This window comes from Adiantum capillus-veneris, chromosome 23 (genome assembly GCF_014529385.1).
Source record: "Adiantum capillus-veneris isolate H3 chromosome 23, ASM1452938v2, whole genome shotgun sequence".
NCBI classification, from domain to species: Eukaryota; Viridiplantae; Streptophyta; class Polypodiopsida; order Polypodiales; family Pteridaceae; genus Adiantum; species Adiantum capillus-veneris.
Genome location: NC_140953.1, coordinates 136,463,747 through 136,535,835, shown reverse-complemented (window position 1 = coordinate 136,535,835; position 72,089 = coordinate 136,463,747). Strand labels below are relative to the sequence as shown.

The 72,089-nt window shown below is 40.1% G+C and overlaps 1 protein-coding gene across 1 annotated transcript; it reads left to right on the top strand.

Moving 5' to 3' along the window:
• Positions 1-43,063: 43,063 nt before the first annotated feature.
• LOC147428660 (importin subunit alpha-1-like) lies at positions 43,064-48,479 on the top strand. Its single transcript, XM_086497703.1, has 11 exons — positions 43,064-43,223; positions 44,117-44,338; positions 44,491-44,587; positions 44,893-44,984; positions 45,119-45,250; positions 45,336-45,521; positions 45,613-45,776; positions 45,861-45,939; positions 46,700-46,828; positions 46,912-47,039; positions 47,136-48,479. The coding sequence occupies exons 2-11, from the start codon at positions 44,126-44,128 to the stop codon at positions 47,497-47,499; spliced, it is 1,584 nt and encodes a 527-aa protein (XP_086353829.1). The 5' UTR covers positions 43,064-43,223; positions 44,117-44,125; the 3' UTR covers positions 47,500-48,479.
• Positions 48,480-72,089: the final 23,610 nt, after the last annotated feature.

The window sequence follows — 72,089 nt, the reverse complement described above, 5'->3', positions numbered from 1 at the left end:
TAAGCACATCTCTATATTCTAACCCTTGTTCGCGTCTATTCTCCCACATTAAATGATCAGTTTAATATGAGAAAATCATTTGGGTTGGTTAGATATTATGAGAAAATCATTTGAGTTGGTTAGATATTATAAGAAAATCATTTGGGTTGGTTAGATATTTAGATATTAGATTTTATGACATTACCTCTCTCTTGAAATCATAGTCATCCTCGACTATGAGGTAGAAGGATAAAGTCTTAGTCATTAGTCAATGTTTCTTAGCAGGTAGAGGATCTCTTTTTACCCTACGACATCATTCCAAATGGATGAATAATTTATTTGGTGCTTGGGAGACGTAGCTGCCGCAAGCATTGAGAGACTTCGTCATCACAAACATGATTCTAAGCATGCATACTACTTAAATTTGTGCACAATAAAAAGAAAACTACTCTTATAAGACAAAAATGTTGGTCATTCAAAATAAATATGTACATTCTCTTACTCTAAAGTAGCATTGTAAGCATTGACAAGGATCATACTATCCTTAAGCTGTGTTCCTTCTTGCATCCATCTAGCATCTTCAAAAGGATAATTTTTGAACTAAATAAGATACCATCGAATAATCTTACCATGTAGTACCTTGTCTCATGCCGAAGGATAGCTTTGGGTTGTAGCACCTCTTCTTGGTCTTCGATTTCGAGAGGGTCTTCAATAATTGGTTCACTTGGTGGCTCTCCTTTGTAGGGCTTAAGTAGGCTCACAAGAAAAGCATTGTGTATGAGCCAATGGTTGGGCAGCCTGAGTTGATAAGCCATCTCATTGATTCGCTTCAAGATTTGAAAAGGACCATAGTATCTTTTTGCTAGTTTAGCATAATACTTTTGATGGCCCGTGCCTGTCGTTTGCCTCAATCAAGACTTGGGAAACTTAAGTAAGACCCAATCATTTTCTTTAAACGTTAAGGCCTTCTATGCTTTTAAATAGCAGCTTTTTGCCTTTGTTGAGAGATGGATATAGCCTCCTTAATCTTTTGGAAAGATTCTTGTACTATAGTCACGGCCATACTCATTGGTAGCGAAGATCCTCCCATGTACTTTAAGTAGCAAGAGACTTTTAGGTCTTCCCTCAATGATTTCAAAAGGTGCTTTTCTCGTAAAAGTATGGACAGTATTATTGTATGCATACTCTACAAGGGGCAATACTTTTCCCATTGTGAGCGTTGATCTATTTCTGTAACATAAGTCTTTAGTAGATCGAGTATGGCTATCTCAGTTTGGCCATTCATTTGTGGCATTCACTCTTGTACCTAGATTTTCAAAGATACCTTTCCAAAAATTACTGGTCATTCTAGGATCTCTATCTGACACAATGGATGTTGGTAACTCATGGTGTTTGAAAAACTAAGATATGAAGAGAGTTGCCATTTGGTGAGAATAGTCAAGTTGACAAGAATAAAGTGTGCTTGTTTGCTAAACTTGTCGACTACTGTCTATATTCCCGTACTCCCATGGATAGACTTGGGTAATCCAAAGATTAAATCCATGGATATACTCTCCCATGGTGAATTAGGGATTGGCAATGGCTAGAGTAATCTAGGTTGTTTCCCTCTATTATACTTAGTCTTTTGGCATACCACACATTTTGAAATATACTCTTCTATGTCCACTTTCATGGTAGGCCAATAGAAGTATGTCTCTACTCCTTGAAAAGTAGACTAAATGCCTCTATGCCCCACATAGGAAGGAGCATGGGCTTCATACATGACTTTCTCACGAAGGGAGTGGGTAACACATAGCCTATTACCGTGGAGAAGATAACCATCCTGCAAGGTGAATGGTTATTCTTTCTTCCCCAATGCAAGGGCTGGCATTAAGTCTTCAAAGTTAGGGTCAGTAGCATACTCATCTATCATAGAAGATAGATCATTATGAGTTGCTATAGACACTACATTAACTTTTGCTCGTCGTGAAAGTGCATCGGCCTCTTGATTGTGCTTACCGGCAATGTGAGCAATATGAAAATAAGACTGCAAAAGAAAATTTTCCACCACATCATTTGTTTGTCAGAAAGCTTGGTTTGCGTCATGAAGTACTTGAGACTTTGGTGGTCTATTCATGAAATAAATACAGCCCCCAATAGATAGTGCTTCCATGTGTCTAGGGCATGTAGAACAACTAAATGCTCTTTCTCATAAATGCCCAAGAGCCGTTCATCTGTATTGAGCCTTCGACTCTCATATGCTATAGCATGCCCTTCTTGAAGCAAGACTGCTCCAAGGCAATCACCACAAGCATCACATTGGACCTCAAGAGATCCGAAAGCGTAAGGACTAGGTAAGCTTCCATTCAGTCCATGAGTACTGAATGTTCTATTTTGTTAAGTCATGTAACGGTCGTGCTATTTGGGAGAATTTTGCTATGAAGCGTCTATAGTATGCACACATACCAATAAAGCTTATTAGCTCATGTAGATTCCTTGGTAACGTTAGGTCATTCTTTTATTACCTCCAATTTTGATGGATCCATACGGATACCATCTTGAGAGATAATATGACCTAAGTATTCAATCTCTTGAAGCACAAATTCGGTTTTTTTTTTAATTGATAAAAAGCTTGTTCTCCCTCAATGCTTGAAAAATCACCTAGAGATGCTGCTTGTGTTTCTCCAAGGACTTGGAGTAGATGGTGATATCATCAAAGAACACTCCAATGAATTTGCGGTAGGGTCTACAAATTTTCTCAATTAAATGATTGAACATGGCTGGTGCATTAGTCAAGCCAAAAGGCATGACTAGATATTCATAAAGACCAAACATTGTACGAAACGCGGTCTTTAGGATATCTTCATTCACTATCCTTATTTGATTATGTCCACTCTTAAGGTCGATCCTACTGAAGTAGGTAAAGCCTTGTATCTTATCAAACAGACCTTCTACCTTAGTTACTGGAAACTTGTTTTAGATAGTGATATGGTTTAGTTCTTGATAGTCCACACACATGCGGTATGTACCATCTTTCTTTTGCAGTAAAAGCACTGGAGAACAAAAGGGAGAGGAGCTAGGCCTCACCATCCCTTTGTCTACCAATTCTTGTACTTGCCTCATGATCTCCTCTTGTTGAGCTTGGGAAACTCAATAAGTAGGCTTGTTAGGCGATGAGCTTCTTGGTAGAAGCTCAATTCAATGGTCATCATCCCCTCATTTTGGAGGTAAGTCCATAGGGATATCATCAATGAACACATCTTGGAATCCTTTTAGAAAATTAGACAAGTCTAACTCTTCTTGATTCGCCACTTAAATTTGATGAAACATGAGGACCTTTTAGAGACTCTTTGACAAAAATCATGTATGCAAAAAATTTAGTTGTTCATTGATTTATCAAAAGCAAGAGGATTTACAAGTGGTATAGTACGACCAAAATCACTAGCATATATATACATGCTCTTTTTCCTGTAGGTGAAATAGATTCTCCTTTTAAGGAACTTCATGTTGGCAGCCATGCAGTTTTATTCATGATGCCCCTAGGATAACATCCTCATGTTGGAGAGGAGAGATGAAAAAGTCTTCTTTGTTGACGTAGCTTTGCACATGAAGCCTCAACTTCTCAATCAAGGGAGTAACGGAGGCTTGCTATCCCTTGAAAGCTGTATCGGCAGTTACAGTATCACCCATCTCGAAAGCTTGAACGCCCAACTTGGTGGCCAACTCCATTGATGTGAAGTTGTGAGTAGAGCCAGGGTCAAACAAGATGAAGGCATCATGCTCCCTTACCTTTCCCCAAGCATAGGAGAGAGGTGATCCTTTGCAATGAGCATCCTCTTTTGGAGGTTCAATAGTGAAGGCTCTAGGAGTCTCATTGCGGGCATTTCTCTGGGGGCAAGAACGATAGCCATGTTCTCGCTCCCCACAATTAAAACATTTTTGGTCCTTGTGAAAAGCTTCAAGCTCTTCAAGAGAGAGTTTATTTTTACCTTTGTAAACTCCCTTCTCCTTGGACCGATTGTTGTTGTTGTTGTTGGAATTGCCTTGGGAAAAATTTGGGCATTGGTTTTCCCCTTTGCATCATTTTTTCTTTGCTTTCCATGGTCTTGACATTCCTTCTAGCCCCTTCTTGGAAATTGATGCGCAAAGAAACCATAGTGTGGTGGATTACTTCGATGATAGACCAGGCTGTTGAGAGTTGGCTTATTCGATCATCTCTTCAGGTAATCCCATAGAGAATTGTCACTTTTGCTCGAGAAGTCTATCTTTTGAAAGACAATAGCTTTGAGATGTAAATTCCAAAACTTGTCAACATATTTGTGGATAGACTCATGGGAGAGAAGCTTCAAACTTTGCCATTTGGTAAGCACTTTGTCCTTTGCATTGATTGCAAGGAATTGCTTCATGATGGAAACTTGTAGAGTTTTCCATGTCTTTGGGGCTTCATTGTTGCCACGAAGGCTAGCCCACCATTGACGAGCAGACTTCTGGAAGTGCATAGCTACATGGTGTAGCTTGGAGGACTCCATGAAGCCCTCGTCTCCAAAGGCCGCATCAAACTGCTAGATGAAGGCCAATAATTTGTCGGTGGCACCAAAGGTGCCATCATAGGTGAGAAAAGAGATACTCTTTTCCTCCCTCTTTGAACTTCTTGAGCTTTTGGGACCTTCTTCATGTAGGGTAAGATTGCGATGTCCTCCCCTCTTGTATTCTCTAGGAGAATAGTTGTAGCTTTGTCGAAAGAGGAGGAACGTGAAGAAGAAGGAGAAGAGGGTGACCTCTTTCTTACCCTTTTCTTCCTTTTTGTTTCCTCTCTTCCCTTTCAAAGTGATGAGGAGAAGAACTGTGGGTTGACCGTTTCCTCTTGGGAGGAGTTGGTAATCATCTAGACCGCCGTCTTCGTGGAGCCACATCTTTGGAGGAACTTAGGGATTCGCTTCTTTCTCGTTCTTTGGATTCCTCCTCTCTTATGGGAGAGAGTCTTCTTTTGGGGCTCTCATCAAGAGGCCTTCTAAGCTCTCTCTCCTCTTGGAGAGAAAGGGAAATCCCATAAGCACGAAGTTGTTGAGTAACTTTGGCTTGCAAAGCACGGTTGCCCATAGCTTTCTGCAACCTAGTCACAAGGTAATTAACAAACATGGGGGCATCATCATTAGCACCTTCATGTGCAAAATCAAAGTTATCAATGTTCATTCTAGTCTCTTGGTTATTGTAACTCATGCTAATTATACTTGTGTATAGAATTACTTTGTGCTTTGTACCCTCAAAAACTTTAGTCGCTACTCTTCTTTACCTTTGAAAATTAGTTTTCAAGGAGCCACACCCGTGGTTTAGACACTGTTGATTGCAAAGACTAGTGCAGAGGGTCTAACATTTCTCGGTTGATTATGGTTCCTGTTGAGCTTGCTCGTAGCTCAATAATGGTTAAGCCAAAGGCAAGCCCCGAGAGGCTCCGTTATTAAGACTATAGTTCTCAACGGTGTACCTCGAACTAAGTCCTTCTCAACCAAGATAATAGATCCATGTCCCACTTACCCTATTGTAATAAGAAATCCCAACCTTTCATGGAAAACTTAAGGACCTCTCTTCTTAAAAAAGAAAAGAGAAACAAATAGCTCTGATACCAATGTAATGGAAATGGCCTATGAACTTTGAGAACAACAAAATTAAGAGAATTAGAGTGAGCATTTTTGTGAGATTACTTTGAGAACATAGAGGGTGAACTTAACCAGCGGTAGCAACATAACTATAGTACTTAATTAACTTGGCATGAGCAATAGTTTTGCAAGAGAGAGAGTTTAGAGAACTTGACAACAGTTGAGGACCAAATTTATGTGGAGCCAGTTCCCCCTCCAATAGGCTTTTGTATTATAGATTCTCCCATCAAGAGACTTGGTACAATACAATATTTGTGTTCCTTATGACCTAGGTGATGCAATGAAGATGGAAAGCTTCATGCATCACAAGCATAACATAGACTTTGTAGAAAGCATTAGCCATCCCCGGCTTCAGTCCCAAGGCCTCAAACACCTTCAAAGGTGGAGAGAGCTAGCAGGGCATGAGGATAGGGAAGAGAAAGAAGAAACACTCATAGGAGAAAGAAATAGTTCCTCACTTATCATCAATCTTCTTGCTTAGCATACGTAATAGCATAGTAATGAAGATGGAGAAGATGGCAAGCTTAAGCATTGGAGCATGGCTCTTGGTTGGATTTTCATTCCATAGCCAAGAGTGTTAGTGTAGGCTCTCAAGTTCTCTACAAGCTTGGAGAAGGAGATGGGGCTCTTGCACTTTGCAACTCACAGAATGAGTGTGTGTGTGTGTGTGTGTGTGTGTGTGTGTGTGTGTGTGTGTGTGTGTGTGTGTGTGTGTGTGTGTGTGTGTGTGGTTGTTTAATCTTAGATAATAAGACATAATTGAAGTTTTACATTCAAAAGACAGTTGGCAATGGAACAAAGAATAGATAAGTACATAAACAACTCAGTATTAGAATTATTTAAGTACAATGTTTGTAAGGAAGAGGTCCACTTCTAGTATACAGATAGTAAAAGAACTTCCCAAATCATAAGTGAGTATTCCATCCAGTGTAAGTGAGCTTTGCCAAAGTCAAAAAAACCTTCCAAGATAAGATAGAGTCCTCACCTGCATCCATCCAAACAAGACAACAGATATGTTAGCCTTGGATGTGTTTTACAGGTATCAATGGAATATACCAATTGTTAATTATGTCCATCTTACAAACTTTTTTTTACTTAACAAGCTTAGTCCAAAGTAATTTATGTGTAAAACATGTTCTTCTTTTCTCTTTTTTATATACCCAAATTTCTGGCAAAAAATATTATTCTGATTAGAAGGCCACCACCCCTTCTAATCCAAGTGTCTTAATCCCCCATCAAAATATCCTTCAAGATTAATGAAACTCCACCATATCAATTAATAAAAGAAGCTATAGAAATTTCCATTTATAGTTCAAAATAGTATCGAGCTTGTTTATGTTGTTTAGGTCAAATAAATTTTATGCTCATCATGGTACATGGAATCCAAAACTTCCCTTAGTTTGTATATCATATACCTTATATATCTCTCAGCATACCAAGTGGCAAGGAGCTCTTGCCGTATTAGGCCAGTCCTCATTTCAAACCATGAAGTTTAGAGAATTAAGTGCCATTATGGTTTTTGTTTCCAACTTTACATGTCTTTGTTATAAAAAGTATTGTAATACCTTAACAAGACAACCAGTAACAAAATAGGCCCAGTATGCGTAAGCATTCGGGCAAAAATCCAAAAAACCAAATAGCTAAAAAACAGTCCAATACCCATATGCAACCGGCGGGCCAAGCCTCGCAAATTTTACCATAGGCGAAAACAGAGCGTTCATTGTAACCAGTACCGATTCTGAAACAAGAATATAACCAGCACCATATTATTCCTATGCCAAGCCAAGGGGCACATACCATATACCCACATATTATGGTGTAGAAAATAATGCAGTCAAAAAATGGTCCCCCAGTGTATACTTACCTCAATTGGTAGAGGTTCCTTAGTATGAAAAAGGTGGTATTAAGCAGCAAGTGCAATGAAACTTGATTATTGTTTAAGAATTTACACCCACCAAGCGAATGCAACAGCAGTACTGCTCTATCTCATCAAAACTACCTAGTTAGTGAGTTGGTACAGTATTCATATGCAGCCGGGCCAACCATCCCCACAAACCATAATAAATAGTGTGCAATAAGTCGGAACCGTACTCCTCATATTCACATAGCCCACCCGATGGGTCTTACCAGGTTTTTAAATTGACAGTGATCCATTAAGCCATGTTTATGCACAATATCAAGCAAATCCCAAACTACACCTGCTCATGCAATTATTGTATTACCTCATTTAAGCTAGTCAAGTAATGAACCAGTACAACATTGGTTAGAACCCGAGGAAAACACCCTTTTAATCCTATTTGAGAAAGTTGTTAATATTTGTGCATAGTAACTTAAAGCAAGTGTATCCTAGGCTAAGGCAACCAAGCGATAACAACCCCAATTTTCATTTTCCACTACCAGTGGATGTAAAGTGACAATATTTATCGACCATCCTTAATAACATTTACCATGCTGAGTGAAACACAACACACAGTGAGCATTCGTATGCAGCCGGGCCGACCATCCCCACAGTAGGTTAAAGAAAGTGTAACCTAGGCCAAAACCACCCAAGCGGCAACAACCCCAAGTTTCATTTTCCACTATCAGCGGATGTAAAGTGACAATATTTATCGACCATCCAATTTCTAGCAACATTTACCATGCTGAGTAAATAACAACACACAGTGAGCCAATGCATAAGGCAGATGATGCCATACTATTCTTACAGTAAAACAATCAGTTTGCAACGAAAAAGTTATGATAGTCAAGCAGAGTAACCAACCACCCCCTTTTTTTTATAAACCTGCAATGAAAAATAAAAGAGGCCAAGAGAGCAGACATGTGTATTAGAAGCGGTGAGTTCCATGCTTCAATGTCAAGACACAACAGAGTTTACACTAGGCACAGTAACAACCAAGCAAAGCTAAGTGAGGGCCTGAGAAGTGCCCTCACCTCTTTATATAGAGGAAGGATGGAGTCGGCCCGCCAGATCCTGGTTTTCTGAGAACAATTGCCATGACTGAACAGACAGCATTACACGATGGTGAGGCCGCCTACGATTTGCAGAGAGAGCCACTGTGCCATCACGGTACGTAGATGGTAATAGGGTAGTAAAAACCCTATGTGTAGATAATAGATACGGGCTTAGTCCCATGGTGAGGCGGTGAAAAAAACCCAAAAAACCTATAACTTAAGTCCCACTGTGTGTGTGTGTGTGTGTGTGTGTGTACCCGCCCTTACCCAGGCGCCATACACAATGGGTTGGTAGTAGGCCCATTGTGTATGGGCCTACTACCTTATAAGAGAAATGAGTTTATCATGGTTAAAGTGTAACCCAGGCCAACTATGATGGGTGAGAGATTTACCATGCTGAGTAAAAAACAACACACAGTGAGCATTCATATGCAACCGGGCCAACCATCCCCACAGTAGGTTAAAGCAAGTGTAACCTAAGCCAAGCCAGCCAAGCGGCAACAACCCCAAGTTTCATTTTCCACTACGAGTGGATGTAAAGTGACAATATTTATCGACCTTCTTATTTCTAGCAACATTTACCATGCTGAGTAAAAAACAACACACAGTGAGCCAATGCATAAGGAAGATGATGCCATACTATTCTTACAGTAAAACAATCAGTTTGCAACGAAAAAGTTATGATAGTCAAGCAGAGTAACCAACCCACCCCCTTTTTTTTATAAACCTGCAATGAAAAATAAAAGAGGCCAAGAGAGCAGACCTATGTATTAGAAGCGGTGAGTTCCATGCTTCAATGTCAAGACACAACAGAGTTTACACTAGGCACAGTAACAACCAAGCAAAGCTAAGTGAGGGCCTGAGAAGTGTCCTTACCTCTTTATATAGAGGAAGGATAGAGTCGGACCCCCAGATCCTGGTTTTATGAGTACAATCGCCATGAGTGAATAGACAACATTACACGATGGTGAGGCCGCCTACGATTTGCAGAGAGAGACACTGCACCATCACGGCAAGTAGATGGTATTAGGGCAGTAAAAACCCTTTAGGTAAAAACCCTATGTGTAGATAATAGATACGGGCTTAGTCCCATGGTGAGGCGGTGAAAAAAACGCAGAAAACCTATAACTTAAGCCCCACAATGTGTGTGTGTGTGTGTGTGTGTGTGTGTGTGTGTGTGTGTGTGTGTGTGTGTGTGTGTGTGTGTGTGTGTGTGTGTGTGTGTGTGTGTGTGTGTGTGTGTGTGTGTGTGTGGCAAAGTATACCCACCAAGCTAGCCCCCTCCTTGCTTTGGTTGACCCCCTCTTCTAGCATTAGCTTGCACTTGATTGGACCTCCTCAAGCTTAGTGCATATCAAGCAGCACGGGTAGCCTTGGGGCAAGTTCCCCATTTCCCCTTTGAGAGAGAGGACTTGATAAATGCATAAACAATTAATTAAACTTATTAAATTATCATCGGACCCCTTGGGAGGCCAACCAATAGGCTTTAGGCACACTATGAAGGCAACATGAAGAGGATCTTGACAAGTGTCCTATTTGCTTTGTCTGTACCAAGTTTGCCTTGTGTGAGGGTTTGTGTATTCTCTCTCTAGCTCCTACAAAGAGGGCTCGCCCACTCATGAGTCGGGATGTACTTTGACTTTTGAACACCTTAACCCCTCAAGCACCTCAATCATGGAGCACCTTAGCACCTTAGTCAGCAAGCACGACAAGCACCTCAAGCACCTTAGTCAACAAGCACAACAAGCACCTCAAGCTTGGACCGGATGCCCACCTCAAGAACATCCCTAGCTTGCCTAAGGTCAAAGTACTTTTGAATTTACCATTGGAGTTCTTTAATGAAGCTAACCCTAAGGTCTTTAAGCTCCATTAGCTAGCCTTTCTCTTTGACATATCATCTCTCATTTGGACCCCTTTAACATTGGCCCCGTGTTGAGATAGATCCATATGCACATGTCTATATTCTAACCCTTGTTCCCGTCTATTCTCCCACATTAAACGATCAGTTTAATATGAGAAAATCATTTGGGTTGGTTAGATATTAGATTTTATGACAGATTGTGTGATTTGCACTAAGTTTTTTTGTACGCTTCTAATTTAGTTGCTTCCATATCAAGTGTTGGATAGTTTTTCCATTTGGTTTCCAATATTTGACCGGATTTCAATCTAGCTTGGAAATCTTCCAAGGCTATGTTGATCGGTTCGTAAATTTTTTTGACTAATACCGATCCTGTCGATTTTGGTTTCGTTTCTTTAAAGTCTAAAGACAGTGTTTGCATCTTTTCCTCTACCTCCTTTTGTATCCTTTCTTGGACCTCCTTCTGTAGTTTATATCTCTTGAGTTCATATCATTTGCATCATTCTTTCTTGGAGTCTTTAGATGAATTGATGGGCATGTCCAATCCACTTGTATTTTTATGTTTATTCCCCTTGGTTTGTGCCCTTGTCACTACTCAAACTGAAATTGTGGGTTCCCCTTCTAACGAATTGTTTGGCTATGTTTATGGTGGTTTTCCATTTGTTTCCTCAATTCCTAGGGTAGTCTTCAGGAAAGTGTCCACCCTTGCGACCACATGCTCCACAATATACCTCTAAAGGTCTTGCATTCTTAACTGGCTTAGGACAGTCATTTTTAAATGGTCATCCTCTCTGCAGTAATGGCAGTTTCTTATTTTTGGTTTAGGCATTGGTTTGATCATAGGCAGTCTAGTTCCTTGATTTGCAATGAAGTAAATAGGTGTTGTATCCAAAAGTGCTTGATACAGTAGCTCTATCGGGGCTCTACCGAGACCGGAGTCAATTGATTATTCCATTCATCCTCTACCCCCATTGCTACCGAACTCATTTTAGGGTATGGTGTAACGGGTAGTAGAGCTTGTTCATCTACTTGTCCCTCATGCAATATGCACTTGATTGGTATAGCAGTATTCCCTAGGAGTGGTGGTTGTTGGCCCAATACTGGTTGCGATCTCTCCATATTCATGGGTGATCTTTGCATTGGTGCCACATTTGGTGGGTATCTATACATGGGTTGTCCTTGTGGTCTCATTGGAACATACTGGACGTTTCCATCTTTGGGCTCATAATTGCACTCATTCGTCTCATGGTTTGTCCATTTTCCTTCAATGGCACACCATTTCAACGGTCTGTTCTATCCCATAGGTTTTCCCTGAGTTGGTCCCTATTTTGGCCCTCCCATAGGCATACTTTGCATGTTGGTCATCATGTCGTCCATGCGTTTAAGCATGTCTTCTATAGTGTTGGCAGGAGCTGCTACAATTGGTCCTACCTGTGGTGGCACAGTGGATGTAGTTTGCTCACTCCATGAGTCTTAGGGGTGCTCTTCTCATTTTCAATCTAGCAATTATAACTCAACTCAATTGCGTCAAGGCTGCATGTTTCCCAAGTCGTGTGTTTTTTGCTATACATTATAGCATACAAGTCTTTATTTAGTAGTCCCTCTAAAAACAGTGAGACAAGACTCTCTTGGTTGGGATTTACAACTCCGGATATCTGTCTATATATTGCCTCATCCAACTCACGCTATCTCTGACAATTTCTCCTTGTTTTTGTTTGAAACTGTAGATTTATGCCACCGTACTATGCTTGACTCCCATTTTCAAGCAGGCAGCAACTAATCTCATTGCCAAAGTTGGTAGATCAATTATTGATCTAGGAGGTATGGTCTAGAACCAGGTCAAAGCTTTGCCTTCTAAAGTCATTCCAAACCCCTCAAACTGTGTATGGAAGTTGTTTATGGGTTCAGCTCTCAAAACCTATTTGAAGCTTGTTAAATGGTCATACAGATCCCCTGACCTGCTGTATTTTTTGACCCATTTTTGGAAATATGTTGGTATGACTCTACAATTGTGTTCTGCACCCGCTCTCTCTCTTCTAAACATCATTTCTCCCATTAAGCGTTCAAACCAATTTTTTGGTAGATATGACTCATGTGGACCTCTCCTTGTCTTAGTGTCACTCATTCTTTCCCTATTAAAGGTGGTTTTTGTATTTCTTTCCCTGTTTCCATCATGGTGGTGACTACCTTTGGTTGTACTTCCTCTTTAATTGACCATGCTATCATAGGCTCTATCATTTGGCCCTACGTTCTGTTTGATTTTAGGTAATGTTCACGTAATCACTTCTCGGATCAAATGTCTCTGGTATTTGGTATGTCCAATCTCCTTTAGAGTCATCATAACAAAAATTTCTGTTATAACAATCCCTAAAGAGGTGGACCGGAAGTTCTGCTAAACCCTTCTCCTTGATCTTGAAAATATACATGATTTTCAAGCGTGTCAATTCCCCTGGTTTGGCATGGGTAGTCCAAATTAAGTCTGTGACATTGTTGGCTTCCCAACAATAGACTCCAAGCCTAGGGTTGTCATGGGTATGCACTTCAAAGGTTTGGTATCTATCAAATCATATCCTTCTAATTCTAGCACAGGAGGTCCTTCCTTCACCACCTTATAATTGGAATTAGAGTGGCAACTTTCAATCCCCATATATAGAATCAGGAACTTGTATCTTGAGGTATTGCACCCCATTGCGGTCCATATAGAAGTTGTCTTGTTTGTTCATCCTAACCTCCTCTTCAAACTCGATGGTATGGTCATCTACCCTTATGACAAATTCCTCGTTAGGATCCAAGTAAATCTGGGCTTCGTACTTGTTGGTTTTAAAGAACGTCAAAATATGCTTGAACTTGAGTGAGGTCCCAATTCCTGATTGAGTCGAAAAAGAAGACATCTCGGAGCTTGAGTCGGAGTAAGTGTCTGGCACTTCTTCTGCAATAGTTTATAAAGGTCTCCCTTGGTTTGTAATCTCTTTTGTGGATGCTCTACTCTTTGTCTCTCCTAAGGTACCCAAGTTTCCCAAAATTCTACCAGATCTTCAGCTCATATTAAGCAACTTTATTGAATAGATACTTCAAACTTGCAAAGTTGCCTTTGGCTTCAGACACAATGCTTTCGCTCCTTGTCTAGCCCTTTTTTGCAAAGTTGTGATTCCCTACACACCAGCACTTCAAACCGTATGTGATTCCACAATTGTCAATTTGAAGTTATAAAATATCTAGCAATTCCTTACATTAATCACTGGACACAATCAATGTGCCCTGAACTCTGAAATTTTGCATAGCCTATCTTTAGCACGCCTAAGTTGGTTGCACTTCATTGTGGTTGTAAATTTAACTTTGATCACTTGGATGGGGTCCTCACGGCCTGACAAAGATAACCTTGGTGTCAAACTCACAAAATTCCTCCTCTAGTGAAAAATTTATCTTCGGCGCGCCTAAGATAATTCTTTTTTGCCAGTGTGACTTGTTTGGGTTTCTACATGTGATTTCAAGCTTGTTCAATGAATTTCACAAAGTTTGGACTGTTTGCTAGTGTTTCCTCACCCTTTTTGGTCCCGTTGTAAAGGTTTCTCGTTTTCTTGGTGTTTTTTGCCCTTGCACAACTCCAAACTTGTTCAAAATTGCTAAGAATCTGTATAATGTTCCAGTGAAACCCTTTGAGTTGAAAATTTTGCAAAATTGATTCTCTCGTTAGAACTTTATCTTCGACACGCCTAAGATAAAACTCTACCAAAATGTCACCTTTTGCTATTTTTGCTTCACATATTGATTTTCCCACAAGTTTTAAGATTTATCCATACCTTGGTTTCAAGATTTAGCCAAAATTGACTTTACTTTTGTCAATTTTGTCAAAAGTTGACATTTTTTTCTAGATTTGGGCTTGACAAGGCCTTTCGGTGATCCAAATGATACCAAAATCAAGGGGAATAGTCTAATCAAGTTGGTCTTCCACCTTGCAATTTCAATTCTACAGTTTCAATCCCAAAAACCCCATGTCTATCTTATGCGCGCCTAAGATATATTTGTCAAAAAAATGATTTTTTGTTTTTCTTTTCAAGGAACCACAGATCAGGTGCAATCCTGATGGTTTTCTACTTACCCTACTCCTACTGAACTTGGAAAAGAGTGTAGAATGTGAAAATTTCAACTTTCAGTCTCAAATCTCTAATTTCTACTTAGATGATACCCTTCCTGGTCACTAGCTAGTCTCAAGGACCCTTCACCTAATCCGTCCTACTAAACTAATACTATGGAGGTCCTTACCGAGTATCCCTTCTCTCAAGCACCTCTCAGTAGTGACAAAGTCATAAATTTGTTTTACTCTAGTCAAAACTAGAGGAAGTAATGAAAATTTGAGTGAATGCTTTGGGTTTTTCTCTAGTTTAAGTTGCCTTGTCCCCAGCAACGGCGCCAAAATGTCGGCCAACTGCCAAGCCTCACCATATTGATGCTAGCAAAGTGAGAACCATAGACATAAAATGTTAATCCGTGGGACCTAGTTGACCCAACTAGTGCATTGAGGCTACAAGAGATAACTAATCTCTCGGAAAACCCACGTCCAACGTGCCCTTACCTAGATTGGTCTCAGATGTGTGTCAAACATCAAAAGCCACTTTCCTTACTGCAAGATTAACCCGATGAATTTGTAAATCTACAATGCTCCAAATGCAATGAAACTTACTACATACAATGTGCATAGTATCTTCAAAATTCCCATATGCTCAAAAGTCATTTCTAACACTCGGGCAAAATCGCACCAAAAATAAATAACCTATTTTGGACAGGTCGGTTTCAGCTTCTGAAGCACTCTATAGCTTCCTTAGGATGTGCGCTATCTATCCCTATGGTCAAAAACCAGTTTAATCCGTGTATTGTGTAGGGAATGAAAATAGCTCGTAGACGGGCACGACTAAAATACAACTTCATTGCATAAAGTTTACATAGAAAGGAAGAGCTTTCACCTACGAGTGCGTTGGTATGTTCAAAATCACAATGCAACATCGCACGAGGGAGACACGAACAATCAAAAAAACAGAGAACTCATAGTACTGTACTGTAGCGTATGTTCACTTTTATTATCCAGAAAACTTAGGTCAAAAGTTACAAAAATTTTGCCTTTATACCTTTTAGCCAAGGTTTAAAAATGGATTCCTAGCTAATTGGGCCCAATAATAAGGCTTAAGAACTGCATTTAATTACAACCTTGGAAGCCCTCGACCCCTTTACACTCTTTGACAATCAATAACAATACAACAGTTTTGCACTTATAAGGGATTCCTCATTAATAATGAGGTTTTGATACAATCGGTAGGGATTAAAAAAAATAGGGATGATGTCCTTTTGATGCTTCTATTAACTAAGAAACTAACAATAATTAGAGAAATTTTCCATTGAGTTTTGAGAGAGAGAGAGAGAGAGAGAGGGGGGGGGGGGGGGGGGGGGGGGGGGGGGGAGGAGGAGATAAGATAGAGAGAATGAGTGAGTGAGAGAGATAGAGAGAATGAGATGGAGAGAGATGGAGAGAGAGAGAGAGAGAGAGAGAGAGAGAGAGAGAGAGAGAGAGAGAGAGAGTGAGTGAGATAAGATAGAGAGAATGAGATGGCCTGAGAGAGACAGAGAGATAAATGGAGAGAGAGAGAGAGAGAGAGAGAGAGAGAGAGGGGGGGGGGGGGGAGTGAGTGAGATAAGATAGAGAAAGTGAGATGGACTGAGAAAGATAGAGAGATAAATGGAGAGAGAAGAGAGAGAGCGGATAGAGGTAGAGAGAGGAAGAGATAAAGGAGAGAGATAATTTGAGATGGAGAGAGAAGAGTATGGAGTGAGCTTCTCTTGCTAAAAATGGCAATTAAAGCAATTTTAAAAAAAAGCTCTCTCCAACGCTCGTATAGAGCGAGCTTTTCTTGCTAAAAATGGTAATTAAAGCACTAAAAAAAAGCTCGCTCCAAACCACTACTCTACTTTATGAACTTGCTCAAATGATCCCTAAACAACTCAAGAAGTTTTTGCTTGACATCTCCTTATGAGACAAGACTTTCCTTTTCTTTTTCTTGCCAGTTTTTGTTTGACTAGTTTGAATGTCTTCAACAATCTTCACTTTTACCTGTACACTATTTGAATCCTCTATTGGACATATCGGTAGCTTCTTTCTAGGTCCACATGCATTGTAGTCCCTCAACAAAAACTTCAATGCAAAAGGTTATGAACCATTAGCCTTCAAACATAGAACTCACTCCTAAGCTTTGTAAGGCTTGAGTAAGTTTGTGTGTGAGCTGTGCATTTTTCATCTGCACCATATATCTCACATTGACAAAGCACACCCTTTCCATGCACTCCTTTAGAAAACTTGCCTTGAATGGTTTAAAGCATCCTGTAAGAATTCCATTTGAACATGTGTTATGCAACAATAGATGTATTGATCTTGAAGCTTCTGCACAAAATAAGGCTTCGGCTTCTCAAATGCTCTTTGGCAGATTTGAACCTTTTGGTGACTCTATTTGAAGGCAAGAAACAAATCCACGTGCATTCAATCAAGACAATCATGAGAGTGAACTTTTTGCCAACCTACAATTTTTCTTGAAGGCATAGTGTTTTCATGGTAGCAATACACAACAGGTCAAATGAAAGCAACCATAACTTGGGTCTTTGGCAGCAAATAGAAGATTGGCATAGGTATTGTGATTTTTCCATATGGTAGCTAGTGGTATTGATCATGCCGCATATGCATACATAGTGTAACCGCACAAACCATGCTAAAAACACTCTTTGGAATGACCCACATAGTCATACATGAGCACAATGCATGTGCCGCATAGTTTGCACTGCAAAAAATGTGAAACTTGTGAGCAAACTAGTATGGAAGCTAGCACACACTACCTCGTCAATTGGTAAACTTGTCGATTAGAAATCACACATAGAACAACCAGCTTCCTGAGGTCATAAAAAATGTCCAAAATCCAAACTCGCTCATAAAAAATATGCTCCAAGATGGTCCATCAGAGCCGTATTTATGTAAACTGTGTCGTCAAAGCAGGGAAATGGAGAATCGACAAAACTGAATCACCGAGGAGATACTGCAGAGCCAAGCCACCCTCGATGGGGGCTAAAGGAGAGCCGACGTCAGGGGGAGGTACCATCGAAGCAATACCGCTCCAAAATGGGCATGGGAGGGTAGCCAATGGCGAGGCTATGCCGAAGGAGAGCCAAACCGCTCTTGCTATGTCGAAATTGAGAAAGAATGGTCGATGCCATCTTTCGCCACCGCCAAGCAAAAATGCTCGTTGATTACATGGTTGTCGATGGTCAAAGCCAATGCAAAGCTGAGAAGAGTGTTGAAAGCCATAGAGAGTGTTCTCGTCAAAGACGAGACTGAGCTCTCTCTCTCTCTCTCTCTACATGTTTGTTGAAATCGTCAAAGTCGTAGTCCGAGGCTCGATGAGGGAGGAGTAGCCAATCACACAAAGCCAAAATCTGTGTCGCTGCAATCCAAAGCCCAAATGTGAGCTTCAAAGCTTGTTGAAGCTTCTCAGATGTTGAAGCTTCTATCTTTGTGGGCTGTTGAATTAGCCATCCAGAATTCTCTCTCTCTCAATGCTTGTGTGCGTCTGTACATACACACACTTTCTCCCTCTCTTTGCTTCTCATGTCAAATCTTCTCTCCCTATCTCGCTTTCTCTCTCGCTAATGAGTGTGCACTGTTAGCAGCGGCTAACACGGGCTACACGGGTTATGCATCAAGTGGGAGATATGCTATGGATGTCACAATATTTCCCACTCACTTCGTATAAATCTTGGGATCATTTGGAGTTCCAAGGTTGTATATTCTATCTAAAGGGCTCAAGCTTAAACCCATAGTAGAAGGGATTGTGGTGAAAGCCTTTAAAAGGAATCCTATATGCAAGGAGGCTTCATTCTTGAGTATCCACTCTTGAGGATCCACTTTTGAGAGCTCTCTCTCTCTTGAGTGTTCACTCTATGGCTTAGCCTTGAGTTTAATGTCTAGGATTGAGAGGCTAGTGCTAACCATTCTAATTAGATTAATCTCTTCTTGATTAAACTAATCCCTATTTTTTCATTAGTCTACTTCTTCTCTACATTTCATTATGTCATGAAGTAGTATTACACTCTCATTATTCTAGATTTGAGAGAGGTATGTACTTGCTATTAACCACTCATATTCTTCCATAAGCATTTGATTTGTGATATTTAGCATCACTAATTAGGTTGATAAAGTTGGGTCTTAATCTTGTATTAGTGTGTGTGCCCTATTGTTTGCTTGTGTGTAGATAGGTTTTATGAAGCTCTAGCATCATTCACCTCGTGTGTGTAGCTATTGATGAAGTGTCATGATAGGTTTTATGAAGCTCTAGCATCATTCACCTCGTGTGTGTAGCTATTGATAAAGTTGGGTCTTAATCTTGTATTAGTGTGTGTGCCCTATTGTTTGCTTGTGTGTAGATAGGTTTTATGAAGCTCTAGCATCATTCACCTCGTGTGTGTAGCTATTGATGAAGTGTCATGATTGACATGTAGTAATTAGTGCATGCTTATCATTAGTGTGCTTGGGGTTTTTAGTCTATGGTAAGTCAGACTTCGATGGACTTGATGTGTGTAGGAGTTGATTGATTAGTGATTAGAATAGGTTTAGAGTTAGTCTTGCCATGGCTAATCTCTACTTGCATTAGAGAGGTGATCTCTTGAATCCTCTGTTTCTATTAATCCGATGCTCATGCTTTCATGGCCTAGCCGGGTTGCCGATCCACAGATTTGATAATTTTGTGTGGGTTGTGATTAGGTCGTGCTACAACGCCTCCCAACATTTGGCACCGCTGCTCGGGATCAATAACCTAAGCTAGTGAGTATAGGATGTTTAGAATAGAGTAATTTCCCTACCAATTTCTCGGTTTTTTAGTATGTGTAGCTCAATTTTGGTTTGATGTGATGATGTTTGTGCCAGAAATTGATGCTAATGTTGAGTTATGAATACCCCAAACCCCCAATTTTACTAATTTCATACTAACCCTTGCTAATTTTGCTTCATCTCCATGCTAATTGTACTAATTTCATGCTAATTCTACTAATTTTGACTAACTTTGCTAACCTAACCGCTAACAATTGAAGTGTAATGTATGTTAAATCCCCTTTTAGAGGTGGAATCATCACTCTAATCAAGTTAATTGTACCAATTTATGCCTAATTTGATGATTTGAGTGTTTGATTTTTGGCCTACAATAGTCAATTTTGGAGCCGATTTTCACGGTGCACACACTTGTGTCTGCAATGATGCATCTTCGCACGGAGCAAAGGAATATCTTGGAGTGTAATTACGATGTAAGTGCACTCACTTGTTCATGTTAATTCTTGATTGATTAATGTGATTCAATGTTGCTAATTATTTGCTAAAATTAGGTGTGTAAATGAAGTGACCTACACTTTGCACCTAATTTGATTCACTTGAATGAAATTGATGGTCAAATTTTGACTGATGAGCCTTGTGTGTATCAAAATAATGCTTAATTCTCATCAAGAATTCATGTGTGTGCATAAAAATCATTGTGTGTGTAATGCACCAAAGAAGAAGAAAATTTTTCAAACAATTCAAGTGTGTGTGCACCTAATTTTGAGTGTGTGCATACATATAAACTAATGGAATTGATGGTATATGAGTATGCAATCATGTAATTGTAAGTATGATAGGCTAATTCAATCATTGGATAAGCCTAATTACCAAAAATTTGGGCAAACATCGAGTGTGTATGCCTATCCAAGACCACTTGATTTTCAATCATTGAAGGTCAATTGGGGCACCAAAATTATTTTTGATTGAGAAATGTTCATAAAAAAGTGTGTGCAATCATTGGGTCAAAATAGTGTTAATTTTTTAGAATTTGAGCATGCATGCATTCACTTATGTTTGATTGAGTTTGTAATTTGTACATTGCAATGTGGAATTGATGTTATTTCTGCATAAAATTTTGGCCTAAATTTGTGTGAGTGTGCCTACTCAATGGCATGTACAATCCGGTCAATAATTGGTATTTTTCACCAATTATGATGAGTAATTTGGCCAAACAGTTGATATCTGTGTCACAATTGGCTTCGATAATTGGGATAGATCACTCAATTGGTACTCAATTGTGTAGATTTTTAGTGTATTTCCATGCTATTTATGAATCAATTTGATGAACGTGGAAAAAATGCACTAATGTGTGTGCCTAGCCAATGGCATGATCTAACCAATGAGAAAATGAATGATTGGTGTTCAACACTAATCATAATGATTATTGGATCTAAAAATTGGCAGGCATGAGATTGATTGATTTGAGAGGAATGACTCAATTGCGCATAATTGAAAATGATTTTACGCATTACCATTGTTATGTATGCCATTTTGATTCAATATGGTAAGAATTTGGAACGATTTTGCATGTGCAAATGCCATAAGTTATTGTGTGTCACCTCACGTACCAAAATGGAAAGCCAATTTGGTTTGGATGGTTAAGGGCTTAGAGATATGAGCAATTCAAATTTGCGATGATTGGAAGATTGGAATTGAATTGGGCCAAGGAATCTTGATCACTCGTTTGAAATATGTGTATTACGCGATGGATGGATTGAGAGCAACATTTATGCTTGCAATTTTCCTAATCTAATGTGCATATCCAAGTAATCCTTGATTGGGAGCAATGTGAATGAAAAAAGGATGGATAGGGCTAAATTTTTATTGCATGTTGTAGGCACACAATGAGTGGGTGCAAAGAAAGAAAAAAAAATCTAGTCAATCGAAATCACCAAAAAAAAAAAGGGCTTCAGGTTACAAACGGAAGCTTTTTTCTTTTTTATACGCAATTTTCATTTATAAGCAGATGTGTGCATCAATCTCTCTCCCATAGCATAGCCAAAGCCTTGCGCGTCTTCTCATGCTCTTCGGTCATTTTTTGCTCGTGTGAACGAATGCTAACACACACACACACACACACACACACAGTTTTTGGGCATTGATGGCGCTACATGACCCCACCGTCTTGCCCTGCCTCAAAAAACGATGCCCCTAAATGGGTATTGTGAATTTGTGACATTATGGCACGCCGAGTATGGCGCAAATCAACACACACACGCGCCTAATTCCAGTTGCACGTTCTCGGCCGCTTTCAATGGCTCGCGTACTGCCGCCAGGTCCTCATGCAAGACAACACACACACACACACACACACACTTTTGGCGCTAGCAAAAACAAAAATGCAACCACACACTCAATGCTCACCCGCACGCTACAGAATTGGCTTGCCCAGTTGAATTGGTGGGGTTGTCAAATCTCGCCATCCGTGCATCACACCCATTCAACGACCCTGACCCCTCGTTTTCCACTACAGTGGCTGCACCCCACGGGGTCTCTACCTCTGCTACAGAATGCACAGTACACACCATCCTCGGTCCTTCAGAGCTCCAAAAAACGAGCCACGTGATCACTGCATCTCGACAGCCCACTCATCCTGTCAGGTATGCACCATGCGGGGTCGACCCATGCTTTTACAGGGTGGCAAACCTCTTGCCCGTGCCCACAGACGAAGACCCAGTGACCCACCTTGCATGCTTTCAAGCCCGCACGCCTTCAAAGTCAAATACATACACACACATACACCTCCTGTAAATTCGGCACACACCTCTCGGCTGTAGTTCTCGTCTCTGCAGCATGACCTCAAGCACAGCCACACACGCCAGCTAAAGATTCCTTGGGCTCGCACCAGTTGTCCATCACCTACTCGCAATTCAACCGGGCGCCACTGTAAAAAGGATTAAAAGATAAAATAAATTTGAAATTGTAGAAGGTGATTCCCACGGAATCACCTCCCTCCCCTTCTAAAACTAAAGGAATGATGGTTTTAGTGCTCATTTTGAATTCAAAATACATACATGCACTAATTATTGAATTTTTGCAAAGAATACCTTTTGTATGAGGGGAAGGTAAAATGCTTGACGAAAGGGCTCGCACAACTTCATGACTATCATTTTTTCAAATTCGAGTTTCCTATGAACTATGCATGCTAGCCGCAAATTACCACTTAGGAGAAATTTGAAATTGTGGGTCCCTTTCCATGATGACTCTCTTCTATGCCAGACTCTGAGACTTGGTGCATGAGAGAACGAGTGATAGGCGGCGTATGCATTCATGAAACTTCCTCGCTTTTAATGCTTTATATGGAAAACTCTCTACATAAGAGCATGCGGCCGTTGATTGTGAGTGCCTATATTGCAACATTGAAAATTTTGCATTGAGATTTTCAATCGAGCATTATTTTAGTCCTTTTTTTTTAATTCTCGTTGCACTAAAAGGCAAGTTCTTGTTGAAATGCATGCGAGTTTCTTGATTGTGAGAACTACATTGGGCCTGAATCCATGTTGGTTGAGCTATTTTGTGCATGTTAGTGCTTCATATGAATGCAAATCCTTGCAAAAAGCACTAATCATTGAGCTTGTTTGAAAGATCATGAGATAGCATTAGCACAGTTTGTGATTGAACATGACATTTTTTGAATAATCATATGATCGCAAAGAACTAAGATCGATCTTGTTTGATGGGAAAAAGTGTGCATTAAACTTTGGGCTTGGCATTGATTTTGCATTTTAGTGCTTCATTTTAATGTAAAGTCATTGCATAGCACTAAATTGGGCTTCTTGAATGACCGTGGGAGCTTGTGATTGAGCATACTTTTAGTGCTTGTATTGGATGTTCAAATGCCTAAGGGCACTAATGATTTGAGTTGTTTTGAGAGCTTTCAAATACAAATGTGGCTATTAAGAGCCATTCATTTTCATTTCATCAAGTTGCAGTCATCTCTAGCTCATAGATTGCTCTAAAAAATGTAAAATTCATGTGAGCTAGTTGTTAGCCAACTTTTTGAAAAGCTTTGAATTGTAAAATTTGGCTTTGAAGAGCCACTTCATTTCTTCAAGTTGCATTATTTTGAGCTCTTTGCTTGTTTTAACTTCCATACTTCAAGAGAGCTAACAATTAATCAACTTTTGAATCATGCATGAGAGATAGTAAAAATTGCAAAATTTTCTTATGTAGAAGCTCATATTATCTCTTACGGTTATTATGTATGCATATATTTGCTACAAAGAGCATCATGTGAATAACCAAAGGCACTTTTTCCCTTGGGTTTTTTCCCTTTGGCAAATTTGGGTATGCAAGACCCTAGCTTTAGGTTTTCATTAATGTTTTTTTTGTGTGTTTTTGGCTTTCAATAAAAAGCCTTTGGAGCTTGTGTTTACACTTAGCTTCAAATCAGCTTGGATTGTAATAAAAAGATCAAGAGGCTTCTCTACACAAAGGGGATGCTTGATCAAGGACACCCAAAAGAGCATGAATAGGTGTAATCTTTTCATGATTTTGCTCTTTTTTTTCATCTCTCCATTCTCTTGCTTGGCGTAAATGAAATTTTGCTTCTAATCTATGGTTCTTTCATGTTCATAAGTTAAGCATTCTAAAGTTTCAACACTTTGCTTTGTGAATATTCACTCATCAAAAATTTAGGTTTTATGTGTGCTAATCATAGGTAATTGGCCTTGACCTTAGATTAATGTAGGTTCGTTTCTCATTAGTCCTAGACTCTTAGTGATAGTTTTAATTCTCCATTTATTTTTAACATGACCTAGGGCTATGATTAGGCTTTAGTCCTTTGGTCCAATTGCCATTAGCATCTCATACTGGAAGTAATAAAAAAGTGCAAAAAAAAACAAAACAATGAAGCAAAAAGTGTCAAGAGAAAGTAGCAAAAATGCTACTAGACACATGAAAAGAAAATTTCTACGTCATGTTGTGTCTTTGTGAGGCCTAGCGCCTTATTGGCACTCGGCAGGCGAGGGGAATCATCTTGGCTCGCTTGGTCGGACTTTGGTGGACTTGATGTGTGTAGGAGTTGATTGATTAGTGATTAGAGTAGGTTTAGAGTTAGTCTTGCCATGTCTAATCTCTAACTGCATTGGAGAGGTGATCTCTTGAATCCTCTGTTTCTATTAATTTGATGCCCATGCCTCCATGTCCTAGCCGGATTGCCGATCCATGGATTTGATAATTTTGTGTGGGTTACGATTAGGTCGTGCGACAACATCCCCCAACATTTGGCCTCGCTGTCGGGGATCGATAACCTAAGCTAGTGAGTATAGGATGTTTAGAATAGAGTAATTTCCCTACTAATTTCTCGGTTTTTGAGTGTGTGTAACTCAATTTTGGTTTGATGTGATGCTGTTTGTGCAAGAAATTGATGCTAATATTGAGTTATGAATGAATACCCCAAACCCCCAATTTCACTAATTTCGTACTAACCCTTGCTAATTTTGCTTCATTTTCATGCTAATTGTATTAATTTCATCTAATTTTGACTAACTTTTCTAACCTAACCGCTAACAATTGAAGTGTAATGTATGTTAAATCCCCTTTTTAGAGGTGGAATCATCATTGTAATCAAGTTAATTGTACCAATTTATGCTTAATTTGATGATTTGAGTGTTTGATTTTTGGCCTTCAATGGTCAATTTTGGAGCTGATTTGATGGTGCACACACTCTTGTGTGCAATGATGTGTCTTCGCGTGGAGCAAAAGAATAGCTTGGAGTGTAATTACAATGTAAGTGCACTCACTTGTTCATGTTAATTCTTGATTGATTAATGTGATTCAATGTTGCTAATTATTTGCTAAAATTAGGTGTGTAAATGAAGTGACCTACACTTTGCACCTAATTTGATTCACTTGAATGAAATTGATGGTCAAATTTTGACTGATGAGCCTTGTGTGTATCAAAATAATGCTTAATTCTCATCAAGAATTCATGTGTGTGCATAAAAATCATTGTGTGTGTAATGCACCAAAGAAGAAGAAAATTTGTCAAACAATTCAAGTGTGTGTGCACCTAATCTTGAGTGTGTGCATACATATAAACTAATGGAATTGATGGTATATGAGTATGAAATCATGTAATTGAGGTGTATGCTCGGCTAATTCATTCATTGGATAAGCCTAATTACCAAAAATTTGGGCAAAAATTGAGCGTGTGTGCCTATCCAAGACCACTTGATTTTCAATGACTGATGGTCAATTGGGGCACCAAAATGATTTTTGATTGAGAAATGTTTATAAAAAGTGTGTGCAATCATTAGGTGTAAGCCTAAATGCATTGGCAATTGAGCCAAATTTGAACTTTTGTGCTTAATTTTTGAGTGTGTGCATTGTTTGATTGGGTCAAAATAGTGTTAATTTTTTAGAAATTGAGCATGCATGTATTCACTTATGTTTGATTGAGTTTGTATTTGTACATTGCAATGTGGAATTGATGTTATTTCTGCATATAATTTTAGGCTAAATTTGTGTGTATGTGCCTACTCAATGGCATGTACAATCCGGTCCTTGAATGAATAATTGGTATTTTTTACCAATTATGATGAGTAATTTGGCCAAATAGTTGATATGTGTGTCACAATTGGATTGGGCAATTGGGATAGATCACTCAATTGGTACTCAATTATGTAGATTTTTAGTGTATTTCCATGCTAATGATGAATCAATTTGATGAACATGGAAAAAACGCACTAATGTGTGTGCCTACCCAATGACATGATCTATCCAATAAGAAAATGAATGATTGGTATTCAACACTAATCATAAGGATTATTGAATCTAAAAATTGGCATGTATAAGATTGATTAATTTGAGAGGAATGACTCAATTGCACATAATTGAAAATGGTTTTACGTATTACCATTGTTATGTATGCCATTTTGATTCAATATGGTAAGAATTTTGAACGATTTTGCATGTGCAAATGCCATAAGTTATTGTGTGTCGCCTCACGTACCAAAATGGAAAGCCAATTTGGTTTGGATGGTTAAGGGCTTAGAGATATGAGCAATTCAAATTTGCAATGATTGGAAGATTGGAATTGAATTGGGCCAAGGAATCTTGATCACTCATTTGAAGTATGTGTATTACGCAATCGATGGATTGAGAGCAACATTTAAGCTTGCAATTTTCCTAATCTAATGTGCATATCCAAGTAATCCTTGATTGGGAGCAAGGTGAATGAAAAAGGGATCGATAGAGCACAAATTGATGAACAATTGGGCTAAATTCTTATTGCATGTTGTATTCCCACAATGAGTGGGTGCAAAGAAAGAAAGAAATTTCTAGTCAATCGAAATCACCAAAAAAAAATTGGGTTGAGGTTACATAAGGAAGCTTTTTTTTTTTTAATGAGCAATTTTTATTTATAAGCAAATGTGTGCATCAATCTCTCTCCCATCGGATAGCCAAAGCCTTGCCTCTTCTCATGCTCTTCGGTCATGTGTTGCGCGTGTGAATGAATGCTAACACACACACAGTTTCCGGCCATTGATGGTGCTGCATGACCCCATCGTCTTGCCCTGCCTCAAAAGGCGATGCCCCTAAACGGGTATTGTGAATTTGTGACATTATGCCACGCCGAGGATGGCGCAAATCAACACACACACACGCCTAATTCCATTTGCACGTTCTCGGCCGCTTTCAATGTCTCGCGTACTGCCGTCAGGTCCTCATGCAAGACAACACACACACACACACACACACACACTTTTAGCGCTAGTAGCGAAAACAAAAACGCAACCACACACTCAGTGCTCACCCAGATGCTACAAATTTGGCTTGCCCATTTGAATTGGTGGGGTTGTCAAATCTCGCCATCCGTGCATCACACCCATTCAGCGACCCTAACCCCTCGTTTTTTGTTGCAGTGGCCGCACCCCATGGGGTCTCTACCTCTGCAGAATGCACAATGCACACCATCCTCAGTCCTTCACAGCTCCAAAAAACGAGCCTCATGATCACTCCATCTCGACAGCCCACTCATGCTATCAAGCACGCACCATGCGGGGTCAACCCATGCTTTGACAGGGTGGCAATCCTCTTGCCCTTGTGCATAGACGAAGATCCAGTGGCCCACCTTGCATGCTTTCAAGCCTACACGCCTTCAAAGTCAAACACATACACACACCGCACCTCCTGCAAATCCGACACACACCGCTCGGCTGTAGTTCTTGTCTCTCAACATGACCTCAAGCACAGCCACACATGCCAGCTACACTCGCATTGATCACTTGACACTACTCATTGCCCGCACAACTGGCTCGCCATGATTCCCTGACTTCGTGAAGCCTGAGCTTCCCCAGACCCGCACCAGCTGTCCATCACCTGCTCGTGATTCAGCCGGGTGCCACCATAAAAAAGATTAAAAACATAAAATAAAATTGAAATGCTAGAAGGTGATTCCGTGGGAATCACCTCCCTCCCCTTTTGAAACTAAAGGAATGATGGTTTTAGTGCTCATTTTGAATGCAAAATACTTACATGCACTAATTATTGAATTTTTGCAAAGAATACCTTTTGTACAAGGGGAAGGTAAAATGCTTGGCATAAGGGCTCGCACAACTTCATGACTAGCATTTTTTCAGATTCGAGTTTCCTATGAACTATGCATGCTAGCCACAAATGACCACATAGGAGAAATTTGAAATTGCGGGTCCCTTTCCATGATGACTCTCTTCTATGCCAAACTCTAAGACTTGGTGCATCAGAGAACGAGTGATAGGCCGCGTATGCATTCATGAAACTTCCTTGCTTTTATCCTTTATATGGAAAAACTTGCTACATAAGAGCATGCGGGTGTTGATTGTGAGTGCCTATATTGCAACATTGAAAATTTTGCATTGAGATTTTCAACCGAGCATTATTTTAGTCCTTTTTTAATTCTCGTTGCACTAAAAGGCAAGTTCTTGTTGAAATGCATGTGAGTTCCTCGATTGTGAACTACATTGGGTATGAATCCATGTTGGTTGAGCTATTTTGTGCATGTTAGTGCTTCATATGAATGCAAATCCTTGCAAAAGGCACTAATCATTGAGCTTGTTTGAAAGATCATGAGAGAGCATTAGCACAGTTTGTGATTGAACATGACATTTTTTGAATAATCATATGATTGCAAAGCACTAAGATTGATCTTGGTTGATGGCAAAAAGTGTGCATTAAACTTTGGGCTTGGCATTGATTTTGTGTTTTAGTGCTTGATTTTAATGTAAAATCATTGCATAGCACTAAATTGGGCTTTTTGAATGACCATGGGATAGCAATAAATTTTGGACTTGTGATTGAGCATGCTTTTAGTGCTTGTATTGGATGTTCAAATGCCTAAGGGCACTAATGATTTGAGTTGTTTTGTAGGGCAGGCATGTGATTTCAATTGATCCAAGAAGGGGTCATCATTGCAAAATTTGGCTACTTAGAGCCATTCCAATTGTTTGGTTTAAAAGTTGTATATACGCTAGCTCATAGCTTGGTCAAAAGTTAAATTTTTTCATTTTGAGCTGGTGTTTACCCAACTTTCTTGAGAGCTTTCAAATACAAATTTGGCTATTAAGAGCCATTCATTTTCATTTCATCAAGTTGCAGTCATCTTCAGCTCATAGATTGCTCTAAAAAATGTAAAATTCATGTGAGCTAGTTGTTAGCCAACTGTTTGGACAGCTTTGAATTGTAAAATTTGGCTTTGAAGAGCCACTTCATTTCTTCAAGTTGCATTATTTTGAACTCTTTGCTTGTTTTAACTTCCATACTTCATGAGAGCTAACAACAATCAACTTTTGAATCATGCATGAGGGATGGTAAAAATTGCAAAATTTGCTTGTGTAGAAGTTCATTTTATCTCTCATGGTTGTTATATATGCATAAATTTGCTACAAAGAGCATCATGTGCATAACCAAAGGCACTTTTTTCCCTTGGGTTTTTTCCCTTTGGCAAATTCGGATATGCAAGACCCTAGCTTTAGGTTTTCATTAATGTTTTTTTTGTGTGTTTTTGGCTTTCAATAAAAGGTCTTTGGAGCTTGTGTTTACACTTAGCTTCAAATCAGCTTGGATTGTAATAAAAAGATCAAGAGACTTCTCTACACAAAGGGGATGTTTGATCAAGGATTGTAATAAAAAGATCAAGAGACTTCTCTACACAAAGGGGATGCTTGATCAAGGACGCTCAAAAGAGCATGAATAGGTGTAATCCTTCCATGATTTTGCTCTTTTTTTTCATCTCTCCATTCTCTTGCTTGGCTTAAGTGAAATTTTGCTTCTAAGCTATGGTTCTTTCATGTTCAAAAGTTAGGCATATTAAAGTTTCAACACTAGCTCAAAAACCATAGATTAGAAATACACAAGCCGTTTATGAAGTCCGTTTGTGTTTTTCTACAGAAAAACGCAAACGAAAAAACGCAAACGGACTTTGAAAACGGCTTGTGCGCTTGGCCAAACCATCCATAGTCGATTAGGTAAGCTTTACGCAATGTCAAGAGCGCGTATGGCAAGCCGTAGGCAAAATTGCAAGAAGAAACGCAAAAAACAGAAGCCGATTTTGAAGTGTTTGCGTTTTTCGAAATTCGGAAACGGCTTCAACACTTGCCCAAACCTCTCTCTCTCTCTCTCTCTCTCTCTCTCTCTCTCTCTCTCTCTCTCTCTCAGCCCATCGAAAACTAAGCCCCATCTCTGCTCGTCAAAAAACATCATTCCTCTATGGCAATGCTTCCACTCCAAAAAAATAATAATCAAAATAAGCCCTTGATCTCATCCACCACGGTGTGTTTCAACAATAGGAATCCCCTTCTGTAGCTTGATGTCGTCCTTTGGTACCCATGTTGCATGCAAGAGCTTTCTTGTGGTGGCAGTGGCACTAAGGAAGGACCCCGCCGCCCGCCAAGAAGCACGAATCACAGCCCTTGAGGCTCATATTCAAGAACTCATCTGGGATAATGAGAGACTCAAAGAACGTTTACAAAAGCTTAAAGATGCTAAGGAAGAAGAGAGCCAAGCTCTGCTTGAAAAAGAATATGCAGTCGAAGTGGAAATGGAGAAAGAATCACATGAAGCAACACATAAGAAGATTGACACCAAGATATAGGCGACCCTGCAAGAATGCCAGCTACAAGAATCTCTTGGCCTCAAGGTCAGCATTGGGGGGCTACACTTATCGTGGTGTACCACAGAGAACACCCTTCAGGAAGAAATCACCAAGCTCAATGACATTCTTCAACCTATCTACATCAAGCCCGAAATTGTTGCTTGGATCAATGATACACATAGACATGTGCCACCCGAGCATTGCATACTCACTTTCAAGGACAAAGATGAGCGTATGAAGTTGCTATGTCAATCTCGACTTCTCAAGGGAAAAAAGCTTTGGAATGCAGAAGAATGGACCATGAATCAACTCAAGATTAAAGCAAGCAAGCTCAAGAAAATGCACGAAGCATGCAAGCAAGACAAATGGGCAGTTTTCCAAGGTGGCAAAGCCATCATCAAGGAATTTCAAAATCCCAAACCATCCATAACCTCAGCCGACCCTTAGGTTTTTGTTCTCTCTTTTTCCCTACTCTACCCTCTTGATGGACCCTCGGTCCTTAACTGATATGTATCAACCCGCACTGAGAAGCAATTGTTGTAATGTTGTGTTTTTGTACTCATGGGTCATATATGACCTCCATGGACGATAATTCAATTTCTCTCTCTCTCTCTCTCTCTCTCTCTCTCTCTCTCACACACACACACACACACACACACACACACACACACACATACTAAAGATATATTAGTTGAAAGAGCCATTGAGCTCGGGAGAGCTAGACGTCCACGACATCAATCGAGGCTCCATCAGAGGATCAAGACTACTCTAGCGCGATATGGGAGATACCCATTACGTCTATTTACAAAGGCGGACATTGACGAAGCTCTTCACCCACCGATGCACTACTTTCTCAGACAACGCCCAATGTTGGAAATTGATGAAGATGATGATGATTTTAGTCTTCCACTTTACTTCACTTCTATGTTTGTAACTAGACATTAGATTAGATCCACAAGGAGTCAATGGGATTGGTCTCATAAGTCATTTTGGCAATTTGAAGACGTTAAATATATCATTTCATTTCATTTCTTTATCTCTCTCTCTCTCTCAATGTGTGTGTGTGTGTTCTTTGTTTATGCATGTGTGTGTACGTTCTCTCTCTCTCTCCCTCACACACACACACACATGTGTGTGTGTGTGTGTGTGAGAGAGAGAGAGAGAGAGAGAGATAAAGAAAGAGGGGAAGGGAACATAAGAGAGAGGAGAGGGAGGGAGCATACCTGGCTCTCTCTCTCTCCTCGTTTGTGTGTGTGTGTGTGTGTGTGTGTGTGTGTGTGTGTGTGTGTGTGTGTGTGTGTGAGAGAGAGAGAGAGAGAGAGAGAGAGAGAGAGAGAGAAGGGGGGGGGGGGGGTATACCTATTGTGCAGAGAGCGACCAAAACTTAGATCTACATATCTGAGTTTCTGGTGCCCTCAAATTATTTTTACAGGGTAGGCGTCTCAATGAGCGTCTCTATAAGTGTTTCTATGAGCGTCGTTATAAGTGTCTCTATGAGCGTTGCTATAAGCGTCTCTATGAACGTTGCTATAATCGTCTCTATGAGCGTCGCTATAGGCGTCGTTATAGGCGTCTCTATGAGCGTCTCTATAGTCTTTGTTATATAGTGACGCTCATAGCAACGTCGGGCTTTTTCCCACCTGAGCGTCGCACTACGAGCGTCGCTACATTGAAGGACCTCTTGTAGTGACTCTTGCATATATTTTAGATTTACATCTATTTTTTAACTTTCTTTTGCTTGAGTTAATCAGCTATGACCACCCAAGATTCTCTTGTTATGGATCAAAAGATTGGTGTTCTTTTTGAAGAGCTTGAAAAAGAACGTGTTGCATGTACTCTCCTTTAACCAAAGCTTGAGAAGTTACAAAAGTAGAGTTTCCACAAGCGCAATCATGAATATGACAACCAAATCAAGCGGTTTATCAAAGTGATTAAGCATACCTTGAATGCTCAAGTCAAGAAAAAACAAAACAAGAGCTTTAAAAAGGCATTTACTTTTGTAAAGTATGATGGAAGAAATGATGCACGTTAACTTCTCCCTTGGTTATCATCCTTGGATGACTACTTTCAAGAAGAAAAGTTCAGTTTGAACGAGATAAAATCAAGTGTGCAGCAAACCAAAAGATGGAACGCGCTTCTCTTTGGAATGTGACTCGCAAACGACACAAACGGCCACGAACTTGGAAGAAATTTCAAAGAATGGTAATGAAGTACGTTCTCCCTTCTCAATACAAAGACAAACCTAGACATGCATGTATACTCTTCAATCTGGGACATGGGAGACTTCTACCCAATACACAGACAGATTTGGCAAATTCTACTTGCTCTTCAGAATTTAGAAAAAGTTTCTCACTCTACTATCAAACATAAATATATTGCCAATTTGAAATATACTTTACATGCGGAGGTCGATAGATTTTGTCCTCATACATTGGAAAGATCTATCTCTTTAGCTCATGATGTTGAAGCTGCGAAAGGTAAACATTTGTCATAAAATCTAATATCTAACCAGCCCAAATGATTTCTCATATTAAAGTGATCGTTTAATGTGGAAGAATAGACAGGAACAAGGGTTAGAATATAGGCATGTGCTTATGGATCCATCTCAACACGGGGACAAGGTTAAAGGGGTCCAAATGAGAGATGATCTGTCAAAGAGCAAGGCTAGCTAATGGAGCTTAAAAGACCTTAGGGTTAGCTTCATTAAAGACCTCCAATAGTTCATCTGAAAAGCCTTGGACCTTAGCTAAGCTAGGGATGTGCTTGAGGTGGGAACTCGGCCCAAGCTTGAGGTACTTGTTGTGCTTGATGATTGAGATGCTTGAGGTGCTTGTCATGCTTGAGATGCTAGGGTTGTACTTGAGGTGGGAACCCGGCCCAAGCTTAAGGGGCTTAAGGGCCAAGCTTGTGGTGGGAACTGGGCCCAAGGTTGAGGGTCTTGATGTGTCAAAAAGTCAACAAATATCCCTACAAGGAGGGGGCAAGTCCTACAAGTTGGTAGCATGAGAGAGAACACACACACCCTCACTCAAGGCTAACCTAGACCAAGGAGGCAACAAGGACACATGTCAAGCTCCTCTTCATGTTGCCCTCATGGTGTGTCTAAAGCCTATTGGTTGGCCTCCCAAGGGGTCCAACAATAAATTAGTTAATTCAATTAATTACTTTTTGCATTTATCAAGTCCTCTCTCTCAAAGGGAAAAGGGGGACACTTGTCCCAAGGCTAGCATGCTTGCTTGATATGCATCCTGCATGTGATTGGTCAAGCTCAAAGGGGTCCAATCAAAATTTAGCTTGAGCTACAAGGAGGGGTCGACCAAGGGAAGCTAGGGGTGTGCTTGGGGGGTATACTCTCTCTCACACACACTCGCAAGGTCATCCTCACTTGTGCAAAGTGCAAGAGCTTCATCTCCTTCTCTAAGCTTGTTGAGAAATTGAGAGCCTACACCAACACTCTTGGCTATGTATGCAAATCCAACCAAGAGCCATGATTCAATGCTTGAGATTGCCATATTTTCCATCTTTACTATGCTATTATGTATGCAAACAAGAAGAGTGATGATAAGTGAGGAACTTTTCTTTCTCCTACGAATGTTTCTTCTTCCTCTTCCCTATACTCATTCCCCGCTAGCTCTGTCCACCTTCGAAGGTGTTTGAGTCCTTGGGACTGAGGCTAAGGATGGTTAATGCTTTTCACAAATTTTTTGTTATTCTCGTGATGCATGAAGCTTTCCATCTTCATTGCATCACCTAGGGCAACCCTGCTTTGCAAGCCGAAGTTACCATTTTCGTGCTTATGGGATTTCCTTTCCTCTCCAAGAGGAGAGAAAGCTTAGGTGGCCTCTTGATGAGACTCCAAAAGAAAGACTCTCTCCCTTAAGAAAGGAGGAATCCAAAGAGTGAGAAAGTAATGAATCCCTAAGCTCCTCTTAAGATTTGGCTCCATGAAGACGACGGTCTAGACGGTCGCTAACTCCTCCGAAGAGGAAACAGTCAACCCACGGTCCTTCTCCTCGTCACTCTGAAAGGGAAGAGAGGAAACAAAGAAAGAAAAGGGCAAGGAAGAGGTCACCCTCTTCTCCTTCTTCTTTACCTTCCTTCTCTTCCGGAGAAAATCATGGCTATTCTCTTAGAGAATGCAAGAGGGGAGGACATCGCAAATCTTACCCTACATGGTGAAGGTCTCAAAAGCTCAAGAAGTTCAAAGAGAGAGGAAAGAGTATCTATTTTCTCACCTATGATGGCACCTTTGGTGCTACTGATAAAGGATTGGCCTTCATCCAGCATTTTGGTGCGGCCTTTGGAGACGAGAGCTTCACAGAGTCCTCCAAGCTACACGATGTAGCTATGCACTTCCAAAAATTGACTCATCAATGGTGGGCTAGCCTTTGTGGCAATGACGAAGTCCCAAATACATGGAAAACTCTACGAGTTTCCATCATGAAGTAACTCCTTGCAAGCGATGCAAAGGACAAAGTGCTTACCGAATGGCAAAGTTTGAAGCTTCTCTCTCATGAGTCTATCCAGCAATATGTGGACAAGTTTTGGGATTTACATCTCAAGGCTATTGTCTTTCAACAGGTAGACTTCGCCGAGTAAAAGCGACAATTCTGTGCGAGATTACCTGAAGAGATGGCCAAGTACGTCAACTCTCAACGGCTTGGGTTCTATCATCGAAGTAATCTACCACACCATGGTTGCTTCGCCCATCAATTTCCAACAAGGGGCTAGACGAAATGTCAAGCCCATGGAAAACAAAGACAAAAGTGATGCAAAGGAAAAAACCAATGCCCAAAATTCTTCCCAAGGCAATTCCAACAACAACAACAACAACAATCGGTCCAAGGAGAAGGGAGTTTACAAAGGTAAAAACAAACTCTCTCCTGAAGAGCTTGAAGCTTTTTGCAAGGACCATAAATGTTTTAAGTGTGGGGAGCAAGGACACGGCTATTGTTCTTGCCTGAAGAGAAATGCCCACAATGAGACTCCTAGAGCTTCCACTATCAACGCTCCAAAAGAGGATGTTCATTTGCAAAGGATCGCCTCTCTCCTATGCTTGGGAAAAGGTAAGGGAACATGATGCCTTCATCTTGTTTGACCCTGGCTTTGCTCATAACTTCATATCAATAGAGTTGGCCACCAAGTTGGGCATTCAAGCTTTTGAGATGGGAGATACTATAACGGCAAACACTGCTTTCAAGGGACAACAAGACTCCATTACTCCCTTGATTGGGAAGTCATGTCCAAATCTATGTTGACAAAGAATACTTTTTCATCTCTCCTCTCCAACATGAGATTGTTATCTCAGGGGCACCATGGTTCAACCGCATGGCTGCCAACATGAAGTTCCCCGAAAGGATAATCTACTTCACTTACAAGGGAAAGAGCATGTATATAGATGCTAGTGAGTCCGGTCGTACTATACCACTTGTAAATCTTCCTGCTTTTGATAAATCAATGAAGAGCTCAGTTTCTGTGTACATGATTTTTGTCAAAGAGTCCCTAAAAGGTCCGAATGTTTCATCAAATGTAAATGGTAGGAATCAAGAAGAGTTAGACATGTCTAATTTTCTAAAAGGATTCCAAGATGTTTTCATCGTACATGATTTTTGTCAAAGAGTCCCTAAAAGGTCCTAATATTTCATAAAATACAAATGGTAGGCATCAAGAAGAGTTAGACTTGTCTAATTTTCTAAAAGGATTCCAAGATGTTTTCATTGATGATATCCCTACGGACTTACCTCTAAAACAAGGGGATGATGACCATCGAATTGAGCTCCTACCAGGAAGCTCACCGCCTAACAAGCCTCCTTATCAAGTTTCCCAAGCTCAACAAGAGGAGATCATGAGGCAAGGACAAGAATTGACAGACAAAGGGATGGTGTGAGGTCTAGCTCCTCTCCCTTTTGTTCTCCAGTTCTTTTAGTGCAAAAGAAAGATGGTACATACTGCATGTGTGTGGACTATCAAGCACTAAAATATATCACTATCAAAACTAGATTTCCCATGCCTCAGGTAGAAGATCTCTTTGATAAGCTACAAGGCTCTACCTACTTCAATAGGATTGACCTTAAAAGTGGCTATCATCAAATAAGGATAGTGGATGAAGATATCCTAAAGACCGCGTTTTGTACAACGTTTAGCCTTTATGAATATCTAGTCATGTTTTTTGGCTTGACTAATGCACTAGCCATGTTCAATCATTTAATGGATAAATTTTCTAGACCCTACTACAAATTCACTGGAGTGTTCTTCGATGATATCATCATCTACTCCAAGTCCTTGTAGGAACACAAGCAACATCTCCAAGTGATTCTTTAAGCATTGAGGGAAAACAAGCTTTTTCTCAATCAAAAGAAAAGTGAATTTTTCCTTCAAGAGATTCAATGCTTAGGTCATATTATCTCTCAAGATGGTATTCGTATGGATCCATCAAAATTAGAGGTAATAAAAGCATGGCCTAATCCAAGGAATCTACAGAAATGAGCTAAGAAGCTTTATCAATATGTGTGCATATTATAGACGCTTCATAGCAAAATTCTCTCAAATAGCATGACCATTACATGACTTAACAAAGAAGAATGTTAAGTACTCATGGACTACTAAGGAGAAAAATGCTTTTGACAAGCTCAAAGAGAAGCTTACCTCCCAACTAGTCCTTATGCTTCTGGGTCTCTCAAAGCAATCTGAGGTCCAATGTGATGCTTGCGGTGATTGCCTAGGAGCAGTCTTGCTTAAAGAAGGGCATGCCATATCATATGAGAGCCGCAGGCTCAATACGGATGAACGGGTCTTGGGCATTTATGAGAAAGAGCTTTTAGCTGTTCTACATGCCCTAGATACATGGAAGCACTATTTATTAGGGACTCCATTTATTTTATGAACAGACCACCAGAGTCTCAAGTACTTCATGACGCAAACCAAGCTTTCTGACAAACAGATGAGGTGGGGAAATTTTCTTTCGCAATTTTATTTTCATATTGCTTACATTGCTGGTAAGCACAATCAAGTGGCCGATGCACTTTCACGACAACCAAAAGTTAATGCAATGTCTATAGCCTCTCACAATTATCTATCTTCTATGATAGATGAGTATGCTATTGACCTTGACTTTAAAGACATAATGTCAGCTCTTACTTTGGGGAAGAAAGAGGAACCATTTACCGTGTGCAGGATGGTTATCTTCTCCATGGCAATAGGCTATGTGTTACCCACTCGCTTCGTGAGAAATTTATGTATGAATCCCATGCTCCTCCCTATGCGGGGCATAGAGGCATTCAACCTACTCTTTAAGGAGTAGAGACGTACTTCTATTGGCCTACCATGAAAGAAGACATACAAGAGTATGTTTCAAAATGTGTGGTATGCCAAAAGACCAAGTATGATAGAGGGAAGCAACCTGGATTACTCCAGCCATTGCCTATCCCTAATTCACCATGGAAGAGTATATCCATGGATTTTATCTTTGGATTGCCCAAGTCTATCCATGGGAATACGGGAATATGGACAATAGTCGATAGGTTTAGCAAGCAAACCACTTTATTCCTGTCAAAAAGACTATTAAGGCACCCCAAATGGCAACTCTCTTCATATCTCAAATTTTCAAACACCATGGATTGCCAACATCCATCGTATCAAATAGAGATCCTAAAATGACCAGTAATTTCAAGAAAGGTCTCTTTGAAAATCTAGGTACAAGATTGAATTTCTCTTTGGCCTATCAACCACAAACGAATGGCCAAAGTGAGATAGCCAATCTTACGATACTCGATCTACTAAAGACTTATGTTACAGAAGTAGATCAATGCTCACAATGGGAAAAGTACTTACCTCTTCTAGAGTATGCATACAATAATATTGTACATACCTCTACAAAAAAGCACTTTTTGAAATCATTGAGGGAAGACCTAAAAGTCCCTTGCTACTTAAAGTATACGGGAAGATCTTCGCCTGCTGATGAGTATAGCCGCGTGACCTACAAGAATCTTTTCAAAAGATTAAGGAGGCTATATCCATCTCTCAACAAAGGCAAAAGCTGATGTTGACAAGCACAGAAGGGCCTTAATGTTTAAAGAAAATTATTGGGTCTTACTTAAATTTCCCAAGGCTCGATTGAGGCAAACGACGGGCAAAAATCCTACGGGCCATCAAAAGTATTATGCTAAACTAGCAAAAAGATACTACGGTCCTTTTCAAATCTTTTAGCCAATCAATGAGATGCCTTATCAACTCAAGCTCCCCAACCATTGGCTCATACACAATGCTTTTCATGTGAGCCTATTTAAGCCCTACAAAGGAGAGCCACCAAGTGAACCAATTATTGAAGACCCTCTTGAAATCAAAGACCAAGAAGAGGTGCTACAACCTGAAGCTATCCTTCAGCATGAAGACAAGGTACTACGACACGGTAAGATTATTCGACGGTATCTTATCAAGTTCAAAAATTATCCTTTTGAAGATGCTAGATGGATGCAAGGAATACAACTTAAGGATAGTATGAACCTTGTCAATGCTTACAATGCTACATTAGAGTAAGCAAATGTACAAATTTCTTTTAATGAACAATTTTTTTGTCTTATAAGACTAATTCTCTCTTATTGTGCACAAATTTAAGTAGTATGCATACTTAGAATCATGTTTGTGATGATGACGTCTCTCAAACACCAAGTAGAATTTGTCATGCTACTTGGAAGAACGAAATGGAATCAAGAGCAGACATTCTTGCGATATCTTTGTCTCCCAAGCACCAATGGATTGCTCATCCATCTTGGAATGATGTCGTGGGTAAAAAGGGATCCTCTACCCGCTAAGAAACATTGACTAATGACTAAGGCTTTATCTCTTCTACCTCATAGTAGAGGACGACTATGATTTCAAGAGAGAGGTAATGTCGTAAAATCCAATATCTAACCAACCCAAATGATTTCTCATATTGAATTGATTATTTAATGTGGGAGAATAGACGGGAACAAGGGTTAGAATATAGACATGTGCTTATGGATCTATCTCAACACGAGGCCAAGGTTAAAGGGGTCCAAATGAGAGATGATTTTTCAAAGAGAAAGGCTAGCTACTGGAGCTTACAAGACCTTAGGGTTAGCTTCCCTCCAATAGTTAGTGTGAAAAGCCTTGGACCTTAGGTAAGCTACGGCTGTGCTTGAGGTGGAAACCCCGCCCAAGCTTGAGGTGCTTGTCGTGCTTGATGAGTGAGATGCTTGAGGTGCTTGATGACTGAGATGCTTGTCATGCTTGAGATGCTAGGATTGTACTTGAGGTGGGAATATTGTGGCCCAAGCTTAAGGGGCTTGAGATGATAGGATTGTACTTGAGGTGGGAATGTGGCCCAAGCTTAAGGGGCTTAAGGGCCAAGCTTGTGATGGGAACCGGGCCCAAGGTTGAGGGACTTGAGGTGTCAAAAAGTCAACAAATATCCCTATAAGGAGGAGGCGAGTCCTACAAGTTGGGAGCATGAGAGAGAACACACACACCCTCACTCAAGGCTAACCTAGACCAAGGAGGCAACAAGGACACGTGTCAAGCTCCTCTTCATGTTGCCCTCATGGTGTGCCTAAAGCCTATTGTTTGGCCTCCCAAGGGGTCCAATGATAAATTAGTTAATTCAATTAATTGTTTTTTGCATTTATCATGTCCTCTCTCTCAAAGGGGAAAGGGGGACACTTGTTCCAAGGCTAGCATGCTTGCTTGATATGCATCCTGCATATGATTGTCAGGCTTGAAAGGGTCCAATAAAACTTTAGCTTGAGCTACAAGGAGGGGTCGACCAAGAAAAGCTAGGGGTCTTCTTGGGGGGTATATTCACTCTCACACACGCTCACAAGGTCATTCTCACTTGTGCAAAGTGCAAGAGCTTCATCTCCTTCTCCAAGCTTGTTGAGAAGTTGAGAGACTACACCAACACTCTTGGCTATGTATGCAAATCCAACCAAGAGCCATGCTTCAATGCTTGAGCTTGCCATCTTTTCCATCTTCATTAATATGCAATTATGTATGCTAGCAAGTAGAGTGATGATAAGTGAGGAACTATTTCTTTCTTCTATGAATGTTTTTTCTTCCTCTTCCCTACCCTCATTCCTCGCTAGCTCTTTCCACCTTCAAAGGTGTTTGAGGCCTTGGGACTGAGGCTGGGGATGGTTAATGCTTTTCACAAAGTTTATGTTATGCTTGTGATGCATGAAGCTTTCCATCTTCACTGTATCACCTAGGTCACAAGGAACACAAAGATTGTATTGTACCAAGTCTCCCTTGATGGGAGAACCCTTGATACAAAAGCCTATTGAAGGGGGGACCGGCTCCACATAAATCCGGTCCTCAATTGTTGCCAACAAGTTCTCTAAACACTCTCTCTCTCTTGCAAAAGTATTGTTCATGCCAAGTTAATTAAGTACTATGACTATGTTTCTACCATCAATTAAGTTCACCCTCTATGTTCTCAAAGTAGTCTCACAAAAATGCTTTCTCTAATTCTCCTAATTCCGTTATTCTCAAAGTTCATAGGCCATTTCCATTACAAGATCCAACTCCAAAAGGCCAATCAATAAAAAAGAGCTATTCTTCTCTTCCACCACCACAACGTGCACATATGTCATCATGGCTTGATCTACATGGTTTCACAAAGTCAATATTACCTCCATTCTAAGTTCAATAGATGCACCATCCGTCACTTTGAGCAGATCTTAGATCAACTAGCTCATTATATAAGGTATCACATAGTTGGATACTCAAAGGACTTGGATTGCATCGTTGCAAGAGTTCGACATGAAGCTTTCTAGGATAGTTTTTTTATTTGGCTAGAATACATGGACACACGCCTCTTGCATGGAGTGAGTGTGCTAATGGTTAGATGTAGACATCGTCACACTAGTTAGAGATAAGAGGTTGGGAGATATAATGAAGTGCCTCTAGAGCGACACTTATGGCGGCTTCGCAAATTAGCACCGAAGGCTTAGGAGGACCACATATGTCATTGCCTAGCCTACCATTGATGAGAGGGAAATTTCTTTGTCTAGTAAGAGAGGGTTTTGGGCCGTTAGCTAGAGTTATGGGGTACCCTGAACGAAGAAGGTTTGGCCTTTATTTGATATAGATATGATATCTTAGGGAGAGATTATTGAGGGAGAGAGTACCCTAGAGCATCGAGGTTTAATACAATTCTAGACAACAAATTTCTTTACCCCTTTGATAGATAGGCTAGAGATTATAGTAAGGAGGACTACTACAAAGGGCATTCAGATTGACCAGGGCTGCGTAGTTAGGATGTTCCAAATGACTTGACTGAAATGGAAACTATTATACATATGTCGTCTAGAGCGGAGGATCCAACATGTCATTGCTAAAGAGCGTGCGAGCAAGGCCTACTTGTCTGTTTTCTATGGAGGAGAGACACCATATGGAGGAGAGCAATACCTCCCCCCCCCCAAAAAAAAAAACAAGTAAAACAAGGTGAGGAATCACGAGGGCTTGCCAATGGAAGGATCTGTGAAGGTGTTGTCAGGAAGTAGAAATATTAGTGGGCTCATCCGAAAGATTGTCGATGAGCATGTAAATTCAAAGCTATGTTGAATAATACGCTTAACTACTACATGCGCTAATTTTTTATTAGCAGTAGCTAGCAAATCGCTCATTTGTCATTTTAACTAGCAAATTGATCAATAATTAGCGGGGAATTATTCAACACAATCGTGATTAACCTGTTAATTTTTAATAATTAGTGGACCCATCACAAGTTTTGAACTCAGGACCTGATACTCTAGAGGGAATTGAAAGTCGGTGTGTGTGTGTGTGTGTGAGAGAGAGAGAGAGAGAGAGAGAGAGAGAGAGAGAGAGAGAGAGAGAGAGAGAGAGAGAGAGAGAGGGAGAGCTCATTCGCCAATTTTTCTATAGAGCTCAATAGTCTTCGGGAAGCTAATGTGAGAGAGAAGGAGAGAGAGGGAGATGGAACTCATATCTTATTTGCCAATTTCTTCAAAGTTCAAGAGTCTTCTGGGGTCCGGTTACCTATTGCTTTGCCCCTCTTGCTACCATTTCTATCATGCATGTGGAGCTAGCTGCTTGCGTGCCGTCTCTTTCCGACAAAAGCCTCCTCGCATTTAATTTATTCTCTCTACCCATACCCAAGCAATTCCCTCATTCGTAGCCCTCTCAGTGCCTCATGACCACGCCGAGTACAGCGTCAACGGTAGACTCACAGAGTCGCACAGGACTCTATGGCAGAATTCCGCATACAGCTCCAAGCTTTCCGCACTCGCACGCCTTCACGTCGTCCTGACTCCTGCAGCCCCTGCTGTGCAAAACTACTGGCCGTCCACGTGGACACCATCCGTGAAAGTACGCCCAAGCAAGCCCAGCACTAAGGCCTTTTCTTAACATGCCAAAAAACCCAATTATTTTGTATACCATATCCATCTCTTCGTATCGGAGTGCCCCACATTGTGTGATGCATAGCTATAGAGTATCTGTACCCTAGTTTTATTTACTTTTGTGCGTGACACTTTTTGGTCTCATAGGTCAATTTGAACATGTTAATGGTACATTACATTTTATTTCATTTCATATTTCGTTGTGTCCGGACATGACTTTTGCCACGTGGCAGGCCGGACAGCACACCATCCAGGCTTCATCAACATCATCATCAGCATCATCGTCATGATTAACAAAGCTTCTCTCTCGACGAAAGTGTCTCTCTGACAACATACATTCACACACGCACAAACCAGGACACAGGGCTTGTTATAGCCTAGATCGAATCTGCATCCTTCTCCTTTCTCTCTGCGGGCAGGAAGGCGAAGCATCTTCTTCATCGTCCTCGCGGTAAGCGCACCACTTCAGGTTCAGAATTTGTATCTTCTATATGCTAATCAATGGTAACAGTCTGGATTTAGGGTTTCACACAGACACACACACACACAGACACAGAGAGAGAGAGAGAGAGAGAGAGAGAGAGAGAGAGAGAGAGAGAGAGAGAGAGAGAGAGAGAGAGAGAGAGTCTTTGCAGTTTCCGTTTTGAGTGGATCATTGGGTGGAATCTTGCGTTAGTTTGCATCCGTTTAGAGATCTTTTTCTTGGTTCATTTTTTGATTTGGTTCTGCCAACGACATATGCGAAGTTGATTTCTGTATTGGTGGATGGAAGGTTAGGTGCTTGGATTGACAGGCAGACTTCAGAAAAACTTTTTCATGTAGGTTATCACACAGTATAAATCTGCTTGGATCGATAGGCAGACATGAGCAAAGCTTTTTTATGAAGGTTATCACACGGTAAATCTGATTTAAAGGGAGATATTGCCAGGCTCCTCTTGGAAAGTAGTACAAGATCGCAGGACCAAGTGCCCCATTTTAGTGGATTGTTGGCAAATTGCCATTTTTTCTTGTTTCAGATATGATCTTTGTGAACTCTCATTTAAAGTTGGACCTCTTCTTGCATTTTTTGCTTGGGCATTTCCATACTTGTCACAGATATCTGTACTTTGTATTCTGCCTGTGGTATTGCATTTGCCAGATCTGCTTGTACCGAGTTGTGAAGCTTTAATCTTTCTATTGTAGCAATAGGGTGGGTTTGCATTGATTGTAGTAGTATCAAACAAAACAAGTCTGCAAACTAGCTGTGTTGGTTAGACTTTCCTGTATCAATCTGTTGATGCTTCGTATTATCTTTATTGTTTGGAAAGATGATGTTTTAAAGCATTTACGTTTCTACTCTTCTAGTTTGCCACAATGTCTCTGCGCCCGAGTACCCGTGTTGAGGAGCGGAAGAAGGGCTACAAGGTGGCCGTTGATGCAGAGGAGGCACGAAAAAAGAGAGAAGACAACATGGTTGAGATCCGCAAAAGTAAGCGCGAGGAGAGCTTGTTGAAGAAGCGTCGAGAGGGTATGCAACTTCAAAGCTTCCCCCCTCCTACTCCTGGCTATGGTGCAAGTGATAGAAAGGTGAGATTGATTGCATATGTAGCTCGTACAGCAACTAATAATCAACCTTTTTTTGTTCAGATTGGCAGTATTATTATAAGCTACCTATGTATATTATATTGGGTTTAACATCATGTAGTAACATTGCCGAATGCTTGCATGGACTTTGCCAGCTTGAGAATTTGCCTTCCTTGGTTGCTGGAGTCTGGACAGACGATCCTGGCACACAGTTGGATTCGACAACTCAGTTTCGAAAGCTTTTATCTATAGGTAAGAAGGACATGCTGTAAGTTGTGGCTTTATCTCAGTTTAGTTCTGGGTTCCTGGGTTGCATTTGATGGTTTTGCATGAAATAATCATCATTTATGTGGGTAGCATTTGGTGCCAATTTTGTTGGTGTAGATGTTTTACATCAAAGAACTTGCAATTGCTCTGCAGTTTCTGGGTTTCCTTTGTAAGGCCAATGCTAAAGTTAACTCTTTCTGGTCTATCTCATAGTGTAGCATTCCTACTTTCCTAATAGCTATCAATGTGAACAGTGCCAAACAACTTATGATCTTATAATGGTCTTGTAGAGAGAAATCCTCCTATTGAAGCAGTTATAGCAGCTGGTGTGGTTCCTAGATTTGTTCAGTTTCTTATGCGGAGTGATCTACCTCAGTTACAGGTTTTCTTTTATCAACTACTAAGCCGTTCCTCATATCATCAACAGTTTTAATGTGCTTTTTCGACTGTTCTTATCGTAAGTAGTTTGGATGTGCTTATGTATTTTATTTTGTGTCTTTTTTTGTCCTTTGGCAGTTTGAGGCAGCATGGGCTTTGACCAACATTGCTTCTGGCACGTCAGAGCATACCAGGGTGGTCATTGAGCAGGGAGCGGTGCCCATTTTTATACAACTTCTTAGCTCACCCAGCGATGATGTGAGGGAGCAGGTATGAGACGACTTTAAGCAAGTTATCTGGCATATCTTTTCTGCCAGTGCAGCAGTTGATTTATAGATTTTTGTGATGTTCTCAGGCAGTCTGGGCTCTAGGAAATGTGGCTGGTGATAGTGCCAGGTGCAGAGATCTCGTTCTAAGTAGTGGCGCTATGGTGCCGCTACTGGCACAACTAAATGACAACCCAAAGTTGTCAATGCTAAGGAATGCAACTTGGACTCTTTCTAACTTCTGTCGAGGGAAACCTCAGCCTCCTTTTGCAGAGGTGGTATTCGGAAAAATGTTGATGTAGGCTGTAGCATTTTCGATTGCCTTTGATTGAATTGAATTGTCATACTTTGTGTTCTTGCTTCCAGGCAAAGGCTGCTTTACCTGCTCTTGCTAGACTCATCAATTATGAAGATGAAGAAGTTTTGACCGATGCATGTTGGGCTCTTTCTTACCTTTCGGATGGGACTAGTGAAAAAATCCAAGCTGTGATCGATGTGGGTGTTTGTGGTCGCCTTGTGACCCTTTTACTGTAAGTAGTTATCTTTGAAGAAAGATTCGTTTGGTTCGTCAATTTTCTCTATGAACATGCTGATGACTTTGCTTGCTATCCCAGGCATCATTCACCTTCTGTCCTGGTCCCCGCGTTGCGAACAGTTGGCAATATTGTGACAGGAGATGATGTTCAAACTCAGGTTGGATCTCGTTTGTTCTCTCTGAATGTCTCACTAAATATAAGAATCAGATAAACATAAGGATGATCTACGTGCGTTGTTGGTTGAAGAGCTTGTAATGGGCAATGTAGTCGATCATGAATTCTGCTTTTAGCATGCAATTCAATGTGGTTGTTCAGAGGATTCAGTGACTGTATTGGCCTGCCAGCAGCAAGGCCTTAGTGTTTGGTTGGTTTTTTAAAATTTGAAGATATGGTGATGATGGTTTTTAGCTCAAATCATTGTTTGTTCTTTAATGCTAAATGTTGAGATGATTCTCTTTGCTTTTCCACTCATTCCTTGAGAGCTCTCTCTCTCTCTCTCTCTCTCTCTCTCTCACACACACACACACACACACAAACACACTCCTTTATTTCATTTCATCTCTCTCTCTCTCTCTCTCTCTCTCTCATAGTATATATCTTTGTTTTGTACTGTTGTTATTTTGTTACTCTGACTTTGTATCAGATCCACCACCTTGTAACTTTCTGGTCTCATAGGTCACTTTGGCCTTTTGAAGACGTTAATATAACATTTCATTTCATTTCATTTCTCTCTCTCTCTCTCTCTCTCTCTCTCTCTCTCTCACACACACACACACACACACACACACACACACACACACACTCCTTTAGGAATACTACTCTTTGTTTATTAAAGATAACTTTCTTTCTTTCCAGGCAGGCCTTGTTAAATTTTTTAACATTTCTTATGCTTGTTTGTTTTGTTTTGATCGGTTCAGGTTATTCTTGATCATCAAGCTCTCCCGTATCTGCTGGCACTTCTTTCTCAGAACCATAAGAAGAGCATCAAGAAAGAAGCTTGCTGGACAGTATCAAACATAACAGCAGGGAACAAAAGTCAGATTCAGGTAGTTTTACTTGTTACATACCCTATTGAATACACCATTGTTTAGCTGGTTAACACGTTTTTTGGTATTTCGTTGATTTTAAGGCGGTCATTGACGCCAATATCATACCTCCGCTCGTTTCCTTACTGGCAAATGCGGAGTTTGATGTTAAAAAGGAGGTCGCGTGGGCAATCTCAAATGCTACCTCTGGGGGTTCAAATGATCAGATCAAGTATGCTTTTGAAGGACCGGAAAAGCATGGGTTAATCATCTTGATGTCTTAAATGATAAAGCCATCTAATCTTAAATATATGCTTGTTGTTGACAGGTATCTTGTTAGTCAAGGGTGCATAAAGCCTATGTGTGATATGCTGACTTGCTCCGACCCCAGAATCATTACAGTGTGTCTTGAAGGACTTGAAAACATCTTGAAAGTTGGAGAGATTGAGAAAGATGCTGGCAATTCAGGGGTAAATCTGTACGCGAAGTTCATCGAGGAGGCTGATGGCACTGAGAAGATTGAGAATTTGCAAACCCATGATAACACAGAAATCTATGAGAAGGCAGTGAAGCTACTAGAAACCTATTGGGTTGAGGATGATGAAGATCAAACCATGGCTCCAGGCACTGAGAATGGGTTTGTTTTTGGAGGCTATACTCCTGAGAACGCTAGTGGTTTCAATTTCAGCTGAGGCTAGCTTCAGAAAGCTATTGGCAGGAGGGAGGCTGGCATGGACTGATATTGCATGTAGGCACAGAATGTCTGGCACGAGTCTGCGTCACATTGTCTGCATGGGCTGCATGTGTGAACATCTTGCATCTGCTGCTTGTGTGCGTGTACTAACAAGTGGGTCTCCTAACTTAGCCATGAATCTCTTGCCGATTACAATTGTGTAAGAGTCTCATGAGCTGAAAACTTGATCAACTAACAAGCATCCTTGCTTGCTTGCTTCACCAGTGATCAGGTTACTCAAGGGATCTTCTATTAGTGGAAGATGGAAGATTCCGTAGCTACTGACAGTGCCACTGCAGAACATGCAGAAGGGACTCAGCTTGCATATCACACACTTGACACACACAAGCATGACACAGCACTCGACAGCACACACAGCACTCGGGCACATTTCACACGCATGGTGCGCACACCACACATGCATTCCCTGCCTGCCTCATTCCTGGTCTTGCATTCAAAGCCTTGCATCATCTTGCACATATGCATAGACACAGACACAGCTTTGCGCATGTGCATGTGCATGCGCACACACGACACATGCATACGCTCACGATCTCACACACACACACTGAAAAAAGAAAACACAAAAGAGATGGGCACACACCACTGACTGCATGCGCACTCAGCATGCATGCTTTCAAACATGTCAGCATGCCCTTGTTGGTCCTGCAAGTGAAGGTACTATGCCAATGCCAAATGCCTGTTCAGAAGTTTTGAGAGGGAAGCAACTGTCAGATTGGCTCCTCAAAATCGCCTGTTTATACATACCATATTATTGGCATGTAAAGTGAACTAATTTTTTGCGGAGAATTTAGTACGCCCTACGAAGCAAATAACTATGTTGTATTACCATTCTGTTTTGTCCCCGATGTATGCAGATGGGTTTTTATTGGATTGGGATATTTTCACGAGTGAATTTTACGAGTCTTTTTCATGTTCTCTCGTTTCTTATCTTTGGGGTTGAAGGGTGTATGCCTGATCTCTTTCATACGGTTGGCCTCGTGGACAAGGGTGACAAAAAATCTCTGAAAGAGCTGTACCACCTTTGGATGAACATAATGTTTATGAATGGTTCCTTTATTGTTCTCAAAAACAGACAAAAAGGAGTGGCCTCACTAGCTTGAATGGCCCGGGCATGATGTGCATTTGATTGTGCAAGGCCTAAAAAAGTTTTGTTGGAACATTCGATATCGAGCATCCTGTGGGGATGTGCAGGCAAGACATTTGTTGTGGCTGCACTTGCTTTTGCAGTTAGTAAGTTCCCTCTAAAGACAATGAGTTATCTGCTTGTCCAGATGAAACCTGTATGCATTGTTTTGCCACAGTGCATGCCTCCGGAGTATGATGAGAATAATTTTTGAACCTGAAGAAGCAAGCTGCTGATTCTTACCCTTTTTATCTGTTCAATGTTTTTGGTTGTGAAAGCTTACATATTTATTTGCTTGCATTACACACCTACACACACATCAAAGTGTTGTGTTTGGATGGACACTATTCACATTGTTTAGTCAGTCTGTGTCTGGATAAATTTGAACCCTGAATAAGCTGTCAATTCTTTGCCCTTATTACCCATTCACTGTTCTTGGAAGCTGTCATGCAGCAGTATAATTAGTGCATGTACTAAGGTAGCAAAGTGCCAACCTCCATTGGAAAGAACAGAACAGCTGTTTTTTGTAGTAGTGCTACTAGTATTTCAAGTCATACTGTGTACATGATTGATTGTTCTTAAGAGAACAAACTCTTGCTCTGATGGGCTTGTTAGTGCAGATGAGCCTAGACCGGAGGTGTGGGATTTATGTCCAATCGAAGTGTCGTGGTTGTGGCCTCGTAGTTACGATTTTTATAAGGATACTTTTCTAATTAGCTTGTAGATCAAACTTCCTTGTTTGATAAACATCTCTGGTAATAAGAATTCTACCACATTTTTACATGTACATAAAAATGTAAGAATCTCTTTCGTTTTCTCACGTAGATTGTGCTCATTAATGAGCTTGACTAATCTGAAGGTTTATGGTTTAATGGCCTTTTTGGTCCTACATTCGATGTTTTTGAAAAATGTGCCTTTGATATCTGGGAGGTTGATCTCTCCTTGGCATAGAGAATCTCTCCCACCCCCACTTGTATGGACTATTGCTCTTAACCGGCACGGTGGGTTGTGATGATCCTTTATGTTTCTCTTATCTTGGGCCTTTTTTAGAAATTAGGTGCCTTCTGTGGACACTATGCAGATTATGGAGAACAACTTGGTTCATACCTTTGTTCATCATAGATGGATTGCCGTACCTAAATTGGTCTTGGCTTTCTAATCCTAATTGAAAGTTGGATGATGATGGTGTTTTGTGCTTGGTTGACACTAGCTTGTAATTGGGCTTGCTTCTATAAAATCATTTGCGCCTTCTGGAGTTCCACTAACTTGTGAAGTTTTGTTTTGCAGTTTATGATTGATTTACTCATATGCTCTTAAAGTACTTGATACATACTTAAGTATGACAACTTTAGTTCATATGCTATGCTTTTCAAAGCTCTCTACACTCCTTAAGGTGTTTTACCTTGACCTCACCAATTGGCTCTGTTCTTGCTATTTTTCTTAGGAGTAGCCTCCTTTGATTGGCTTTTTAAATGATGCTTTTAAACAGCCGTTGATGCTTTTGGTTATAGCTCTAAGCACTTTGATTTTTATTAAAACACTAAGAGTTGGGGCTTTATCTACTGTCTGGCCTCTCATTGTCTGATCTTTTTTGGTTGGGATTGAGTTATGTGCGATCTGTCGCTGGAATATTGACCTTCTTGCCTTGTTTACTATGATGTTCTCTAGTGATCTTAGAAGGTTTTAAAGCTATGCTTTCTTATGACTATTTGACACAGACTTCTTTTTTCTCGCTTTGCATGAGCATCGACTGTACTAGGGTCTACCTAAGGTTGTGCTCATCTGGAATGATTTGACTGAGGTATGCAGTACTTATCATGAATGATGTGCTTTATATTGGCTTTGAGAGAGTATTGACTCGTAGACTATTGTATTATAAAAATTCCTTGCTTTGTTACCTCTTCTAAATCTTTCCACTTGGAATGATTTATGTCTCTGTTCTGATTCGTGTCTTTGGTTTGGACGGAGGAAACCATTACTTTCATATATTCTACTACTCTGATTTTTTATTGATACTATATTTTTTGGAAAAAATATGCAAAACTTAGGCTTTGTTAAGGTTTGCTTCTCGGCTTGGAACACGATTGCTAAACTAAGGGTTTTTGACCTTTTATGGATGGCTAGTTGGGTGCTAGATTGTTGGATGAAAAGTTGTGTATTTTTTGCAACACTACAATTTCTTTCTCACTTCTAGGGGTGTAATTTTTTTCTCTCATATTTAGGTGGACATTTATAACAAGGGAGTTGAAGAAAGGACACCTATAATCCTTACATAGAATTTCTAATGGTATACACTATACGCAGTATGCTTACCCATGTATCAAATGGGCAACTTGAAGACAGGATTCACTTACTATTTGGAGTAAAATGTAATGTGTTGCTTACACGCGCGCGCGTGCAAATTTCTAATGGTATACACTATACGCATTATGCTTACCCATGTATTAAATGGGCAACTTGAAGACAGGATTCAATTACTATTTGGAGTAAAATGTAATATGTTGCTTACATGCGGGCACGCGCGCGTGCACACGCACACACACCCACACCCACCATTAGGGCATAATAAATCTTTTATCTAAGGATGCCAACCATTGGCTCTATTGAGATGACTTTTCCTTGCCCTAACCTATTCAATGCTGCTGAGGAGGTCCAATAGATGAAACGAGAATAGGTCATTAGGGCATAATAAAGCTTTTACCTAAGGATCATTGGCTTTATTGAGACGACTTTTCCTTGCCCTAACCTTCTCAATGCCGCTGAGGAGGTCCACTAGATGAAATGACAATTGATTAGTTAAATTTTAAGTAATATTCCGAATCCTCAACCTATCAAATGATAAACTAATCTATTGGGATAACTAAATTGGTCTCACCAACCTCAGTAGAGATGATTACATCAATCTGATGGTAGTATATGCACTTGAGTAGGTCTAAAATACGAGCATTAACCTTAACCATGGGATTGATCTGATTGTTTATGACATTTTATGTAGGCTACAATGAACAAGGTCAGTAAATCTTTAAGGGCTCTCAGAACTTAGTTGACTTTGTTACTCTGCTAGGACCATGCTCTGAGAATTGCGTACTTTGCTCTCAACATTGGCACGAATCACTTTTTACTCTGTTAGAAACATGCTCTAAGAATTATATACCAACCATATTTTGTTCTTTGCTCATTTGACACGAGGAACTCTTGAGGCACTGAACCAGTAATACACTAAGGACCCTAATCTTCTTACCTCTTGGTTAGCCTTGACACAATACAAATGAAAAGGCAACTAGCCTCTTGCTATGCACAATACTGTAAGCAGACCATACTGGTTTATCCTCACCGAGATGCTATCGAGAAATAGCAAATGTTCCCTTCCCCAACTCATTTTGACACATTATTCACCTATTTAACTAGGTGTGCCAGCCTCCTTGCTTGCTTAGGTTGAGAGAGTCTAAACCCAAATCAAGTGATTTAAGCATGGAAAAATCTGATGAATTGGTGGCATCTCTAAGTATTCCTTATGTGCTAGCTTGTTTTGGGTTTGACTTTTGTTTTTGGATGTTGGATTTCTATTACTAGGAGAATAATTACATACATAATGGCTCATCATGCTGATAAGAACTGGTTTGATGCATCACCTCAAACGCTACTAAGATAAGAATATGGTGTTTGAATGTCTTTCTTGACTAAGATTTATATGGTTCAACATAGTAGTTGGGCTGATTTTCTGTAGGTTTACCTTGTGGTTCTTCTGCCACAATACGTTTAATAAAATTGATAAGAATTCATTCAAAAGTGGTTGAACCAAGCATGCCATCTATAGATAGGGGGACTCAGACCTTATACATGATACCATTAAGAACTAGGAAGGATTTGTTTCATCTTTCCAGAGACACATTCTTTGTTTGCATCTCATACTATCTTTGTGGCTTATATATGTGCCTTATAAGGCTTGTTTTAGGCAATTGTTAAACAAACATCTTGTTTTAGGCAATTGAGGGTCTTATCATTTAATGAGTGATGTAAATCAAGCAACAAACAACACGCAAGCACCATAAAGAGGGCTGATGAGAAAAAGATTTGACGAGCCATCGTTGCTCACCAATAAACTATTTTTTTTGCATTTATGTATTCTTTTTGATAGGGCTCCACTCATGGGCTCATAAGCCATTGTGAAAATATCAATTCTCAAAGGTATGTATCCATGTGCTTTCTTTGGAAATGTGCTTAATACCTACCCAAATCATTTATTTGAAAAACAGCTCGATAGTCTTTCAGATCAAACTTGCAGTGAATGAAGAAAAGCCTTTCTCCTCCCAAGAGAGTCAATAATTTGAGCCTTAAGATCAAGCTTTTGTCTTTCCATGACAGTTGAGAGCTCAAATCTAGACATATAAACTTGAGAGTTAATTTAGACATGTACACTTACCTTGTAAAAAGTTATACAAAAACTAATTTAAGCCAAGCTTAAAAATGATAGTTGCCACTAAAGGTTCCACCCTTTGCGCAACCAAAAATAGTGGAATGAAGGATTCGACAACACATTGAAATAAGATAGACTTGAGCAATGTTTACCTAGATTTATCTTGTCTTAGGTTTAAACTTGTATAGACCTCTAATTATGAGGCTTTAACATTAGAAGATTGTGCATCCTTGTGTGTGTGTGTGTGTGTGTGTGTGTGTGTGTGTGTGTGAGAGAGAGAGAGAGAGAGAGAGAGAGAGAGAGAGAGAGAGAGAGAGAGAGAGAGAGATCTGTAGAGAAACATCTTCAATTATTCACCATACCAAGAAGAAACAAGAAATATTATTTTTTTGCTATAAAAAGTCTTGAAGCAAAGGATTCGAAAGGGAAAGAAATTTTTTGCCCTTGCCAACAACCACTATACCAACAATATTTCAACAATGAAACCAGTCACACATGGTTGAAGCCACTCAAGTCATATCGTACAATTGCAAGCCAAGATCTGGGATCCAAAAGCAAAATTCTAAGCTTTTATCTTGAAAATTCAAGGGATTAAAATTTATTAATTGTTTAATTAGTCTACCTAGGAAACATTAAGTAGAGGATCTTGCCATAGTGACTATGTATACTCTCTATTTTCATGTTAGTCTCGGGGTATAGAGAAAGTTGCAAATACATGTTGACACTTGGAATGCTAACCAGAGGCATGTTATTTGAAACAATTTGACTTGAAGACCTAGCTGCTCATGCATGAACATATAGTAGAGGTTGTTGATGTTAGGAATAAAGGCATAGCTAAAGAGAGATTAGAGTGTTTTACTTAATGGAGAGAGATAATTGAGAGAGAGAGAGAGAGAGAGAGAGAGAGAGAGAGAGAGAGAGAGAGAGAGAGAGAGACCACACGATATACATGGTTCACCCAATGTGGGCTACATCCACGGGAAAGCAACCACTCAATGGATTTGCACTTCAAACTAGAAGTAGGTTACAAAGGGATTAGCAACCCTTAACTGAACTCCCGCCTTGCGTCACTTTCTTAGTCCATCTCACATACACTTCACTCACACCTTCACAATACGTTTTGTGTGTAGAGGAGGTCTCCTTTTATAGGCCAAAAGGGATGCCCTCTCTCATGAGAGACACCCGTCTGTGTAGCCACCCTTGAGTAAACAAGTCCGCCTAGAAATTGGTCATGCACCCATGTGTAACTGTAGACAAGTTTGCCTGAAACTCATCTAACGGCCATTGAATTCGACCACCAGCCAACAGGCCAACTGGCTAAAAACAGTCATTTTTCGATTGTTGTTTGGCCACAATATTCTGACGAAAAAGAATATTCCGACGTGAATTTTGGGTTTTTCGACGAGTGATTTTTCTCACGCATGATGGCTTCTCTTCATAACGGAGGCCTTACAAATGTGCATTTTTTGAGTAATTTTTTTTTATAAGGAGTGAATCAGGCTCCACACTTAACAATTGAGAACTTTACCACTTTTCCTTTTTAGCTAGCGATTTCAAACTCAACTAGATATGGCGTAGTGAGAAAGAACTGCTAGCTTATTAACAAGCCTTCTACATGATGTGTTGGGAAGCAACGATTGCAAAAAAACAAAATCATCCTGAAATCGTGTCTCGATTAGCTACCCCTCTTGCTATTGATAGAAGCTATTCAATCAACGCCTAGGGATGGTAGATAGCTTGTTGCATTACTAGAGCTGCCCCTCTTGCTATTAATAGAAGCTAGACAACCACCACCTAAGGCAGGTAATCTCAAAGCTGTCTCAACACAGCTCTCTATATTTTTGTTTTGCAAGCAAATGTTTGTATAAAGGAACCAATCAACAATTTCAAACTCACTATGTGGGATTGAATTTTGCTTAGTTTTAGAATGCACAAAGCATGAAATGCATGGTGAGAGAACACTCACTTAAATGTGCAAATAGTCTTGCTTGGTGGGTGTTGCTACAGAACCTAACAAGACATACACAGATTGACATGAAGCATCTAGCATTGAAGTAAACGAATTACAAAGTGCATTGAGGAATTTTTAAAAAAGAATTGCGTATGTGATGACCAATTAGTTCTATAGCTGTCTGTAAAAAAGAATTGCGTATGTGATGGCCAATTAGCTCTATAGCAGTGGATTACATGGGAATTTGCGAACAAACCAAAGTGCTCATCGTATTTGAGTATTAAACAAAGCTACAATCAAATGAAATTGTTGCTCATTACTTAACCTTTCCCATCTACATTTAAAAATTGGTAAAGAGCATTTAGCACAGGGAGGCTTAAAAGGACCCCCCTTGTGATTCTCAATCTTTCCAAAGCATGCAATGCTCTTTTGCAAAATGGCAACCACATCACAAAAGTTATCCCTCCGTAGTAGGCCTTGAAAGCGTTACAAAGCTTGTCAAAAGTAGGGCTTTGAGGCTTGGAGGTCTATCACGTTTATTTTTAATTCGTTCTCTGAGTGTTTTGTAGAAATAAAACCTAAGCTTGATGAACAAGAGCTCTCATCTTATCTAAGAACTGATAGGCCAACTCTCAAGGGCGTTTTCCCACCAGTTGTAGGGAATCACAAGCTTACAAGATTTTCCAAAAGGGTAAGCAAGGTGCTTTGAATTCCATAACAACAAGCAAGGCAATATTTTTTATCCTATTATGGTTCAATGCTTTAGCAAGGCTATTTTTTCATACTTGCATAGTTTAAAATCTAGCATTATTTATGATGGGTAAAAAGGTTACTTAGGTCAGTTAGATTTTTAAATTAGTAGGGATATTTGTGTAAGATGTTTATAGGCACTTCCAAATCTTGAGATATGCTATAATAATATGTGCTTGAGGATATGTTACAAACATACGTGCTTGAGGATAGGCTAGGTGCATATACAAGCAAGAAGATTTTTGCAGCAAGTCAAAGACCTTATCCACATGCACGTGGAGATATTGAAGTCAACTTGTCAAAAGGTTTGACAAGTGCAAATTAGTAGCAGAAATTGTTGAGGAAATGTTGTTCAATCACTTCAAGGAATGTGAGAGGCTAATTTATGAGTACTAGTGATGTTCTACCGCTTATATCTAATCTTGTCATCAAGGATATGGAGTGTCTATCTATTTCAATTACTTTGAGCATCAAAGCTCCAAGTTATGCAATGAGATACAAGTTTTGGTGGCATTATTTTTTATGTTGATTCGAGTGTGCACATCTATCTAGGGACAAAACATGTTCACTTTGCTATGGAATTTCGATAAGGTTTTAGAACCAAATTACAATATTAACAAGACTATTGGCAAGGCCCAAGTGTAACAGTCAACTACTGACCATAAGATGATGTTTGTGATCCCATATTCTAGCACTTATGGGCAAAAGTTTTATCAATTTACAACAAAATTAGGGTGAGTCTAACTCACATTCATGAAGCCAAGGGATTGTTCTTTGATATCCATTATTTTAACACAGATGCCATGGATTTATCAAATATCACTTTTCCTATTGGGACACGATTGCCACAAGATCATTGGTTCTTGGCTTCTTTAACGAGGTGCCCATAAATATTTTTAGCCAGATTTTGCAACAAAGTGCTCATTAAAATTTTCTTTATAGATTTGGCCATGATGATGGGTGTAAGATTTATGGTCTAGTAAAGAGTGTATAAGCATGTTCCATATTTTGTGCAAGGGGGACACCAAATATGTTTCAATCATGCAGTACTTTTGAGTTTTGAGTATTTCTATGACAACTATACTAATACAAGAAAGATGTGTACTTTTAATTTTCATATTTCTCATCAACAACTATATTGCCACTTTTTATCAATATATCTACAAGATGGTATGGTGATATATGAGTGTAAGACCTTAGGAGATGTGAAAACCAAGATCCATTTTTACTACATCAGGACACTACGATTGTGAAGTTTGAAGTTATCCTTGATTAGAGTCTAGGATCATGTTTGGCTACTCAAATTAGAAGCAATATGCAACTGTAAGGGCACACAATTTTGAGGAAAGGGATGTAAGTTCAATTCTTGTGTAGCCATTCTTGGACACACTATAACTTCCATCAAATTGTGGAGTTAAGGAATAGGGATCTCATTCAATTTAGTAGAAGCACTCCACACTAGGCTCTTATTCTTTAAAAAAACAACACCGATTGTGGGATTTACTCTGCATGTGGATAATAAATGTACTTGTGGACTTAAACATAAGAGGCCAAATTGTTTGTGTCACAAGCAATTCCAAATACTTTGACTAATCTAGATTATAAGGTAAGCATTCAGAAACCTTATTGAGCAAGAATGGAGCTGGAGATGAAGATGAGCTAGTTCTTAATGTATCCATCAAATGTGGCAAAGTATAAGTTTGTGTAACTCTGAACTTCTCTAAAAACTTGCTAAATATAGCATGTGTATCCTCATGTGTATGTCCAACCATTAAAAATCCTAGCTGGATGGTTTTGAAAACCCCCCTTGCAACAAGAAATGACAAGTAAGCAAATAAATTTTGGTTTTTATTCTCCCCAGCACAATTATCTAATTGTAGTGTTCTCTGGCAACTTGCAAAATGTTGACCGCAAATCCTCTTCTACAATTTCAGGTGATTGAACAATAGGCCCTTTTCTGTCACTCATGTTATGGTAGTCTAAATCATCCCTTCTGTTCAAAGCATGTAATAGTGAAACATTGCTCCTCGGAAGCCCATTTGTTACTAGATCACCAAGTGGATGCTTATCCATCCTTTCTAAGTTGTGTAAACAATTAGCAATTGTAAGGTTTGGATCAGCTGGCCACATACCATTCAAAACAAAGTGTTCGTAATGACCTTCTCCATGTCCATGAGTGATCTTGCCAATTAGTGCCACTTGCAAATTGTAAAGTGAATCCACACCCTTGGGAACAACGCATAGTCTTGGAATTGCTGTCTTCTTTTGATCCATCTATTCATGAACTATGCATACATATTTATCTGGTTGAGTTTCCAAAAATGTGCATCATGCATAATATAGGCTTCCACAACTCTTTTGTTGTGCCATGTGAACTTCTCTCTCCCTCAAGAGGAGAGCTCTTTTTTCAAGGTTAGGTTTGGCTTACAATATTGCTTTGATTGAACTACAAATAGAACTTACTTATCTTTGTTAAGGTGACATGTGGGTACTCTTTGTTCCAAATTCTACCAAAAGAAGACTGGGAAAGATTCTTCTCATACCCCATTTGTTCAAGTGTTGTGTTGATTTTACTTAAAATATTCACTTGTTTGTATGTTGATGGAATTACCAATTAAGTCTCCCTTGAACCATCCAACATTGTTCTACTTCTATGCGGCATCTTCTCAGAGTTGTTATCCACAAATTCATTGAGCAATGCTCTTGCTAAGCTAGTATGTTGAAGTCCTCTTTTCAATGTACATGTGTTTCCATGCACATATTGAAGCACACCATTTCCAAACCTTTCCTTGTAGCAGTAAAACGATGTCTTTGGTATTCCATGTAGATCATACCATGCCCTACAAAAAATAATAGTCCCATTTATCTTGAATTGGTACCACACCTTCTCATCTTTTTTGTAGCATATGGAGAGAACATCATAAACATAATTATCCTCTTCCTCATCACCATTGTAGCTTGTTATTGATGTTACATTTGTAGCTTGTGCATCCACATGATCCTCTTCCTCATCACCATTGCAGCTTTGCAAAGCTGCAGATGCTTAGTTGATCTTTTCGAACGATCAACCACACTGGGACTGAGACACGGCCCAAACTCCATAGGGAGGCATCAATGGGGAATATTGCATTGGTTCAAGTAAGTTGGCATTACTATGATAGACTGTATTTGAACCTTTGGCCACCAAATGGCACTCCAAATTGAGCCTTGGAGGGAAGTAGTATCCATTGTAGAAAAAGGAAGGACCACATCCTTCAAGCATTCTTCCACTAGTATGAATACATTTACTTGGCCTATCTTTATACCTTCACAAGTGGAATCTTCATTGTTTCTACACACACAACCGACATCAACAAATTTATTGTCAAATATCATGTGCACTTTCTCCCCATATTGAAAGTCCATCCGGAAAATGAAAAAATTAAATTGTTAATTGAAAAATCAAGTAGAAATTATGTCAAAATTACATACAAAAGAAGCTAAAATAGTCAAAATCTAAAACCACAATTTACGTATTAGAATGCACTATAGGTTAGACACGTGATGGTGATTGCGACCAATTAATCCATGATACTTTACGTTGGAGAAGTAGTCTGGTTGGGTAGATAATTCATGATACTTATGATTGGGCATATAATGGAGCTTGAGAGCAATGAATGATTGATATTAAAGATGATATATTGGAGATATGATGGCCATACAATGTATCTATCTCTATTTGTATGCTTGAATATAGCTTAGTTTGGACAAGTGGTGGACCTTATTGTTAAGTATGGAGCATGATTTACCCCTTGTAATTTTCTGTGTTAAAAACGCACATTTGTAAGGCCCCCATTATGAGGAGAAGCCATTGTGCGTGAAGAAAAATAACTCACCGGAAACCAAAATTTTCATGCCCGGTCTCGAGCTTAAGCTCGAGACTTCTTTCGCCGGAATAATTTTTTTTTCACCGGAATATTATGGTCGGACGGCGGCTGGAAAGTGGTTGGAAAACGATCGGTCGGTTGGCCGGTAGTCAATGCCCGATGGCCGCTGGTCGAAAGTCAATGGCCGATGGCCGGTAGCATAATTCAAAAGCGCACTTGTCTTCTCAAGGGCGGCCACACATGGGTAGATTGGAGGTTTCGATTTGGACTTATCTACACAAGGGCGGCTAGACATGGTTGCCTCTCATGAGAGGGGGCAGCCCTTTTGGCCTATAAAGGGAGGCCATTTCTACACACATTTCATAGTGTGACGTTGATGCAACAAGGTGGGTGTGAGGTGGTGAGAGTGAAGCAAGGTGCGAGCTCCAAAAGGGTATAATCCCTTTGTAGCCTACTTCTTGTTTTGAAGTACTAAAGCCATTGAGTGGCTGCTTTCTCGTGGACGTAACCCACATTGGGTGAACCACGTATATCGTGTGTACTCTCTCTCTCTCTCTACTCTATAATCTCATGTGTGAAAATTATCTCTCTCCATTAAGTAATCTACTCAATTATCTACTTAGCTACGTCATATTTCCCAACAACTGGTATCAGAGCAAGGTTTGCTCGTAGCTAAAGTATCTCAAGGAAAGGATTCCTTGAATTGAGTGGGAGTTATGGCGGAGGAAGGGAAGCTCAAGATTGAGAAGTTCAATGGCAAAAACTACCAACATTGGAAGATGCAGATTGAAGACTATCTCTACCAGAAGAACCTCTATTTGCCACTAGGCGGTGTTGCAAAGAAGCCCGCAACAATGGCAGATGAAGCATGGAGTGTCCTTGATCGAAAGGCACGGGAACAATTTGGTTAAGCTTGGCATCAACGTTGGCCTTCAATGTTTCAGAGATGAAGACCACGGAGGACTTGATGAAGTCACTTGACGACTTCTACGAGAAACCATCGGCATCCAATAAGGTATTTCTTATGAAGCTCTTGTTCAATCTAAAGATGGCAGAGAATGGTTCAGTTGCAGAACACCTAAATGAATTTAACAAAAACATAAGTCAAATTCAATCGGTGAAAATCAATTTCGATGATGAAGCGCGAGCTCTCCTTATACTATCATCTCTACCAGATAGTTGGGACAGCCTTGTGATGGCTGCAAGTAATTCTATTTCTGGAACAAATACTCTTAAGTTTGATGATGTCGTGGGTGTTCTCCTAAGCGAGGGAATACGAAGGAGAAGCACATAAGAATCATGTGCTGTACTGCCAGTGGAAACAAGACCTAAGGAGTCGTGATCGCTCAAGATGGAGTAAGTCATGCTCAAAGTCAGTTCTTGAATGTTGGAACTGCGGCAAGAAGGGCCACGTCAAGAAGGATTGCTGGTCCAAGAAGAAGAAGGAGACCGAGTCTCAAGACAACAAGCCAACATTGGAGGTCAATGTGGAAGGTAAAGTAGAGCAAGATGAAGTAAAAGGTAAGGAGAAAATGGTTTGTAGATTAAGGAAAAGCTTGTATGGTTTAAAGCAAGCATCAAGACAATGGTACTTGAAGTTCGATTGATGGATGTTAGATCATGGATTCAGAAGATGGAACTCAAATCATTGCGTCTATAGAAAGAATTTGGGAGATGGGAAGTTCATCATTCTAATGTTGTATGTTGATGACATGCTGATTGCAAGTGCTAACATGAAGGACATCAAAGACCTAAAAGAGGAGCCGTGTAAATCTTTTTCAATGAAAGATTTAGGTGCTGCAAAGAGGATACTTGGTATGAAAATATCAAGGGAAAGGACGAAGAAGACAATAAAGCTATCTCAAGAGGATTACATCAAGAAGGTACTAGAAAGGTTTGCAATGCAAAATGCAAAAACGGTTTCTACGTCTTTGGCTAGTCACTTTAAACTAACCAAGGATATGTGTCCAAAGACACAAGAGGAGATAACCTAATGTCTAAAATTCCATATGCTGCAGTGATAAGTTCTCTTATGTATGCTATGGTCTGGACAAGGCCAGACATTGCACATGCAGTGGGAGTTGTAAGTAGGTTCATGGACAACCCAGGTAAAGAGCACTGGCAAGCTGTGAAGTGGATACTTAAGTATCTAAAAGGGACAACAACAAATGCTTTGTATTTTGGAGGAACTGATATTTTTCTTCATGGATATGCTGATGCAGATATGGTAGGTGACAAAGATACTCGAAGGAGCACTACTGGCTATGTCTTCACGATTGGAGGCACAACAGTAAGCTGGGCTTCAAAGCTGCAGGAAGTGGTCTCACTTTCTACCACAGAAGCAGAGTATGTAGCAATGACGGAGGCAAGCAAAGAAATTCAGTGGCTTCACAGATTCTTAGAGGAGCTTGGATTCAAACAAGACAATTATGTCTTGTACAGTGATAGCCAAAGCGCTATCCATCTTGCGTAGAACTCAACCTTTCATTCAAGACAAAGCACATTGAGGTGAGATATCACTTCATACGCACTCTTTTGGAAGAGGGACAACTAAAGCTAGGAAAGGTGCATACAAGTGAAAATCCTGCAGACATATTTACAAAGGTCGTCAACAAGGAGAAGTTGAGCTTTTCCTCATCTTAAATCGGCATACAAGGATAAGAAGCTAGGATGGAAAGTAGTCACAGGTTTGGTTTGGAGATCAGTCTCCAAGTGGGAGATTGTTAAGTATGGAGTTTGATTTACCCCTTGTAATTTTCTGTGTTAAAAACACACATTTGTAAGGCCCCCATTATTAGGAGAATCCATTGTGTGAAGAAAAATAAGTCGCCGAAAAATAAAATCACTCGTCAGAAACCAGAATTTTCACGCCCAGTCTTTCATCGGAATATCCTTTTTTTGCCGGAATATTATGGTCGGACGGCGGTCGGAAAACGATCGGTCGGTTGGTCTGTTGGCGGTAGTCAATGGCCGATGGCCAAACTCAAAAGCGGACTTGTCTTCTCAAGGGCGGCCACACGGACAGATTGGAGGGTCCGATTTGGACTTATCTACACAAGGGCGGCTACACATGGCTGTCTCTCATGAGAGAGGGCAAACCTTCTGGCCTATAAAAGGAGGCCATTTCTACACACATTTCATAGTGTGAAGTTGATGCAACAAGGTGGGTGTGAGGTGGTGAGAGTGAAGCAAGTGGGAGCTCCAAAAGGGTATAATCCCTTTGTAACCTACTTCTTGTTTTGAAGTACTAAAGCCAGTGAGTGGCTGCTTTCCTGTGGACGTATCCCACATTGGGTGAACCATGTATATTGTGTGTACTCTCTCTCTCTCTCTCTCTACTCTATAATCTCTTGTGTGTGAAAATTATCTCTCTCTATTAAGTAATCTACTCAATTATCTACCTAGCTACGTCATATTTCCCAACACTTTCTTTATGATTCAATGGAGAATAGCTTGGACAAGTGGTGGACCTTGTGGCTATATATGCTTAAATGGAGCTCAACTTCAACAAGTGGTGGACCTTATGGATATATATGATTGAATGGAGCATAGCTTGGACAAGTGGTGGACCTTATGGATATCTATGATTGAATGGAGCATAGCTTGGACAAGTGGTGGACCTTATGGGCCTCTATGCTTCAATAGAGTATAGTTTGGACAAGTGAAAAACCTTGTGGACTTATATGATTTAATGGAGCATAGCTTGGAAATTTGGTGGACCTTATGGATTTCTATGCTTCAAATGAGCATACATTGGGTGGACCTTGTGGCTATCAATGCTTTAATGGAGGCAAGTGGTGGATGTTATGGCTCTCTATGCTTCAATAGATCATAGATTGAACAAGTGGGAGACCTTATGGTTCTTCATGCTTGAATGGAGCATAGATTAAGTGGTGGGTGTTATAGCTCTCTATGATTAAACAAAGTATAGATTAGACAAGTGGTCGACCTTGTGGATCTCTATGTTGGAATGGAACTTAGCTTGGACAAGTGGTGGACCTTTTTGCTCTCTATGTTTGAATGGACATAGCTTAGTAGAAGTTATGGATCCCGATGCTTCAATAGAGCATATATTGAACAAGTGGTGGACCCTATGGTCCTCTATGGTTGAATGGAGCATAGCTTGGATGATTAGTAGACCTTATGGTCCTTTATCCTTAATCAAAACCATAGCTTGCACACATGGTGGACCTGATGGCTCTCTATGTTTTGATCGAGTATACATTAGACTAATCGTCGGCCTTATGGCCCTCTATGATTCAAAAGAGCTTAGCTTAGACAAGTGGTGGACGTTGTGACTCTTTACGCTATGCTTGGACAAGTGGTGGACCTTATTGTGCTCTATGCTTGAATGGATCATATCTTGGACAAATGGTTCACCTTATGGATCTATATGCTCCAATAGAGCATCGATTGGACTAGTGGTGGACGTTGTGATCCTATCTGATTCAAAAGAGCTTAACTTAGACAAGTAGTGGATATTGCTTCAATAATGGACCTTGTGTCTTTCTCTACTTCATTAAAGCTTAGCCTATTGACCTTTCATCAATTGTCCATGCATAACTTAAACATGGGACCTTGTGGCATGGACTATAGGCATATGGAAGATCTTGAGAGCAATGAATCCATAATTGTAGAGATGGTAGATTGGAGATAAGATAGGAGCTTGTGGCCATAAAGTGTTTCTAACTTTGTTTCATCAACTCCATATGACTAGCTTGCACAAATGGTGGACCTTGCATCTTTCTATGTTTTGTATTGAAACCTATCCTAGGATATTTCTTATCTCTAGGATTCAATTGAATTTTATTGCGCATGTGGCCAAGTGGTGCATCTTGAAATCTAAATGTGACTTAGCTTCAACATAGTAGCACCCATCCTACAACTTATCATAGGTTGAACTCTTCAAATCTCCATGCTCAGCACCCCCAATGATGGGCCCAATGGGGGTTCAAGCATAACCTCCTCGATCAGGGTCTTAAGCCAACGTCCTCAACGGGGTCTAGGTGCAGCGCCTTTGGTGGGGGTCTGGGGGCAATGCCTCTTGTGGGAGGTCCGGGGGGCAGCACCCTTGGAGACAGGCTGTCTATCGGCCCATACAATATACCTTCTTTCTTGTTTGTTAAAAAATTGCTAGGTCAAAACACTCAATTTGAAAGAAAATCTTGCAAATTTTAACCTTGTTTTTTAAGTAAAAAAAGCACGCGTTATAGATTTTGAGATAACCTAACGCAAGAAGATAGTGAAAAATAACAAAAAAAAAAAGCAAAACATTAGAACATAGATGACTCGCAAAACACAGGCAAAGCAGTAGAATAGAGGCTTTTTGGCAGAACATAGGCGATTTAGCAGAATAGAGGAGATCCACCAAACACATAGGTGCTTTAGCAGTACAAAGGAAATTTGGCAAACACAGAGTCAATTTAATAGAATAAAGGGAATCAGCAAAAACAAAGGTGATTCAATAGAACATAGGCAAAATAGAAGAAGATCCCAATCACGACCACGGGAAGATTGTAGCTCGTGCAAAATAGCATCCTGCACTGCTCGAGAGAGTCATACACGTAGATCACATCAGAGCTGAATTGAACAGAGGTCTTTCAAATTGTCCTACAAACAACATCTCTTGGTGTGTGGAGCTCAACAGTTTGGCAAGGTGCAGGTATTATAGATCTCTCTCTTTGCCTCTTTGTCTCTCGCTTTCTCTCAGCCTCATCTGCATCGGTTTTATGTCTTTAAGAAACAAGCATGGTCCTTTACTTGTATGTGTCTCCTTTTACACTCTCTCTCTCTCTCTCTCTCTCTCTCTCTCTCTCTCTCTCTCTCTCTCTTCCTCTCAGTATTCTCTTCACTCACATGCACACCCACATAGACACGAAAACACACATAATCAGATACATACTCTTTCTCTCTCACAGAAACATTCAGACACAATCCAAATTAATTACAGCTCTATCTATCCTTTCTTGTGCAAGTACATCTATTGTGTTAATATTATTCATGCATTGTATGTATAGACGTATGAGTGACTGTCTGATTATTTTTCCTGTGTAAGGTTCTATCTATATACTTAAATGTACATACTTATAGGTAAAAACAAGAATGTACACGATAGTGTAAGTTTGAGTAGACTTATTTGTGAGTTTTGGTGAGGCTGATTCTTGTAGTGAGGTTTGCTTTGGTATTGTTTGGCTGCTTTTTGCCCAATGCGTCTCAAACTGTGACTTTCATTTTTCTTTCTCAAAAAAAGGTATTATAGCTTAGTGACAAAGACCTAGTGGGATGAAATGATAAAAGGATCTAAACATAAAGAAAGAACAACTATCATATTCATTTCACCTAGGTAGCTAATTGGCCCTAAAATATTGACACTCTTTCATGTTCTAGATTGAGGTTTGGGTTGAAATTGAGATTGGACAAATGGTGGACCTTGTTCTCATGTTGTAACATCTCCATGAGGCATGGTCTCATATGTTTTCTTCACACGTGCTTATATGTTGTGTTTGGCCAAGTGGTGGATCTCGAGTTTGAGTTTTACTCTGCAAGAAACTTTAAACTTAGGGAGAAAAGCTTGATTTTTTGTGCTAAATTTTGAATTCAAGCGGGAAAGTTTGAATTGGAGCTTGAAAATTTGAATTCAAGCAGGAAAAATCAAATTGAAGCGGAAAAATTTGAATTCGAGTGGAAAAATGTAAACTTGAGCTGGAAAGTTTGAACTCACTTTGTTCAAAATTACAATGAGGTGGATCTAGGAGACACCAATCATTGCATCTACCTTCCAACACTTGGTTAGAATAGCCAAGTGGTGGATCTAAGGTCAAGGAAGAGTTCTTAGAATGGCCAAGTGGTAGATCTAGGGTCTAGCTATCCCACACACTTTATTTAAAATTGGAAGGTGGTGGATATAGAAGACACCAATGAATGGCTAAGTGGTGGATCTTGGATGCACCCACCTATCGATACTTGGTTAGAATGATCAAGCGGTGGATCTTGGATGCACCCACCTCTTAAGACTTGGTTAGCATGGGTGAGTGGTAAATGTTGGATGCATCTACCTTCAAGACTTGCTGAAAATGGCCAAGTGGTGGCTCTCGGTCAAACCTAGCCCACATATTTTTGTTTAAAATTGCAAAGTATTGGATGTAGGAGAAACCAACCATTGCATCCAGCTTTCAAAACTTGGTTACAATGGGCAGGTGGGGGATCTTGGATGCAACTACATTCAAGAATTGGTTAGAATAGCTAGGTGGTAGATCTAAGGGCTACCTATTGGTTTAAAGGTGGAAGCTGGTAGATTTAGGGGACATCAACCATTGCATCCACTTTCTAGAACTTGGTTAGAATGGCCAAGGGTTGGAGCTTGCATGCACTCACCTTCTAGGACTTGCTCACAATGGCCAAGTGGCGAATCTAAGACCTACCTTTTGCACACATCTTATTTGAAATTTCAAGGTGGTGGATCTAGGAGACACCAACAATTGCATCCACATTTGAAGCTTTCATTAGAATGGCCAAGTGGTGGATTCAAGATCTACTCATCTTAGAAACTTTGTTTAAAATTCCAAGTGTTAGGATGGCCAAGTGTTGAATGCACCCAACTTGAAGACATTGTTAGAATAGCCAAGTGGATCTTGGATACACCCACCTAGCAATACTTGGCTACAATGGTCAAGTGCTGGTTTGCACCCACCTCCCAAGAATGGGTGAGTGGTTGATGTTGGAAGCAACCACCTTCAAAACTTGGTGAAAATGACCAAGTGGTGGATCTCGGGTTTCCTTATCCCACACACTTTGTTTCAAATTTCAATGTGGTGGATCTAGGAGACATCAACCATTGCATCCACCTTTCAAGACCTAGTTATAATGGCCAAGTTGTGAACCTATGGTCTACCTATCCTATGCACTTTGTTTAAAATAGGAAGTTGGTGGATGTAGGAGAAACCAATCATTGCATACACCTTGCAAGACCTGGTTAGAATGGTCAAGTGGTGGATTTTGGATGCAACCACATTCAAGGATTGGCTAGAATGGCTAGGAGGTGGATCTACGGTCTACCTTTCTGACACACTTTGTTGAAAATTGTAAATTGGAGGATTTAGGAGACACCAACCATTGCATCCACCTTCCAAAACTTTGCTAGAATGGCAAAATGTTGGATCTTAAATGCGCTCACCCTCTAGGACTTGGTTAGAATGGCCCACTAGGAAATCTAAGGTCTACCTATTTTACATATTTTATTTGAAATTGCAAGGTGCTGGATCTAGGAGATACCAACAATTGGATCCACATTTCAAGCCTTGGTTATAATGGTCAAGTGGTGGATATTTAATGCACCTACTTTCCAAATCTTAGTCAGAATGGTCAAGTGGTGGATCCAAAGTCTACTCATCCCATAAACTTTATGTAAAATTAGAAGTGTTATGATGGCCAAGTGTTGAATGCACTTAACTTTAAGACAAGTTTAGAATTACCAAGTGGTGGATCATGGATGCACCCACCTACCAATACTTGGTAGGAATGGCCAAGTGGTGGATCCACGATCTCTGTCTTCAACAAACACTATTTAAAATTGATAGATGGTGGACGTAGGAGAAACAAACCATTACATCCATCTTGCAAGATTTGGCTAGAATGGTCAAGTGGTGGACCTTAATTGTAGCCACCTTTAATACTTGGCTAGAATGGCCAGGTGGTGGATCTAAGGTCTACACATTTCACACACTTTGTTTAAATTGGGAAGTTGAAAAATTTAGGAGAAACCAACCATTGTATCCACCTTGCAAGGTTTGGTTAGAATGGCCAAGTGGTGGATCTTAATTGCATTTACCTTTAAAACTTGGTTAGAATGGCCATGTGGTGGATTGAAGGTCTACATATTGTACACACCTGGTTTAGAATACAAAGTTGATGGATTTAGGAGAAACCAACCATTGCATCCACCTTATAAGGCTTGGTTAGAGTGTCCAAGTGCTGGATTTTAGATGCAACCTCTTTCAATAATTGGCTGGAATGGCTAGGTGATGGATCTAAGGTCTACCTTTCTCACACACTTTGTTAAGAGTTGTAAATTGGAGAATTTAGGAGACACCAACCATTGCACCCACTTCCAAAACTTGGCTAGAATGGCCATGTGTTGGATCTTGGATGCGCTCACCCTCCAGGACTTGGTTTGAATGGCCCACTAGGGAATTTAAGGTCTATCTATTTCACACACATTATTTGGAAGTGCAAGGTGGTGGATCTAGGAGACACCAACAATTGGATCCATATTTCAAGCCTTGGTTATAATGGCCAAATGGTGGATCTTTGATGCACCTACTTTCCAAATCTTAGTCCAAATGTCCAAGTGGTGGATCTAGGGTCTACTCATCCCACAAACTTTGTGTAAAATTATAAGTGTTATGATGGCCAAGTATTGAATGCACCTAACTTTAAAACATGGTTAGAATGGCTAAGTGGTGGATCTACGGTCTATCTTTTCAGCAAACACTATTTAAAATTGATAAATGGTGGACGTAGGAGAAACCAACCATTGCATCCACCTTACAAGATTCGGTTGAATGGACAAGTGGTGGATCATGGATGCACCCACCTACCAATACTTGGTTAGAATGGCCAGGTGGAGGATCTAAGTTCTACATATTGCACACACTTTGTTTAAAATGAAAATTTGGTGGATGTAAGAGAAACCAACCATTGCATCCACTTTGCAAGGTTTGGTTAGAATGGCCAAGTGGTGGATCTTAATTGCATCCACCTTCAAAACTTGGTTAGAATAGTTAGATGGTGGATCTAAGGCCTATATATTGCACACACTTTGTTTAGAATAGGAAGTTGGTGGATGTAGGAGAAACCAACCATTGCATACACCTTGCAAGAACAGGTCAGAATGGCCAAGTGGTGGATTTTGGATGCAACCACCTTCGAGAATTGGCTAGAATGGCTAGGTGGTGGATCTAAGGTCTACCTTTATCAAACACTTTGTTGAAAGTTGTAAATTGGAGGAATTAGGAGACACCAACCATTGCACCCAATTCTAAATCTTTGATGCACCTACTTTTTAAATCTTAGTCAGAATGGCCAAGTGATGGATCTAGGGTCTACTCATTCCACAAACTTTGTGTAGAATTACAAGTGTTATGAGGTTGGCCAAGTGTTGAATGCACCTAACTTTAAGACATGGTTAGAATGGCCAAGTGGTGGATCATGGATGAACCCACCTACCAATACTTGGTTAGAATGGCCAAGTGGTAGATCTCTGATCTATCTTTCCTGCAAACACTATTTAAAATTGATAGATGGTGGACGTAGGAGAAACCAATCATTACATCCACCTTGCAAGGTTTGGTTAGAATGGCCAAGTGGTGGATCATGGATGCACCCACCTACCAATACTTGGTTAGAATGGCTAAGTGGTGGATCTAAGGTGTTCATATTGCACACACTTTTTTTAAAATGGGAAGTTGGTGGATGTAAGAGAAACCAACCATTGCATCCACCTTGCAAGATTTGGTTAGAATGGCCAAGTGGTGGATCTTAATTGTATCCACCTTCAAAACTTGGTTAGAAAGGCCAGGTGGTGAATTTAAGGTATGCATATTGCACACACTTTGCTCAAATGGGAATTTGGTGGATGTACACGAAACCATTCATTGCATCCACCTTGTAAGACCTGATTGAAGCTTTTTGCAAAGCTTTGGGAGTACTCCCCTTTGTGGACTCATCATGTCCTCAGGGCGTGGCACTTCCCTATACTCTATGTGCTAGCTCTCATTCACCGCATCACTCCTAGGGGGGATTTGTTACCATATACATGTGGTAGTGATGTGTTTTTTCCCCATGTGGATTGTATATACGCCCATCACTCTAGGGCTATCATATCTTTCCATTTCACACTAAGTAATACACTCTCTGTTGTGTGCCTTGAGCTTCCTTGATCTTCTCCAAGCTGTGTGTGTTTTCCTGCAGCCCTAATTCCAACATTTTTTACTGTGGTGAACCCCACAAGGCCATAAGTGCTATCAAAAGAAAGGAAGGTGATGCTCCTTCCCTCTTTCTTGAACTTTTGAAGTTTGTGTTTTGCTTCCACACATGATATATCATATTGCATCATTGTGAGGGATGATCCATTGTGTTTGACATAACTTCATAAGAGCTAACTTATGGGAGTGAGAAGAAGGAGGAGTTGGTAATGGTGAGGGAGATCTTAACCTCCTTTTATGGAAGCGATCTAGAACCTTTGCTTGAGGGAGACCTTCACCTCTTCGTGGTGCACTTAGGAGAGCAATCAGTATTCTTGAGGAGGATTCCTTGTGATAAGAATCATGTCATGTAAAAACATCAACCCTTGCACCATAGGTCGTAAAGAGGGGTTAAATTTTGCTTCATGCAACCTTTGTACCATATATGCTATTGCATGAGTTCCTTGTGCAAAATCTTCATCTTCCTTAAAATTGATTTCATGCCAATGAATCTCATTACGTGGATTATTCTCCATGATTATCTTTAAGCACTTTATGTTTTTTTTCTTTCTCTTTCCTTTAATCAAATAGCTTAGAGGCTAGAGTACTACCTCCAAAGAGTATATCTTTTCCTTGCACAGGTTCCTAGCTTTCTATAAGCAAGAAATAATGGGGGTTTATAAGCTAATATGATACTTATCTGACTGCGAGTTTTCCATGCAATCTCTTTATATCAGGGTTTGGATTTGCCAATGAAGCCTTTATCAAAGGCATCAGTTTTGATGATAAGATGCATATAAGATCATGAGACATCATCACTTGTTGTGTATTCTTCAAACAACCCTAATGCCTCTTTGATGCACATTGTGTCCTTTGAAAAATGGGTCAAAAATTTGGCTGTGCTGGTAAAAAATAATAAGGAGGATATTTTAGTAATCGCCGACATTATTGCCAATATCCCTACTATCTCCAAGCTCATGAAGAGGATTTGATCAGAAGGTGCTGAACTTGCAAATCTCCCTAGGAAGCATTGTGGGATAAGCCCAAGCTTTGTCACTACCCCGATTGCTCCAATTCTTCCTCCTACCAACATTTTATTTTGTAGAGTTGCACCTGTAGCTGAAGCTGAAGCTGTTAAGGAGTTTAAAAAAAACTTACACTACAAGAGGTTGTGTGCTCTTGTGACGCTGTTAGCGACGGAAATACACTGGGTTTTTATAACCCCCGGCGTCGCTAAAACCGTCGTTATGAGCGTCGCTACGAGAGCGTCGCTATGAGCGTCTCTATATAGAGACACTCATAGCGACGGTTATAGCGACGTTTACACTGAAGACTATAACGACGCTACAGAGCCATAAATAGCGACGGTTATAGCGACGCCCGAGAGAATTTTTTTTTGGTGGCAGGGCATTGAATGCCCTGCCACCCATCAACCATATTGTACTTGATTCACTTTT

Bases quoted from the DNA above. Each gene is read 5' to 3' on its own strand.
- LOC147428660 (XM_086497703.1), top strand. From the start codon at position 44,126: ATGTCTCTGCGCCCGAGTACCCGTGTTGAGGAGCGGAAGAAGGGCTAC. The intron at 46,829-46,911 runs GTAGTTTTACTT...GTTGATTTTAAG, and splicing joins GGAACAAAAGTCAGATTCAG to GCGGTCATTGACGCCAATAT. The intron at 47,040-47,135 runs GTATGCTTTTGA...TGTTGTTGACAG, and splicing joins GGTTCAAATGATCAGATCAA to GTATCTTGTTAGTCAAGGGT.